Source organism: Ziziphus jujuba, chromosome 1 (assembly GCF_031755915.1).
Source record: "Ziziphus jujuba cultivar Dongzao chromosome 1, ASM3175591v1".
Lineage (NCBI taxonomy): Eukaryota > Viridiplantae > Streptophyta > Magnoliopsida > Rosales > Rhamnaceae > Ziziphus > Ziziphus jujuba.
Genome location: NC_083379.1, coordinates 31404075 through 31473543, shown reverse-complemented (window position 1 = coordinate 31473543; position 69469 = coordinate 31404075). Strand labels below are relative to the sequence as shown.

The 69469-nt window shown below is 30.4% G+C and overlaps 8 protein-coding genes across 17 annotated transcripts; 2 read left to right on the top strand and 6 right to left on the bottom strand.

Annotated features, from left to right (window-relative positions):
* Positions 1-5254: 5254 nt before the first annotated feature.
* On the bottom strand, positions 5255-6970 carry LOC107427887 (protein RGF1 INDUCIBLE TRANSCRIPTION FACTOR 1). Its single transcript, XM_025069970.3, has 4 exons — positions 6823-6970; positions 6477-6722; positions 6215-6355; positions 5255-5701 (listed from the first exon to the last, which is right to left on the bottom strand). Exons 1-4 carry the CDS (start codon positions 6829-6831, stop codon positions 5357-5359), a joined length of 741 nt encoding a protein of 246 aa, XP_024925738.2. The 5' UTR covers positions 6832-6970; the 3' UTR covers positions 5255-5356.
* Positions 6971-13576: 6606 nt separating this feature from the next.
* On the bottom strand, positions 13577-18843 carry LOC107427528 (uncharacterized methyltransferase At2g41040, chloroplastic-like). 2 transcript variants are annotated; one of them, XM_016037910.4, is made up of 8 exons: positions 18489-18843; positions 18294-18388; positions 18037-18177; positions 17029-17110; positions 16557-16750; positions 16298-16409; positions 14613-14717; positions 13577-13914 (listed from the first exon to the last, which is right to left on the bottom strand). In XM_016037910.4, the coding sequence occupies exons 1-8, from the start codon at positions 18651-18653 to the stop codon at positions 13786-13788; spliced, it is 1023 nt and encodes a 340-aa protein (XP_015893396.3). In that variant the 5' UTR covers positions 18654-18843; the 3' UTR covers positions 13577-13785. The 2 variants fall into 2 exon arrangements, with proteins under 2 accessions (XP_015893396.3, XP_048318273.2); XM_048462316.2 differs by having other exon boundaries at positions 16557-16735.
* A 70-nt stretch (positions 18844-18913) lies between these two features.
* On the bottom strand, positions 18914-23858 carry LOC107427855 (uncharacterized methyltransferase At2g41040, chloroplastic-like). 5 transcript variants are annotated; one of them, XM_016038283.4, is made up of 8 exons: positions 23473-23856; positions 23275-23369; positions 23035-23175; positions 22440-22521; positions 21953-22146; positions 21697-21734; positions 19931-20035; positions 18914-19202 (listed from the first exon to the last, which is right to left on the bottom strand). In XM_016038283.4, exons 1-8 carry the CDS (start codon positions 23635-23637, stop codon positions 19183-19185), a joined length of 840 nt encoding a protein of 279 aa, XP_015893769.3. In that variant the 5' UTR covers positions 23638-23856; the 3' UTR covers positions 18914-19182. The 5 variants fall into 5 exon arrangements, with proteins under 5 accessions (XP_015893769.3, XP_015893747.3, XP_060667948.1 ...); XM_016038261.4 differs by having other exon boundaries at positions 21600-21808; positions 23473-23855; XM_060811965.1 differs by having other exon boundaries at positions 21697-21808; positions 23488-23854.
* A 4829-nt stretch (positions 23859-28687) lies between these two features.
* LOC107427826 (probable flavin-containing monooxygenase 1) lies at positions 28688-32578 on the bottom strand. Its single transcript, XM_025071428.3, has 6 exons — positions 32444-32578; positions 30992-31490; positions 30438-30675; positions 30031-30206; positions 29566-29924; positions 28688-29358 (listed from the first exon to the last, which is right to left on the bottom strand). The coding sequence occupies exons 2-6, from the start codon at positions 31430-31432 to the stop codon at positions 29010-29012; spliced, it is 1563 nt and encodes a 520-aa protein (XP_024927196.3). The 5' UTR covers positions 31433-31490; positions 32444-32578; the 3' UTR covers positions 28688-29009.
* On the top strand, positions 32208-34609 carry LOC107427844 (protein CHLORORESPIRATORY REDUCTION 6, chloroplastic). The gene is made up of 4 exons (XM_016038246.4): positions 32208-32701; positions 33368-33499; positions 33712-33920; positions 34014-34609. Exons 1-4 carry the CDS (start codon positions 32482-32484, stop codon positions 34218-34220), a joined length of 768 nt encoding a protein of 255 aa, XP_015893732.3. The 5' UTR covers positions 32208-32481; the 3' UTR covers positions 34221-34609.
* On the bottom strand, positions 34458-38034 carry LOC112490986 (uncharacterized). The gene is made up of 7 exons (XM_025071989.3): positions 37669-38034; positions 37194-37338; positions 35774-36421; positions 35535-35636; positions 35304-35444; positions 34991-35192; positions 34458-34908 (listed from the first exon to the last, which is right to left on the bottom strand). Exons 1-6 carry the CDS (start codon positions 37722-37724, stop codon positions 35028-35030), a joined length of 1257 nt encoding a protein of 418 aa, XP_024927757.3. The 5' UTR covers positions 37725-38034; the 3' UTR covers positions 34458-34908; positions 34991-35027.
* A 14780-nt stretch (positions 38035-52814) lies between these two features.
* Positions 52815-54596, top strand: LOC107427535 (uncharacterized). The gene is made up of 4 exons (XM_016037921.4): positions 52815-53124; positions 53414-53498; positions 54007-54065; positions 54183-54596. Exons 1-4 carry the CDS (start codon positions 53005-53007, stop codon positions 54396-54398), a joined length of 480 nt encoding a protein of 159 aa, XP_015893407.3. The 5' UTR covers positions 52815-53004; the 3' UTR covers positions 54399-54596.
* A 2465-nt stretch (positions 54597-57061) lies between these two features.
* LOC107427487 (protein FAR-RED IMPAIRED RESPONSE 1) lies at positions 57062-65230 on the bottom strand. Of its 5 annotated transcripts, XR_009634408.1 has the most exons (6): positions 64888-65229; positions 62968-63106; positions 60331-62439; positions 60128-60243; positions 58823-58869; positions 57062-58002 (listed from the first exon to the last, which is right to left on the bottom strand). XR_009634408.1 is itself a non-coding variant. In XM_048462565.2 (4 exons), exon 3 carries the CDS (start codon positions 62369-62371, stop codon positions 60371-60373), a length of 2001 nt encoding a protein of 666 aa, XP_048318522.1. In that variant the 5' UTR covers positions 62372-62439; positions 62968-63106; positions 64888-65230; the 3' UTR covers positions 58647-58869; positions 60331-60370. The 5 variants fall into 5 exon arrangements, 3 of the variants coding, with proteins under 3 accessions (XP_048318522.1, XP_048318510.1, XP_015893354.1); XR_007237574.2 differs by lacking the exon at positions 57062-58002 and having other exon boundaries at positions 58647-58869; XM_048462565.2 differs by lacking the exons at positions 57062-58002; positions 60128-60243 and having other exon boundaries at positions 58647-58869; positions 64888-65230.
* Positions 65231-69469: the final 4239 nt, after the last annotated feature.

Genomic DNA, 69469 nt, shown 5'->3' with positions numbered 1-69469 from the left:
CTGAGCGGTAAACATCGGACCCAATTTAAGTAGATGAGGCTGCCAATTGGATCTAACATAAACAAGGCTTTAACGGTTCTTCACTCTTCAAATTTCCCACGACATTCTCTTCTTTTCTATTCGTTTCTTTATTTATTTTATCTATTCTTTGCAAGTTTATTTTTAATATTTGTTTTAGAGAAAATATACTGAAATTAGGAATTTTTTTTTTTTTTTTTTTGGTTTGTTTCCGTTATAGTTAAGGCTAGATAAAAACATAAAAAGGGGCCTTGTAAATGTAGGAAAGCATTTTTTGTTTTTTTTGGTTAAATGAATGAATAAAAAAGTATTACACATGGCAATTACATCATATCATAAATATTATGCATAGCAATTACATCATATCATTTTTGTAATGACCAATGATTATGTAAAAATGTAAATCGCACAATTCATAACTATATATGTCTACTTGGGACAATTTAGTTACCAATGATCATTTGCAATAACTTCTAAATTTTTAGTTTAAGGCTTTGTGATGAAATTCCCCTTCTCTAATTTATTTAAAATAAAAGTCTATAACTTTGTATAATGTGAAAGTAAATTAATATGCATGTGAATTTATAAAGACATGTCAGTTGTAATTGCTTATTGTATTATACATTGAAATTCTTAATAATTTTGTTTTTTTGGATGAAATGTTCTCGTAATTTTCAATTGCCATGTTGAGTTAATTGTTCATATTGACAAATTTTCAGGAATCAAAATATCAAGTTCTAAAATAGTTGTCTTAGTTAATACCGATGCATGAAAACCAAATTCAAATTAGATAAGTGATTTAGAAACTCTTTATTTATTTATTTATTTTGGATGATACATTCTCGTAATTTTCAATTGCCATGCTGAGTTAGTTGTTTCATGTTGACAAATTTTCATGAATCAAAAAATTAAGTTGTAAAATGTTTGTCTTAGTTAATATCGGTGCATGAAGACCAAATTTAAATTAGATATGATAAGTGATTTAAAGACTCTGTATATATGTCTAGGTGGTTAGGCATATTCAGTTCCACACTATTTTTATTTTTCACCAATTTTTATATTTTTAACTAGTTTTTATGTTTTGAATATTTTGATTTTAATTCTGATATAATTTTTTTTATCAAATTTGTGAAAGTCAAAATATCTAGTATAATAAATCTTTTATTGTTGTTCAAACAAGGTCTACGGACAAAGCCCTAATCTTATTTGAACAACATCTTACTACATATCATTCATTCAATGGTGGATTTATATTGTTTGAACAATCTTTCTATCTTGTTCAAACAATATCCTACCACATGTTATTTATGTAATGATGGTTCTATATTGTTCGAATAACATTCTACCATATGCCATTTTTTGGTTGGATTTTAAAATCCTTATTCGAAAAAGATCCCCAATTTTATTAAATTCCTATTGTTTCTTAGGATTGAGTTAGAATGCAGAGTTGAGAGAGCTCTAATTTTCTTAATATGGTGTGAACACCATTAATGAAGAGTTGTTGGGCTAGAATGATTTTGGATTATAGAAAACATATTTAGATCACCTCTTAGCTATGATGGATTGATTATTTCATCCTTATTTTGTTTTTTCACAAATTGTTTAACAGTAAACCTCCCAGATCTATACCTTCTTACTTAGAGAGAAACTCCTAGGTTTTCCACTTGTGTGAAACACTCCAAAACTCTTTGCCTCATGAAGTTGATTGGTACTCAGGGATTTGTTGCAACAAGTTTGGAGGAGCAGAGCCCTTATGAAGGAGGCCGTGAAGAAGGATCACCATGTGTCCTTGTAAAGAGCAGCAACAGCTGTGGTCCAGGTTTAAGGTCACTAAGTCCAATGTTAGAAGATTAGTCATTCACTATCCTTGATGGCTAGGAATGTAGATCAGATTTTTAACACCTACGTTAGAGCTATCTATTTTACATTATAATTAATTTCTAATATAGTAAACTTTTAAATTAGATGTGATAACTGGCACTTGTGATTTTTCTCATATAAAGTTTTATGTGTAAAAAATTTTATGCCCTATTTTTCATTTTTGTGCATTTTATTTTCTTGCACTTTAGTTTTACTTGCATTGCTGTAGGAGGATAAAATCATCATCTGTTTATTTTTCAGGTTTTTATTTTCTAATTGTGGGAAGGCAAAGTTTTAACATGATTTGAAATAGACCCTATGTTCTTACATGTTCCTTATTTCTTAGTCATTAAAAAGAAATCTAAGCCCATCTGAAAAGCCTATTAACCTCCCCTTCTAGTCTTCTACAAATCTTCAGGCCATAACAATGCATGTTTGATCAAGCAGGCATGCTTAAGTTTGATAGGCAAGCACAGAGAAAAAATTGAATGGCTGGTTAACATTTTGTAGAGGTACTTTTATATTACATTATATATATATATATATATATATATCTTTGAGGTCAAATAGTTTTGAATACAAATGGGAGGGTAAGAATAAATGTGGATGCTTCTATCCTGCTTGGAGCATCATAAGCATGGATTAGCTAGGGAAAGTTTTAGTGATTTTTTTTTTTCTAATGCACCTTATGTATGGATTATTTTGATGATTGATGTGACAATTTGTAGAGTTTTATTATTTCTTACCACAAATAATGTTCATCAACGCGATCACAAGTGAAATGATTAAAATTAATTAAGTTCGTTATAAGCTGAAAATTTACATAGAAAAGTTAACCCACAATATGTACGCGTCCATTCAATTCAATCAACTTTTGATTGAGTAGTTAAAAAAAAACCATTGGAAAAAATTTAATCAAACCGGACTTATCATCGTTGGTTCGATTTGGTCGATTATGGCTTTGGCATATTATAGGTCTAAAAACAATTCAATCATAAATATATTTTTTATTTTTTAAAAAATATTACTTTTAATGTTAAATATATTTTTGGGCTTTTACTTTGCCCTCAATTTCAATTTTTCCAATTAAGTGCCTCAATTTTCTTTTCTATTTTTTTTTTCAATTAAGATCCCTGATTTTAGTTTTATTTCAATTTGGGCATTGCATATTTAACATATGGTAGGAATTTTTTTTACATTAATTTTTTAATATTTTAAGTTGGTAATATTTTTGGATTTATAATAAGATATTTATTTTAATAAAAAAATTCATTATTATTTTTTATCTATATTAAAAGAAAAACTAAAATTGAAAATGAAATATAAATTGAAGCGAAAATGAAAATAAAGACACTCAGTTAAAAATTTAAAACCTGAGACAATTAACATTGGGTAAACTATTTATCCAAAAGTATAGTAATCATATGTTTAAATAATTACAACTTAATATTATTTATAATTTATGCTAATAAATTTTCAATATAATATATTTAAAAATATGATTAATTCTAATAAAAATATTAAAAAATTATATCCACATCTATATTCAATTGATTTGATTTGGTTTGAATTGATAAGTGTTCAAACAAATTGAATTAACCAAATAGAATGGAACTACTTTGGTTTGATTTGTATGAAAGTTAAAATGTCAAATATCACTTTCAATCTGCTGATGAAGGATAATTACAGATAATTAATCCGACAATTTTATATTACTTCATGCATAAATATTTTGAAATCTATGTACAAAAAATTGAAAAGAAAGAAAAAGAAAAATAAATTGAAAAGAGATGTTCTAAGAGTGCTAGTGTCTTAACATAATTTAAACATCAGAGATCCTTTCCTTTACACCTCTTTGTTTTTACTTGCATATTTTATTTAAAAGAATGAGGTTATTTTTCCCATGAAAACGTGGACGGTTTGACTGGTCAAAATAGTTCCAAATTTTTTTTATTATGATTATTATTATTTTGGAAGAGTAGGATGACACCGTTGCTTATAAAGTTCTAATACATGGTAGTGAAAGTCATAGGGGTTTGGCTGGCTACCTAGCTAGCTCCACCCTTTTATATGAGTTTTATGATTCGTCACAAAGCTGTCAATTTCATAGTTTAATTGTACGGCTTCTACATTTACTGCATAAACAATATTAAATGCTTCAATTATATCCAAAAAGGAAATTCACGTGGACTATAAGTTTTCTGAAATATTAATTGAACCTTGTACATATGTGACAATTTTTGAAATTGAAAATTTTATTTTTGAAATAAGATAAATAAAACAAAATTAGTTAAAAAATAATGTATCAATTATTGCTAATTCTTTTAATTAAATAATGCAAACCAATATAATATAATATAAAATAGTAATAATAATAATAATAATTTACTAATTATTTTTTAATATATATTTTTAATTATTTATATTAATTGATTTAGTTTTGATCGGTTTCATTTTTTTTTTTAATAAATCAAAATAGAACCAATTATCGATTTTAAAAAAAAAAAAATTTGACACCGATCTAATCGAATTACTATGAAAGAAACTGATCCAAACAAATTATATTGAATTAGATTGGTAGGTTTGATTAGTTAATCCGTCTTTTCCACATCTTCAATGTCTCATTTAGTTTCTTCACTTTCAAGAATATATTTTATATGCCAAAGACAAGTCATCCAACTTTTGCTCCAAAAAACTATGTGAATATAAAATATAGTTATACAAAAAATATTTTACCTGCATTTTAATATCTTCTAAAGTTAGAATGTTGAAATATAGGTCTGTAGCTTCAAAACTTAGCATAGTGAATTCTCTATTATTTTTATTTTTTATTTTTTTGGCTAAAAGAATTCTCTACTTTTAATTTAGTGAACATGAAGCCTTTTATAAATTTATAATTATGGTTTTAACCTCTAATGTAATTATAAAATATGGGCTGCAAACTCTACAAACTGAATTTGAAATTTTACATTTTGCTGAGTTATGCTAAGCATTTTAAACATATTCCTTCGTTGGTTGATATTAAAGATCTTGGTGATGGTTGAATTAGTCTGTATCAAATAAAAAATAGAGGATTCAACGTAATAAGTTTCAAAACTAAGAATTTAAAATACAATATTTTAAAACTAAAAAAAAGTACAATTAACTTTAGTAATTGTATGTAGTATTAAGAGAGTAGAAGCATATATATATATATATATATGGTACAAGACGACCCTCAAATTCATGATTTAAATTTAATAATATATAAAGGGTAAAACTTAGAAAAATGTACAAGACCATAACTCGGAATTGGGAACCACGTGATGCCATTAAGACAAAACACCCCGACCAAGTGACTAATTAACTTAAAAACTTCCAATTAGAAAGAGAAAGAGAAAGAAAACTGAAGAGGATTTTAATGAATAATATTGATTCAGTCAAAATGATTCAAAATCCAAAATTGTAGTAGCAGTAATAAGAAGTTTTGTTTCTTTTGTTAACACAGAGGAGATCTATGAGGAATGCCTTTTCTTCTACTCATGCTTGTGGCCATGTCCTCATGATCAGAGACTTTATTAGCTGATCTTCCACAAACATAAAGCCCACTTCTCTTCTTCCGGACAATTTCAGAGCAGGCCATGCTCGTGTTCTCCGACCCCGATGATCCTGACGACGAGCTCATACTCTCGTCACTGTCCACAATCGTCGAACGAGGGGTTTCGTTGGTCATCTCGTCCTCTATCATGTCTTGTGGGACAAAGAAGTCAGGACTGAGTTGCAAGGATTTGCAAGTCCTTAGGTAAGGAGAGAGGTCTCTCTTGTGTTTAAGCACATAGTCCACCTAAAAATATTCAGAATTATATATATATATATATATATATCAACAAAGTACAATATCCGAAATCAACTTGTAAATATATGATGGTTACAAGTTTACATGAACTTTTTTTTTTTCCCTATTATATATATATATATATATATATGTATATATGTATAACCATGTGTGGCACTGAATTATTCTTCAAGTGCATGCAATTCAATTGGCCTTTTGCTTAAGCACTGAGTTTGGTTTTCAGCTGGACATCTATGTCTAATTGATAATTCAGTTGTTATAAATAAGTTCTCACGTGTATATCTATTAGAAAACATGAGTAATTAAAATTTTCAACAGGGTTTATATATAAAATTAAGAAAAGAAAAGATGTTGGTTATAATTGAACTATATATATGGATCATATGCATGGGATCACAATTAATATATATACATGTCTATATAGATATACATATATTTTCTTAGTGATTACCTCAAATCAAATATATATCATATAAGTTATAAATTAAATTAAATGATTACCTTGCAACCGAGTGAGCAATGGATGTAAGGTTCTTGGAGACTTCTATCACAGGAAGTGCAATAGTTACCAGACCCTTTGAATTGCCTGTTCTGAGGTCTCTTCTTGATGAACACCACTTTGGCACTATTAATCGTATAAGGCTGCAGGTACAAAATTAAAATCGATTACAACACAAAATTACCAAAATAACACAGAGAATACGGAAAAATAAAAATAAATTAAAATTGATTAACCCGGATGGTCTTTCTTAGACACAATTACCTGAACGTTAGAGCAGTCTATAAGCTTTTGGAGGTCTTCCAGTCTAACAACATCATGGTATACATAACGACGAACTTGAAGAAGTCTATGGATGCGATGTGAAGGCAAACAATGAGGGCAGATACTTGTGCAACAATCCAAGCAGCAAATGTTCTTTTCATTCTTTTTGGCTGTCTCGTGGTAGGAGCAACCCACAAAGAACTTCTGTGTATAGAGGGCTTCCAACCATGCAGGCTTTTGAATTCCCTAAAACACCATAAAAAATAAAAAAAAGTAAATCATATGAATCAAAAATTTGGATCATAATTAATTTCCTATAAGGAAGAAGGAAGATTGATAGACAAACCATGATCATATAAAAACTCCAAAAGATAGAGAGCTCTTTGAGCTGTAATCAAGGTAATGGTGTGAACAGAAGAGAGAGAAAGAGGAGGGGCTAGGGCATAGAGATAAGAGTATTTATGGCGGTTCACAAGAGAGGCCAAGGTGATATATATTTATTTCTTGGGGTGCTACACAACATTTTGTCAATAGGGGGTGCTTGTTATATATGAATGAATGAGAGAGAGAAGAATAAATAAAAGAAGTAAGATATGAGGGGAACGTGGGCGCTGTTTCTGTGTCTCCCATTCTCTAAAATATGTATAAAAAAATTTATACTCATCTCCTTGGCTTATGAGCTATAATGCTAAACTAACTAAGCTCTCCTTGGAGGAGCTGCCCGTCTAATTTTTATTTATTTATTTTACCATTTCTCTTTCTCTTTGATTCTCATCTCTTGGTGAACTTGGTTAGAGCTACAAGCTAGCAATAAGCCACTTGTGTTGGACTTTGAAATGAAAATAAATATATAAAAACATTTCTTCTTCTTTTTCCTCTCAATTTGTGTGTATATATCTATAGTTCGATTTTACGTGAAAATATTAACTTAAATATATTGTAAGAATGCACATCCTGTAATATTTTATTTGGAACAAATTCACTCCAATAATATGTAAAATTTGCATCTTTAATATGTCCTTTACTTAGTATTTTCACTAAACCTGGTTATATATATATATATATATATAGAATTAGATCCATTCAAATAATAAGATTGTCAAGAACTTCTTTATTAGTTATTGAATTATTTAAAAGATTAAAATTTAAAAATATATTAGCTGTTTATAATGAATTTGATTTGTTTCACCTCATTTTGGTGTTTGATTTGTTCTACCTCGTTCAAATAATAAGTGCTCGCGATAAACCACTTGTTTTGGACCTTGAAATGAAATAAATATATAAAAATATTCTTTTCCTTTCCCCCTAATTTATATATACAGAATCAAATTTATTTTAATGATAAAACTATTAAGACCCCTTTATAAGTTTTTAAATTGCTAAGGGTTAATATTTAAAAATATATATATATTAGTGATTTATATGAGTATGATAAAGTACAAATATCATATATGAGTAAAGTAAACCTTATAAAACTTATAGATAACTAATGCATTTTTAAATCTTAATTTTTAAAACAAATCATACTTGATATGAGACTAGACGTCAATACTATAGACATCAAAATGTTTGTAAAAAAACATTTATCAAACGACATATATTAATATCTTATTAATTGATAATATTTATATGATTTAAATATGAATAATTAAACTTTTAAATGGAAAAATAAATAAAAAAATAATTAAATTTTATCATATCATTTGACACATTATGTAATTAATAAATTTAACGACTATTTTGATAAATAAATATACCTTGCTTTGGCAATCTAGTGTTACATATGTTCAATTATTTGGGATCCTTCTAGTGCAAGATCCTCTTGCATTTCCCCTCAATTTACTTTGGAAATATATAAAATTAATGAACTTTTAGCATTGGACTTTCGGTGGTCAATAAAGCTTGATTTTGATCCACCTTGATAGTACGTAGGAATAGTCGGTCAAGTTACCACTTACCCCATTAAAATATATATATATATATATATATGTACATATAACAAAGCCAAAAATCAATTTATATACGAAGAATTAATATTTTTTTGGTTATATAGATCTTGTTGTGCTTTTACATATCCTTTATATACATGTTTTTAATTGCCTGATTTATTAGTTCACTCTTTATCTTTGCAATGGCTTCAAAGCTAAGTAATTGCAGAAAAGGTTTATATTAGAAAAAAAAAAAAAAAAAAAAGGTAGTAATTACAGAAGGAATTGAAGCCGAGAATGCAGGAGCTTGCAGGGGCATACATGTCATGTCCTGTGAGACTAAATCAAGTTAAAATCAATCCAAAAGATCCAGGTGTAAATTGGATTAGAAAGAACCTGATTTTCTGGTTTTGGATTATTAGAAAGATCAAAAACGTCCTTCGCGAGTAGGTAGGGAAATCTTGGAGAGAGTTCTTGGAAGAAGGATCAACGTGCCTTTTTTTTGGTAAGTAAGGATCAACGTGCCTTGGTAGTAATGTAGGTTCATATATATATTTTCGATACAGTACAACTTTTAGACTATATTATATCAAGGTACGTACCATGTATATTTATTGGTTTTGGATTTTGAAAAACCTTGTTAAGTTTTATTATTTGAAAACAGCATGTTGGAAAACTTTCCACTTGGTTTGAATATTTATCCCCTAGCTAAAGATTTAAAATAAATAAATAAATATTGAAAACCATTTGAAATTATTTTTTATTGGTGTTTTTATATTTTATATTTTTATCTATTTTTTTCCTTTATTTGAGATATTTACAAAATTCTAAATAGCATTAAGCAAGCAAATTACAGAAAATGAGGCAGAACAAATCAAATACCAAAGCATTACCAAACGATATCTAAGTAGATTAAGTATTATTCAGAATATTACCAAACAAAGCCATGAACACAATGGTCAAGATCAAGATACAGTCTTTCCCTTTTCGCCATTTTCTCAGGAACCAAACAGAGGGGAAATATTTGGCAAGAGCCAAGACAGCATTTATAAATGCCTTGCATCTGGCCAATATATAAAAACCAAATGGAAGCATGCCTAAACTGATGATAGAGTTAATAAGCCAGACAAATATAGAGAAAATTCCGGTTTTTAGGGAATTAAACATGGCATCAATGTTCAACACCTACTCCACTAATGAGGAGCAGATTTGCTTTAAACATAATATTGTGGTTTTGTAACAAAACATTTGACAGACAAGCACAACTCATTAAGCACTACGTACTACTTGCCAAAAATTTTACAAATTTGATTGATTATATTTTTTTTTTTTTGGGTAAATAAAATTTGATTGATTATGTATGAATTAAGGGCTTTAAGCTAATTTTGAGTTTTTAGTTAGTATCTTGGGGTTTGTGAAGTAAACTATTCGTCTCCCATATATGTATCCCCTTTTGTTCACATAAATTGACATGACAATGCGCAATACTATCTTTCAATTGTCTATACACAATTAAGATAAAATAATACTAATAATATAATTTTATTAATTTTCCATTCGAATGTAGATAGTATATATAATAATAATAATATAATTTTATTAATTTTCCATACAAATGTAAATAGTATATGAACCGAATTAATATATTATTTGATAATAATAATAATAATAATAATAAAACATTTAAATAAAGATAGAAGATAAAGTAAAAATAATAATAATAATAATAAGACTCCAAATCGTGTCATTTGCCTGAGTTTTCACTTTTCAATTAGTAACTATGATGGTGATGCATAGAGGATTGATCTAGTAAGCAAGCAATAAACGGAGTTTAATTTGAGAAAAACTAATATGTAGCCCTTATACATCATATAACCGTTATAAGGATGATGTAGTATAACAAATCAATTTATAAATCCACATATTATATTCTAACTTGCACTTCGGTTTATCGTTTATGTTAGGTGTGATAAATGGATTTCATACGAGGGATTTGATGTAACCATTACATTCATGTTTTTCTCATAACCGAGAGTAATTAATATAACATTGATTATTTTGTCAGTTAAATAGTAACTATTTTTCTTTTTTCTTTCTACGATTTGGACCCAAAGAAGCTGAAAAGGTTTTGTTATATCTCCCACAAAAAAGGTTTTTTTGATTTGACTGTTGGTTCCTAAGCTTCATTTTGTATTATCAGCTAGGTGTGAAATTAAGGGTACCTTTTAAAAATGTACAAATAGTAGTACATGGTCACAAGAGCCTCCTGCCTCTAGATTCAGTTAAAATATAGTATTTGGTACCCCTCCCCTCCTGCCCCACCCACCCCCAAAAACAAAAAATAAATAAAAAAAAATTGATGAATTTGGATATGATTTCTATAAATTTTAGAGTATTTTCATATTATTTAAAATATGTGTTTATACCTTTTTTTTTTTTTCCCTGAAAATATATTAGTCACAAATGAGTTTTGTATTTGCTAAAATACATCCATTTGAAAGTGTAAAGACTTTAGGATCAATAACATTTTAGTATAGTATATATGGTATCAGAAATCTTAAAAACATTAACACATTAAAACTTAAATATGAATAAGGAAATGTCAAAGTGTATATCAATATGTTCATAGCAAGACAATATAACGATTTTAACATTAGATCTTCCATTGTTAACGTTTAGATCATATCAAAATGAAAATTTAAAATTTAAAAAATAGCTAAATATAGATATAATAATATATTAAAATTTTGTTTAGGAAAAATAAATCCTATTGAAACTAGTGATTAATAAATATAATTTTGAATAACCTTTGATATAATTAAATGATTAAAAAAGAAACACCTAGTGTTAATTTTAATATTAAGAACTTGCTTTGAACTTGTCCATGTATACATACAATCTTGCCTGTATTAAATTTACTTGATAATATTAGCATGAGTACTTCTTTTATTACCTAGTGAAACACATTTCCGTGGATGAAATTTGAAAATATATTTATAGTTTATTAATTTTACAAGATTCATCTTTTTGTTTTAAATGAGATTTTAAATTTTAATATATCATTAAATTCATATTAACCTACTAATTAATTTTTAAATCACAGTCTTTAAAATGATCCAGCATTTAATTTTGTTAAATCCTTGTATTTTAATTTAATAAATGCCAATAGATAAACCGAAGAGGCTATTTTTTTCTTTCTTTCTCAGTGAATCTATACTTCAAAAACATGGTTGATCTGAGTATTAATTATAAATCAAAATCGCTTATGAATCTAAAAAATCTGCTAGGTTTCAGTCATATTATTCTTTCATCAGGTACCTAAAATGCGACAATCATTATTATTATTTTTTTTTAAACACCAATTTAATTAGCAGTTTATGCTTCTGAAATCTTCAGGTGTGTTGTAAGCACACAAATTTCATAATCCCCCAATAAAAATCCACAGCAACAAAACAGCAAAGAAACACAGAATAAGCAAGCAGCCAATGCAACACGAAAGAAGCAAAATATGTTTCGTATACATACAAAACAAAAAATATATAATGTTTACTTATCAAAGTTTCTAATTTTTTTATTTTTTAGTTTCAATTCTATACCTATCATATTGCATGCATATTCTAAAAACTCACCAAACTTTCTCTTTTTTTTTTTTTTTTTTTCAAATAATAATAATTATGAAGAAGTCTTCCGTTAAGATTTTCTATTTTTTTTTTTTTTTCCCGAGCACTTGCAAAAATGTGTTTTAAATTGGTTGCTTTTGCTTTTGATTTCAAGATTTAAGATATTAAAAGGAAAAAGATGTAGAAGACCTTCAAATAGAAGGTTACCTAAGCGGCTTTGTAGTTCGAAATAAATTAAAATGAAAAATGTCTGATAATGTGAAAAGGTGAAATACAATTAAACAAGAAAAGCATATTAAAACATACAAACTCAGAGCACCGACCAATAGAAATTATAGCATGCACGTGCACAGGTATTATATAATCGAATTAACTAACAATCAAATATATGTTTATCCATTCAACCAGAAATAACAGAGGAACCAAGAAGAAAGCTGAGCAAAGAAACGCAAAACAAATACATGAACTGAAAGAGCGTTTCCGGTGGCCAACCTCACGTGCCATGAAAAGCACAAAGGTATTATTGTAAGGAAGAAGGTCACGTGCAAGAGATCCAAAGTGCCTGACTTTGGAAATTTTTAACCCTGAACCCTTCAGACTATCAAGTGTCCAAAAAGCTAAGGTGGGGGGTGGTCTTGGAACTGGCCAAATATTCCTTCTCTATCTCTCTCTCTCTCTCTCTCTCATCCAAGTGGGTTTGGTTAGGTGGTCAGAGGTCAAAGATCGAGAAAAATGCACAGAAAGTTTATGTGGTTAGAAGAACAAACAGAGGGTGAGTCAGCGTGTGAGCCGCACGAGGGGATCTCTTTGTCTGTCAGTACTGTGAAGTTTGGGAGAGACTCAGTCCCACTTTGTTGTGTCAAAAAAAGTAATTTTTTACTGGCAGAAACAACTTCCACAGTGCTATTATACTATTTTACATAAACCTTTATTTTAAAGGGCTAGATCACGTGTAGAACCTTTTTCCAAAGACTAGACTCTCTATCATAGCAGCTCTAATACACAACTTTCTTTAGGAAAGAATCTTTCTTCTAACCTCATGCTTCAAAGAAATCAGCTTGGTTCAGATTTTGCACAATAAAGTGTTTGATGGTTTTTGTCACATTTTAGTAGTACTCTAGGTGGCTACAGCTGCAGAAATTGGAAGTGTATGCATGTTGTCTACAAGACACTTGGAACCAATTATGTGGCAAAACTTGTTGCCTACACAGCAAGTCTATGATATTAAAAGCTTCAATTCCGTACCCATGAGGGCCAATCCAAGAACTTAATGTTCATTCTCAAAGATGAAGATACGGTTTATTCAAGTATTATGTAACCAGATTCTGTCACAGAAAATATATTTATAGGTCTGTTTGTTAACACAATAAATTTCAAAATTTTCAATTTGCCACATAGGTCTAATAGGAATTTGTTAATATCCACTCAAATCACGTTGGGACCATTTACCTTTTACACCATAATCAAACCAAACATATAGTCAGAGTAACTATTAAGCCTGTCATCGCTAATGAAGTCATTGATAGTGTTTTATCACAAGTATCATTCCTAATTCAGAAAACTAATAATTTGCTTATTAATAATTATACATTGCATCTGTTCTGGGCCACCACCTTTTTCAGGATCTGTTCTTGCTAATATTTTTCTACTCATTTTTAAATGTTCTATAATGATGATTTACATTATATAACAATATCAATTTAAGAATATATTAAAAGTCAAGTATGGGGAAATGATATTTCAAATATTTCAAACCTAGTCTCAAGGCTTCTGAGCAGAAAACATGATGAAAGACTGCTGAACTTTGCTTGAGTAGTTGGTGAGACCGCATGATGTGCATAAGTCCTCGATCTCTTCTTCTGTTAAGTTGTTATAATTCTGAAGGAACCTCTGCAGTACCAATTAATAACTTAATATCTATTTGCAGTAATATAAGCAAGTCAAAATACCTTTTAAAAGATTCCATGATTCAGAGACTGGTCAAACAGTTCAAGTGACATCCATCAATGCCCTACCTGGCAGATACTTGAGTATTCCCTAACAATAATCCTACATATTTGTCTCATTTTGACAGTTACCTTTATTCTAATTTTGGAAGTTGAAACGGAATAAGGAAAAAGAATCCACTCCATTTGGTTATTCAACTGACACGGAGCCTGGTATTACATATTCTTCCAAGATCTAAACTCCTAATAGACCAAGAACCACAATAAATTGATACGGACAAGCAAAAGGGCTGAATCATCAAGCTGGAAACTCACACGGTTAAGAGGAAGAATTAAAATGAGGCCAGAGAGCCACATGGAAAACAAAGAGGGGTCTTCACAGATGAGATGGATTTTTTGTTCTTTCTTTCTTTTTCTACTATAATGCCTCGTTAATTTTACAATCAATGGTACTCAAGTCAATTACGATTGGAAGAGGGGTCTGAGTAAATCTGGTTTCCCAACAAGTACTGGGTCCGGGTTAACACATACATTCACCTTAATTGTGGAGACAATGTTGGTTAAAGTTATATATTAACCCAGGAAACTTCATATCTATCATAAAAGGAAGTGTACAAAGCATTGCATGATTATCGCTATTACCTGTCTGGGAGGCCTTATTATCCCAGGGGTAGAACGAGTATATCGCAGAAATGTGGTTCCAACAAAAACTCCACCACTTCGTAAAATACGAGTGATTTCAGCAACCTGAAAAATATGGTAGTTAGTCGTGTCAACATTATGGAATATGCAGATTACATACATAAGAACATGACCAAATGGTGCAGAAAAACCATCGAAACGGCAAAACCCAAGCAAGCAAAACAGGGGCTTAACATGCACCTACTTTCCATTAAATCGTACACCAACTGAAAGCTACTTATCAAAGTTTGCAATCATCAGAAGTATTTATTTGGTCAAACAAACACATATAATATATTCATGCATATTACCCAATATATTTATATTTATATATATATATATTTATGTTCATGTAAAACTTAGACACCAATGGTTCCAGCACGCGAAACCTGCCGTAGGTAAACCATCATATTTAATTTATTCATCTATACACGGGAAAGTCTGTATATTTGTAATTCCATAGTAGCTGGAATCTTCCACAGTTCCATCTATAGATGTAGTGGCTTGGTGCAGCAATTTGGCCCGCTTGTAAAGTACCTTCTTCTGCTAGGGTGACTCGTTAGTACACTGGTGTCTCATTAGTACCAGAAGAATTCCATCATCTTTATTTTTCATTTATCTATTGGGTAATCAGGTGGCCAACGACTTGTTGGGTGTATGCAGTCACCTATGCCAAGTGCAGTTAGTCCTGTTACTCAAGGATGACAACCAAACAGGTTGAGGAAGGAATTTTGAACTTGAAAAAGCCACTTCCTAAAGGGCCTGAGCCACTTGCTCAACCCCTTGAGCATCACACATGGTGCAATCAAAGGACAGTAAAATTCCCAGGGCTATGATCGAGTTGTTTGTGTACTTCTATCATTTTAGTCATCTGCACTCTGGATATGATTGTGACAAAATGGTGATTTTACATTTTTTCACATTCCTGCACTACTAACAAAGATAGAACCTATTAAGGCTCAACATCCTTGGCCACAGAGTCTCCTTAATTCAGGAGGACTTACAATAAGAAAACCCAATGGATGAAATTGCAATGTTGTTCAATCAGCAGGCTCCAGAGGCTACAAGCTCTTTGCTCTGCCTATCATTCTATACATCTTTGATCATATTCACAATATCAGTCAAGCCAAAAGTGCATTCTTAAGGAGCTAATTTGTACAATGGGTTTGCTATATCCTTGATGTAATAAGGCATCTTTTATCATGATTTCTCATACTTACATCATCACCAAAGCAGCGAGCAGAATTAGGTCCTGATCAACCTCAGACAGGGAGCCGTCAAATGCATGCTCAGGTTTATTTGTAAAATGTTAAGGCAGCCGACATTTTTTTAAATATCCACCACTAAGTTGTCAGATATTGCATACCAAATTACAACTGAATATAAACGTGGAATGATGCTTTGAAATTTGAATGACAATCAACTAATATGAATAAAAAAAGTAACGAAAATCTTTTACATTTTTTGGTTGCTGTTGTGTGCTCGTGTGTGTAGGATAGACATGGAAGGAATGAATATATATAGCATGTGTCGAGAAAATGGTGGGTATGCTCCAAACTCAGACAGGGATTTGATTGTTCAAACTTGATTATTGTGAAAATCTGGAAGACATGAAGCTGAAAATCACAAGAGGAAAAACTGCTTACAGCATTGGAAGGAGATGGCCAGCAATGCAATGCAGCACCGGCATGGACAGCATCAACTGAACATGATGTGAAGGGAAGCCTAGATACGTCTGCCCTCACAAGAGCAAGATTACTGTATATTTCCAATGATACATTAACCAGGATAAAATTATTTTGCCTCGTACAACAATAAGAGAAATTAATAGACCAAGGAGAAGCATGCATTTTTTATCTACACAGTTGCTTTAATGTTCATAATCTAATAAGTATGGAAACTTACCTACTTAAAAGAGCAGCATCTCTCTTAATAAAATCATAAGACTGACGAAGCATATTTTCTGAAAAATCAAGTGCAACTACTCCAGAATAGGTTCCAGATTTCGCAAATTTTCTGGAAAATAAACCGCTTCCACAGCTAACATCTACGAGAACACCCCCTTCAACAGATTTAAAGTAGTCCTGGGCCATTTTAAACTGTACGGAATGTGAAAATGTATACTTATTATCAATACACATATCTGTCTATGCATATGCACAAAGCAGTGAGCACTGAATAAAGCCACATAACTCAAGAGCAGAAACCTTTGCATCATTTGTACATTTCACAGATTATTCTTCAAGCATTATGAACAAAAACAGTGTACAAAATAAGTTTCTTCTGCAGGAACTTTTATTTTCTCTTTTGATTTTACTTTTCGGATTGACATCCTTGAAGTATATTGTACAGATTATAGTAGCCAATAAAGGGATACCTCTTCATCAGGACCAGGAAATCCACCTTGGCTAAAATTCTGACGCCACCCTCTTTCATATAAGAATGAAACAAGTGGACTCCTAACAAATGCACAAAAACCAAACATAAAACCATCAGATTCATTCAACATTCTAACTCAAATACAACAATGGCATAATTCGTTCTGTTAAATTCCCTTAGCACAACTCTAAATATCTTAATTAGTTGTAACAAAGATCTAAAGAATGCATCAACAAGTTTAATGCAACATTCCTTTGCTCTTCTCCTGGCATGAGTGGCAGTAGAACCCCTTTGTAAAAGGATATTATTTTATTTATTTATTTATTCACACCACATGTTTGAATTTGATTTTGCAATTCACCTTCCACATAATTGATATGTGCAGAATATAAACCAAAATATAAAAGAAATGAAAATGAAAGGAACAAAAGTTTCTAGGGGGAAGCGTTCATCTTCGTAGTTTCTGACATTGAAATGGAATTTTCCCCAGCCCTTTCTCACTTGTGTCAAAATAATAATGATTATCTTGATGTCATCTGTCAAAGATTCCTATTCCAAGTTTAAATTTTTATTTTTATTTTAAATTAGATTTATTTCCTAAATAAGTAGCCATGGTGGACAAAAGGAAATATATAAACTTAATTCAGCAAACACAAAACTTCTACAAACTAAGGAAAATGGAATTATATATATATATATATATATATAATATAAGAAGAATTCTCTCATCAGGAAACCTAGTGAGATTTTGGTATGGATTCAAGTGTATTCTTACTCATGTATTTTGAAAACAACGCCTATCCTTAAAAGAATACACATGAATTTGCACCAAAATCCATCAGCTGTCCTGATGAGAGACTGTCTCTCAATTGGGTGTGTATATATATATACATATTAAATAAATACAAAATAATTGATAAATCAAACAATTTGGATTAAAATATCGATGCAGAGAAGATATGCAGGAGAAACAAATACAAACTGAAAAGTAAGAATCAGAGAATACCGGAATAACTCAGTCCTAGTTGGTTGGTCCTCAGAGTAGTCCCTCAACCCGGCAGTCACTGTAAGGTCCAAATATATTTCTTTGCTCGAGTATGATTTTTTGCATTTTTTACACTTAAATCCCGACCTGTAAATTGCTTCCCTGCAATTTTTTTTTTTTTTTTTTCAGAAGTTTAATAGAAACCCAAAACTCATGAAAATGAAAATGCAATGGAAAAAAAATACTGGATTTATTTTATTATAATTCCAAAGACTTACAGGTTAAGACCCAAAGGACCTTTCCTTGTCAGCGGTTCATAACACACTGGGCAAGCAAAAAGCTCTGCACTTTGATTTTGCTGGCTTATCGTGTCCTTCAAATTCAAAAAATTACTTATTAAATTGATCCCCAAATTCCCAAGAAATAAAATCGTTGAAAATATAGAAAATTTTGGGATGATGAAATGTAGTTACGGGTTCTAGAGTAACCGTGGAGCTAGCACGAATGGCGATGGAGGGGAAGCCATTAGAGGAATACCGGAGATGGGGACGGAATCGGGAATTACTATCCAGTTGAGGGTAATTCGGGATAGAAAAAGCTTTGTGAAGGGGTTGAAGAGAGAACGAAGCTGTCGCCATGAAAGTTTGAGCACACCAAGTACTAGTACCAGTACTAGCTTGTTCTTGTTCTTGTTCTTGTTCTTCTTCATCATGGATTTTTATACATGAAAATTGGGTAATTTATTACATGCCTTTGTGGCTGAGCGGCTTTGCTTTCTGTGGAGGTGGTGCAACTGCTACGTGTTTGCTCTTTTGCGTCTGAGAGTGTATGGAATTTGCTAGCGTTTACGATCAGCTAAAGTTGCTCCTCAATATTTAATTAATTCCATGAAAAGTAATTTTTCTTTAAAGAAAATAAGAATCAAATAATAATAAATTAAAATTTTGACAATGGTCAACGAATTTCAACATAAAAAAAAATTAAAAAAAAAAATTATGTTGACAGGGTAGAGAAACTATATGTTTGTTGTTAGTTGTTACAATATTCACAAGAAAATTTTAAGGCTTGTGAGCAGAAAACATGATGAAAGATTGCTGAACTTTGCTCGAGAAGTTGGTGAGACCGCATGACGTGCACAAGTCCTCGATCTCTTCTTCTGTTAAGTAGCTATAGCCCTGAAGGATCCTCTGCCATACAAAATTAAAAACTTTATAATCTATCATGCAGTAATTTACGCAGGTCAAAATACCATTCAAAAGATTTCCATGATTAAGTGAGTGGTCAAACCGTTCCAATGACACCCCTCAACACCCTACCCGGCAGACACCTCAACATTCTCTAATAATAAACCTAAATATTTGTCTCTGCTTGACAGTTACCTTTATCCTAGATTTAAAAGTTAAAACAGAATAAGGAAGAAGAACTTACTCCATTTGGCCATTCAAGTGACACAGAAAAAAAAAGAAAGTGACATGGAGCCTCGTATCACATGCTCTCCTAAGTCCTAAACTCCTAACAGACAAGAACCACACGAAGTTGATTTGGTAATGAAACAGGTTATCAAGTTGGCAAGTGACATGGTTAAGCAGGGTAAGAAAGAAAATAAAAGGCTGGGGTGAGCTACATGGAAAACACAGCAGCCTTAACACATCCTAGATGGACTTGATTATTATTATTTTTAATAATTATTTTCTTTCTATCACAATGCCTCATTAATTTTGGAATCAATATATTCGTGTAAATTTCGATTACATAGGGGTCTGAGTACGTCAGTTAACCCAACAAGTACAGGGTCAGGGTCAACTCATACATACACCTTAGATGTGGAGATAATGTTAGTTATATACTAATCCGGTAAACTTCATATCAATCATAAAAATAAGTGTACAAATCATTTCATGAGAATGGTTATTACCTGTCTGAGTGGCCTTATGATTCCGGGGGTAGAGCGAGTATATCTTAGAAAAGTGGTTCCAACAAAAACTCCACCACTTCGTAAAATACGGGTGATTTCGGCAACCTGATGAATATGGTGGTTAGCGGTGTCAAGCAAGACATGTTCAAATGGTGCAAAAACACCATTGAAATTATGATTCTATAATTCTGAGGAAAACCATTTAGATATCCTAGAAGAAAGTGCACAACCGGGGCAAAACAGGGGCTTAGTATGCCCCTACTTTCCATTAAATAGCAAACCATCTCAAAACTAAGTATCAAAATTTACAATCGCCAAAAGAATTCGTTTGGTCAAAGAAACCCATATATTCATGCAGGAACTATAAATCAATTGGTCCAGCACCTGAAACCTGCCATATATACTATTTTGCTCCAAGATATTTAATCCGCAAAACCCAATATTAAGTACATGGTTGGAAAACCATCATTTATAATTTATTAGTCTATACACATGGGAAAGTTTGTATATCTGCAATTCCATAATAGCCAGAATCTTCCATACTTCCACCTAAAGATGTTGCAGCTGGTGCAGCAATTTGGCCCACTTATAACTACCTTCTACGGCTAGGGTGACTCATTAGTACATGAATAATTCCATCCTCTTTATTATTCATTTATCTATTGACTAATCAGGTCACCAAGACTTTTTGAGCTCCCAATGACTTGCCGGTTGCCAGGTACATGCAATCCCCCTATCCCAAATGCAATTGGTTCAATTACTCAGGGACGACCACCAAATGGGTTGAGGTAGCAATTTTGGACTTGGAAAGACACTTCCCAAAGGACCTGAATTCAAGCCAAAACCACTTACTCAACCGCTTTGGGCTCACACATGTGGTTGAATCCAAGGAGAGAAAAAATCCCAAGGCCATCTTTGAATTGTTTGTGTACTTCTACCATGCTAATCATTTGCACTCTTTCCGTTTTTCACATTCCTGCAATACTAACGAAGATAGAACCTATTTAAGTTTCAACATCTTGGACACAGATGTCACCTTTATTCGGGTCTTCAGTAAGGTAGCTAGATGGATAAAATTGCAATGGTGTTCAATCGTTCAATCAGCTGGCCCCGAGGCCATGAGCTTTTTGCTTTGCCTATTATTCTAAACATCTTTGATCATATTCACAACAGCAGTCAAAGCAAAAGTGCATTCTTAAGGAGCTAATTGATACAATGGTTTCTATATCCTTGATGTAATAATACATCTTTTACCGTGATTTCTCATACTAACATCATCCCCGAAGCAGGGAGCTATGCTGGTTGTCCTGATCTTCCTCAGACGGGGGCCACCAGACCATGCTTAGGTTTATTCATAAAAATTTAAGGCAGCCAACATTTGCTTTAAAATATCCACCACTAATATAAGTTCTAACACATTGCATACCAAATTACATCTGGATACTATATAAACATGGAATTATACTGTAAAAAATGAATGACAATAAACTAATGTAAATGAAAGACAAGTAACGAAAATCTTTTACCATTGAACCTCAATAGATGACTCCAAAAAATAGTTTAGGAAATCCAATAAAATTGATTGGGGTGAATGAGGGAAATAACGAAAGCAATGAAAATTGATCAGCATGTATTAAGAGCAAAAAGAGGGTATATTCCAAATTCATACAGGATTTTGATTGTTCCAACTTGATTGTTGTGAAAAACTTGGAAGACTTGCCAGCCACTAATATAAAGATGAAAATCACAGCAGGAAATTTCCTTACAGCATTGGAAGGAGATGGCCAGCAATGCAATGCAGCACCTGCATGGACAGCATCAACTGAACCTGAGGTGAAGGGAAGCCTAGACACGTCTGCCCTCACAAGAGCAAGATTACTGTACATTACCAATGATACGTTAACCATGACACAAGTATTTTTCCACAAACAACAACAAAAGAAATTAAAAGATCAAAGAGAAGGATTTGTATTTATGTTGTTGCTTTAATTTTCAGAACCTAATAAGGAAGTATGGAATTACCTCTTTAAAAGAGCAGCATCTCCCTTAATAAAATCATAACATTGACGAAGCATATTTTCTGAAAAATCAAGGGCAACTACTCCAGAATAGGTTCCAGATTTTGCAAATTTTCTGGAAAATAAACCACTTCCACAGCTAATATCTATGAGAACACCCCCTTCAACAGATTTAAAGTAGTCCTGGGCCATTTTAAACTGTACGGGACATAAAAACATATAATTATTATCAGTACACATATCTGTCTATGCATGTGCACCAAGCAGCGTGCACTGAGTGAAGCCACACAACTCAAGGGCAGAAACTTTTGCATCAGTCGTCAGTACATTTCACAAATTATGCTTCACACATTATGAACAAAAACAAAATGAAAAATAACATCCAAAACAAGTTTCTTCTGCAGGCACTTTTCTTTATCTTTTGGTTTTATTTTTCAGATTGACATGCTTGAAGTATATTGTATGGATTGTAGCAACCAACAAAGGGATACCTCTTCATCAGGACCAGGAAATCCACGTTGTCTAAAATTCTGGCGCCACCCTCTTTCATATAGGAATGAAACAAGCGGACTCCTAATGAATGCACAAAAACCAAACTCAAAAGACATTAGCAATTCATTTGACATTCTAACTCAAACACAACAGTGGCATTATTCATCCATTAAATACTCTTAGCAAAGCTCTAAATATTTTAATCAGTTGTAACAAAGATCTAAAGAATGTATAAACAAGTTTAATACAGCACTCCTTCGCTCTTCCCCTGGCACGAGAGGCAGTAGAACCCCTTTGTACGAGGTGATTATTTTATTTATTTATTTACTCACACCACATGTTTGAATTTTATTTTACACTTTACATTCCAGATAATTGAATATAAACCAAAGTATAAACGTAATGAAATGAAACGGTATATATATATATATATATGACAAATACAAAAACGGTATATATATATATATATATATATATATATGACAAATATAAAATAATAAAGAAATAAATCAAATAATTTGGATTAAATATCAATGCAGGGAAGAATTGTAAGACAAAGAAAAGCAAATATGAAAAGTAAGAATCAGAGAATACCGGAATAACTCAGTCATAGCTGGTTGGTCCTCAGAGTAGTTCCTCAACCCAGCAGTTACTGTAAGGTCCAAATACATTTCTTTGCTCGAGTATGATTTGTTGCATTTTTTACACTTGAATCCCGACCTATAAATTGCTTCCCTATAATTTTATTTTATTTTTATTTTTTTCAGAAACTTAATGAAAAATACAAGGAAAAAAAAAATACAGAATTTATTTTATTATAATTCCAAAACTTACAGGTTAAAACCCGAAGGACCTTTCCTTATCAGCGGTTCATAACAAACTGGGCAAGCAAAAAGCTCTGCACTTTGATTTTGCTCACTTATCATCTCCTTCAAATTCAAAAAAATTACTTATTAAATTCATCTCCAAATTCCCAAGAAATTAAATCGTTGAAAATATAGAAAATAATTTTGGACAATGAAATGTAGTTACGGGTTCAAGAGTAACCGTGGAGCTAGCACGAATGGCGATGGAGGTGAAGGCATTAGAGGGGTACCGGAGATGGGGATGGAATCGGGAATTGAGATCAAGTTGAGGGCAATTCAGGAAAGAAAAAGCTCTGTGAAGGGGTCGAAGAGAGAATGAAGCTGTCGCCATGAAAGTTGAGCACCAAGTCTTGGTACCAGTACCATCTTGTTTTTATTCTCCGTCTTCATGGATTTTTATATATTAAAAGTTGGGTGATTCATATAAATATGATTTTCTCGTGTTGACTTGAGTGGCTTTGCTTTTCTGTGTTGATGGCGCCACTGTTATGTGTTTGTTGTTTTGCGCCTGAGACTGGTGTGTGGAATCGCTTGCGTTTACGATCCTCATATTTGCTCCTCAATATTTAATTAATTAATTCTATGAAAATAATCCTGTTCTTCTTCTTTAAAAAAAAATAATAAATTAATAGGTAATAATTTTAAATTTTTTTTTATAAAATATAATAAATTAAAATTTTGTTTATAGCCAAACAATTTCAATGGGCGCATAAAAAAAAAATAATAATAAATAAAATAATATGATGATAGATTTGTAAAGAAGGAAAAACTATATTAATTCAAGTAAAACAAAAATAAAAATTTGATCAAAGAAACCACATTGCTGTCGCTGTCCTCGCAGGTACAACTGAAGTAGCACTAAATTTCTTCGGTACTTTAGATGGCTAGGGGATTCATGTGAAACAAAAATAAGTACAAAGATTATGCACATAAATTGGCGCATAAAATCTTAATTATATTACACAATTGATAAAAATATTATGCACGCATATTGGCACAAAGAAGCTACGCATTAAAAGTGTTCCACAACAAAAACAATTGTCATATTGTTTCCAATTCATTAAAAAAATAATATATTTTATGAAATTAATTACTTTTACAATAATTTCAATTTTATAATTTTTTTAAATCCATAAATATATTTTTATATATTAAAAGTTATTATCTTTTTTAAATTTTTAAAATTAATTTATAAAAAATCATATTTAATTACATAAAATTTCAAACAGAAATAAATGCACATAAATATATTTTATTTGCATAAAAAATTTAATAATAGATTAAATAATAAATCTTATTATAATTTAGCATAATAATTTTTTTAAAATCATAAATATAATTTTATGCAATAAATACATTTAAATCGCATAAGTTCTGCATAATAAAATTAAATAATAATTTTTCAAAATTTTTAAACATATATAATAATTTTTCAAAATTTCTAATAACAAAAATATATATATATACACATCTATATCTCCACAAGAATATATACCCATCTACATGCATTTATACATATTCACACGTGTATATATGTAATTATATACATATAAACATAATCTTTTTAGCAAACATATACATGCTCATATACATATTTATACAAATATATATATGTAAATATATAAATAATGTATATTCAATACACTCAAATATACATATATATAATCATATATATTCACACACACATAGATATTCATATATATATATATATATAATTAGAATGTTTCTATTATTAGGTCCGACCTCATAGGAATGGATCCGATCCAAAAACGTGAAAAAAAAATAATGACCATAAAATTTAGATTACAAAACACAGACGGTTCAGATTTAAAATTCACTTATGTAAGAAAAATTGCTAAAATTTCCTTCTCGCTGCACATCATAGCTCCCGCTTAGCGATAATTGAAACACTTTTGGCAGCAATAAAATAAATAAAATATAGAACAGCAAGGTTCATTTCTTGCTGTTGGCAGCAAGAACACCACGGAATTCAAACTCCCCCAGTCTTCATGTGAAGTTGTCAAGAATCATCTCCAGGTTCCACCATATTCACAAGCTTTGTTTCCTCCTCCAGACTAAAGTAATCTGCTTTTATGCTGCTATCTTCGTCTGACAGAACACCTGCACCATGTTCTAATTTCTCCATTGACAAACTGAATTTCACTTTTGCAGAGTCCAGACTAAAGTACTCTACTTTTATGCTGCTATCTTCGTCTGACAGAACACCTATACCATGTTCTAATTTCTCCATTGACAAACTGAATTTCACTTTTGCGGAGAGAAACAGATGGAGGAGGAAAAAATAAAAAAAAAGTGAAGCACTTTTGACAGCATGGTTGGTGTGTCCATGCCAACAACTCTGCAGCAACTTCAACAGTTCAAACCAGGCATGCCCACCCTCCTAATCCATGCCCAAACCTATTGAATTCATTGAATTCAAGCCTAATACATTTATTCATGTGTGCCTAACATTTCCTAACCATGCAATTAAATAAAGAAGCAATAGAATTGATAAAAGCACCACCAAATGAAAAGTTTACAACAAAACAATGGTGTTGAATTTTCCTTTTTTTTTTAAGTTTTATTCCTTCTCATTCTTTCTTCACCTCCATATCTTCCTAACCTCTCCAAATATTCTAAATGTTCTTTTCCATCACTTATTGGATGATTAAAATTCAATTCGCTGGCCTCACAACCCAATTTTTAAAATAAAAAATTAAAAAACTAAAAAAATAAAAAAAGTTTTCTGAAAAACCATTGGCTTTTTCCTAGAAGAAAAGCCAATGCTTTTCTAAAAAAGTTGTCTTTTGGGCGATAGTTTTTCAGAAAACCATCGCCTTTCTTCTAATTTTTTTTTTTTTTTTGACTGAAATTTTTTTAAAAGAATTTACAAGTCTTTTTTAGTATGTTAATTGATGGCGACGGCTGCAATAAGTATTGCTCACAATCCTATTCAGCATGATAGGATGAAGCAAATTGAGATTGATCTGACATTTCATTGAGGAAAAACTTGAAGCTGGGACAATTTGCTTGTCATTTGTGCCTTCTAGTCAGCAAACAGCCTACATCTTGACTAAGGGACTTGTTAGACCTAACTTTGAACATTTGATAAGTACATTAGGCATGATTAATAACTATGCACCAACTTGAAGGAAAATGTAGGAAAGTTAGTAAATCTGATCCCATATAATCAGAAAATTAGAATTTGAATTATTCAAATTTTAGAATATTTCCATTTTTAGTTTTTTCTTTTTTTTTCTTTCTGATACTATTTCTACTCTTTAATTCCAGGAGTTGAGCCTTGTGCTCTATTCTATTTAAAAAACTAATATAATTCATATTATTAAAAGAGAATTAAAAGAGTTTTTCTTCTCTCTGTTTTTCTTTTATCACCAAATTTTGGAGCAGCAAGAAATCACTGTGCAGAGATGTTCAACTCCTGTTTAAAAACAAAAGAAACTCTTCAATATGAATATCTCTTGCCTTTTTTTCAAAAAAAAAAAATTTCTCACTATTTGCATCAGCACATTCGACTGCTATATCCACTGCAGACTTTAGTGATCCGACTATTGTAATTCTTTTTCCCCTGATCAATCCAGCGGCTTTCATATCACCCATCATCGAGTAATTCCATGGAACGCATGACCTTACCATTGAAAACTTCTGGACCTTGATTCGGAGGAAACTTAGAAATAATTGGAGCGCCACCAAGTTTCCCAATACAATGGATCACAAACTCAACTTGATGATTCTGTCCAAACAAGAACATCAAGCTCCTGGATTATATTAATAGCTACTACTACTACTACCTACCGAAGATTGATTTGGGAAAAATAAAAAAAATCTACAAAATATCTACCACACATATACCTCAGTTGAGCAGCTTTTTGTGTCTAGGACCAAAATGTGCCATTTACCTTTAGAATCAATGGGCTTGCCTGTTCCACTCCGTAGATCCCATCACTCCATCTCCACAGGAGACTTTCCCACATCATCCAAGTGAATGACTTTGGAGTTGAATCTTATGTAAGGAAGGATACCAAAGTGTTAAGCATAAGATTCGATGTACTGCACAACTTGCGTTGCGTGTGACTCAGATTTTCATCTTTTACCGAAGATGGCTAAGGAAAATCTGAGAATCGGAAAATATTCATTGACATTCTGGATCTTTGTGGACTGTATAGTACGATTTCTCCATACATCTCCTATTACTTGTTCAGCTTTGAAGATGATTGGACTAAAACCTTTCTCTACAGCATAGTTGCAGGCAGGAATACCACTTCCCCATTGCCTCAAACTCTTGGAGTCCCTGAAATTAAGCAACAAGCAAACAAACTTGATTGAACTAGCTAAGTTGTTAGTACTATTTTATTTTTTTAATTTATTTTTACTTTTTTTCTGCTGGAAAGTTGCTCATTTATTAGATCTTGAACTTTCTTTTTATGTCAAACGTGACTTATTGTTCAACTTGCTTCGATCGATTCAACACTACAGGCTACATATTATAAGTTCAGGAAGTAAATTTGCAGCATATTAAAATGTTAATAAATGGGTTTCCTATTCAGATGCTTAGACTTGAACACACACGCATATATATGGAAACAGAAACCAACCAGATTCTTACAAAATCTTGAAAATTAAGCAACTCAAATTTTGAGCATATATATTCATTGTATAATCCGCAGAAGTTACCATTTGGTGGATGGAAAAAGAAGAGCAAAACAAGATCAACGAACTAGTAACTTATGATTTTTTTCCTTTTTTTTTTTTCAATCATTTTATCTCCGTGTTCTTGGTATGGTATGTAGATGATCAAGATTAATTATGTTCTGAAAAAATGATCATGGTTCATAATGTTTTCTTTTCTTTTTTATGTGGTCCACCTCAGAAATATAGAAAATTTGAGACTCAGACTTGCAAGCAATGGCCACCAACTTACCTTTTTTATTATTATTATTATTATTTTTTGGGGGAATCCTCCATTAAAGCAGGCCATTACTTCAACGCTTTCTCTTATTAAAATGGTTGTTCCATCAGGTAGTTCACATTCCTTCCTAATTAATGCATCTGGGATTTTTGCCCACCACAGATAATAGTAATGACTTCATTAACTCAAATATTAAGAATCATTGCCGTTGGGCCGGCTACTATATATATAATATAGATTAATTTGTCCGGAATGATGTGTCACACTAGAACTATATGACGTTTATGCAAAATTTACACCTCATTTTTTGGTGTGACATCGTCCCAGACAATCCAGAACAAACAATGACTGGATAAGAGAATTTATGTGTGTGTATATATATATATATATATTATATGCAATGTTATTTTATTCATTATCTGCAAAATGGTCATGCTGTGAAGGAGGGAACAGCACTTGGCCACAACAATAAGCAAGCTTCTTCTCTAATAACTACTGATCAAAGACCCAAAACCAAATTTTATTATCTCACACAACATAAAAATGCTACAACCACATTGACAAGAACCTAAGTAAGTTCTACCTCTTTGGAATTTGTTCCAAAAGGAAAACATGTTAAATAATAAATCTTGACAGCTTTTGCCTAATAAGAATTTTATCCCAGATTCATTGTCTATAATAAATGCTGGCACAGTTATTGCCAACAGCAAATTATTCTGTGCATTCTTTCTTTCTTTTTTTTTTTTTTTTTCTTTTTTTTTTTTTTTTTTCCATCATTAATGTGTTAGACCTGCATAATCTTTTGGTCCATAGGGCACAAACAAGTTTGCTAAAATACCCTTCTTTCTTCTTGGATTGCATCCCATCTCTTTGCACAACTGATCATTATACCATGTATTCAAAATGCTAACACATGATCTCCGAAAGTATCTTGGGGCATAAAGTTTCAGGCTTTTATCCCACATTTTCACATCCTTTTCCATGTCTCTTATGCTTGGCAGTTGAAATTTCCCACTCAGAAATTGTACCAGCCATTGACATCTTATTTCAGAGGAAGACAGATTGGAGAAACCCTCTCCATACCCTATTACCGCTAATTGTGGTATTCGAGGATGAATAATCTGTCTGCATTGATTAAGAAAATAAGCATTAGAGCTGAGTTTTGTTATGCTGCATACAGTTAGGATTAAAATGTTAAGAACATTATTCCTAATGCTACTTATTACCAATGCTTATCTGCAATTACATGGGCGCTTGTATTACTAATATTTCAATCATCAACGGAGACAAATAGCATTTTTATAGTTATATTTAAGAATTCTGACAAAGCACCTGTAGAGAGGAACTATTGAGGTTGGTGATCCAAGAATTTGCTTTTGAAGGATTGGAGATTTAAAGATTTCTGTTATCTTTTTGTCACCTCTGTATCCTGTGGCTAAAATTACAATATCTGATTTAACCGGATGAGCTTCCCCTTCAATTACCAAACCTTCTTTGCAGAAGCCAACACTTGGAGATCTTTTTATAATGATGCTTCCTTCTTCAACTTTTCCATAAAAATTTTCAGTCATAAGTGTAATTGCACATGAACAAATGTCTCGGAGAAAGCTCTGATTCGGAATCATACAATACTTTTTCAATGGGAGTTTCCATCTTATATAGGTCTCAGTGAATTTTGTAACTGCCCATCTCTGAAAAACCAACATCAGAATGCTTTATAGTTGTTGTTTTGGTTTTGTAACTTTGAGAGTAAAATATGAACATCCATAAAAGATCAGATATATAAAAAAACTTTACCAAGGGTGAAAGCAAGAAGGCCAAAAGGCTGAGCAGGAATGTTTCACCAGGCTTATGAAGCGTAAGTCCTGCTAACCGACTGAAAAACAAAAAACCAAAATTAATTCCCAACAAATTGGAACTTGGGAGTATCCAATGAGCAGTCCTGCAGATCACGGTGCATGGATATTCAACTCCTGTTTCAAAAAAACAGAAAACGAAATTTAGTGTTAAAAAAAAAAAAAAAATGAAATAGATCTTCACAATTTCTTAGTTTAAGACAGGTTGATGTTAAGATGGTTTTGCAGTTGATCAAAATAACAACTAGAAAAAGTATTTATAATGAACTTGTGAATAAACAAGGCTGTTCACTTCATAGTTTTGCTTGCAAATGTAGTCTTAGAAGGATCAGATTCATATCTTCTCACCATTTGCATTTGCACATTCTGCTGCTATGTCCAATGCAGTCTTTTGCGAACCAACTATTGTAATTCTCTTTCCTCTGATGAATTCAGTGCCTTTAACATTTCCCATCTTTGAGTAGTCCATGGAATGCATCACCTTACCATTGAACACCTCCGGACCTTGATTTGGAGGAAACTTTGGGATGTTTGGAAAACCACCAAATTTCCCAAGACAGAGAATGACAAACTCAACTTGAAAGACCTGGCCAAATAAAATACCAGCTCAGATTGATCCAGGAATGGATTCCCTCAAATACCCTTATTGGTGATTTTTTTTTTTTTAATTAGCGCGTAAACGTTTATGCAAACAGTACAAGTAGATGTGTACAATGATAATTGTGTGCGTCATGTGGCAAAAGTGGGAAATCAAATGAAATCAGTGCATGCCTTTTTTGTTTTCTACTAGTATGAACTATTTTTCTGTGTCTGATATATGCTTCTTATTGTAGAAAATCTAACTAAAACACCTATATATCTAAATGACATATAAATATATATATATATATATATATGTATACCTCAGTTGAGTTGCTCTTTGTATCTTGCACCACAAATTGCCATTTGCCTTTAGAATCAAAGGGCTTGCCAGTTCCACCCCATAAATCCCATGACTCCATTTCCTCAAAGGACTCTCCAACATAGTCCAAGTCAACTACTTTGGAGTTGAATTTTATGTATGGAAGGAGACCATAATGTTGAGCATAAGCTTCAACATACTCCAGAACTTGTGTGTGACTTGGATAATCTTCTTTTACCGAAGAAGGCCATTGAAAATCTGTAAATTCGAAAGTATGTCTGGAATTCTGGAGCTTTGTGGACTGTATGATATTATTACTCCAAACACCTCCTATCCCTTCTTCAGCTTCAAAGACGATCGGATTAAACCCCTTCTCTAAGGCATACTTGCAGAAAATAAGGCCGCTTATTCCCGCCCCTACGATAGCCAGCCTTCTCTCCATTGCCACAACTCTTGAGTCCAGAAATTACCCGGCAATAAATAATATTGCTTTACAGAAGCTGCCAAGAACCATAAAAATGCATGAGCCAAGGAAACTTGGGTGGAAGAAACTAAATGAAATAGTACTATTGAGGGCATGTTGAACTTGAACTGGTCTTTTTCTGTACATCGGTTTCTTCACTCTGTATCCTTTTTTGGTTGCAGGACATGATATATTTATTATTTCTCTTTCCGTCTTTTCTTTTCTTTTCTGCAGCAAAGTGGTTCATCTTGTTACATCTACAACTTTTTTTATGTGAAAATGTTGTGGCTCGTGGGTTGTAATGCACTTAAAATATTGTTCCAATCTATTCATCAGGCTACAAATCACATTGTTATTGTCAACTATGTAATAGTTGTTGCATATTCAAATGTCAATGGCCGGCTTCATACTCAAAACCTATATATATATATAAATATATAGCTTGGATGAATACTGAAGACCTATTAATTCCTATAACAGCTTAAAAAATTCAGCAATTCAAATTGAGAATTTGATTTTTTTATTATTATCAAAACAACCATTTATTGTTGGACTGGCTGATACATACTGATGTGATATGCACAATACATTATCATATTGTCTGGCTTTAGACCAGCCGCTCTTTAATCATTCACGCATCATCTTCACAAAAATCCATTTGATAAATGACAAAAAAAACAAAGACCAAAACACTTTAACATCAATGACTGGTGATTTTACGATGGGTTTTTCAATCATTTAATTATCTTTTTCCTTTCTTTTTGTTTTCCTTCTCCCTTTTTTAGGAATATTCCTTGTAAAACGTTCAAGAAAAAAGTTCAGATGATGATTTTATGCAAAATTGATCAAAGGGCTATCATTTTTTTCTTTTTTAAGTGGGCCACAAAGGGAAATAAAGATAATATTTGTGAGGTGGGTAGTATAAAAACACAGAGACCAATGAGAATATGCGGATAAACTTCAACTGTATTAACTGATTTCAGACCCTACCAATACATAGAGCTTGAAGATCACTGAGACCTGTATCAATGGCTACCACTTTCCAATCTCTGTCTCCACTTTGTCCTCCATTAAAGCAGGCTGTTTCTTCTTCACCCACTCCATGGATTTCTTGTAGATCCATCTCAGATTCAATGGCTTGTTTGGCCAGTCTGCATTCGAATCGACACCAGCGAGGACATGTTTCAGCTTCAGTTGCTTTTAACCCATCTGGGAATTTTGATCTCTCTTTGTATGACGATGAAGATGGTAAGAGCTTCACTAACTTCATAGCTTTTGAAAGTTTGATAATCTTGTTTGTAGCCCAAAAATCTGCGGAAAAGCTAAACGAATGTGGAAAAGGAATGGAACCCAATTGAATTTGAAAGGTTGTAGAGTTTTAGTACAAAAGTAGTACCATTTAGGTTTTATATGGATAAGATTTTTTTTTGGGTAGAATCATATGGATAAGATTTGTTATTGAGGTGGAGTGGAAAAAAGTGTGGTTCAGAACTTTTTGCTCAAAGTGTTTCAGAACTTTTTGCTGAAAGTGTTTCAGAACTTTACTAATTAAACTTGTTTGCCAATGAATTCTTAAGAATTTTTAAGAGTCACATTGGTGCTTAAAATCATATTCCATTGTTTATTAGGGAAGTATTTTATTTGTTTGTTTATTTGACATTTTCTCTGAAGAAACCAAAGGGTGTCTCTTTTATAGAATGATAAAAAATAAAAAATAAAAAACAAATAAAAAAAGACCAATTATTAGAACATCCAATTGCTCATAGTAAGCAAATTAAAAGAATATAATCATCATCTACACAACTGTTAGGACCAGTGAGTAATTGGATACAACTATTTGACAAGAGTCTCTCAGAGGCACTGCTTATTTCCAATTACAAAAAGCTGATAATTGCTCATGTTTTGCTTTTGCAGACTCACCAAAGGTTGAACCTCCAATGCCACCAAAGGAAGGACGATTCGACATCGTTATTGATAATGATACAATTCGCCAGCTTGACTTGTCCCCATTTCACAATGTCACTGGAATTACATCCCCTTCATCAGGTAGTTTCTTATGAATGTGTTATATTATCTTGGAATTCTGCATTTTTTAATTTAGATCCTCTGTCTCAATCCTAATTGTTTTACAACTCAGTTAATGTGTTATTAAAACAGTAATGACACAAGGAAAGTGACAGAAAGTGATACTGAAGATCTGAATTTTGCATGATGTGTTAGATGATATTGACAAAATATTCTTGCTAATTTTGTTTTAGCCAAGCCAAAAGAGTTTCTTGATCGTACAATTGGCTTTACCATTAACTATACAAGAGAAGATCCAAATGATCCTCGAGAACTATCCGAATTCCCTGACATAAGACTCTGGTTTTTGAGACTTGATGCAACTTATCCCTGGTTGCCAGTCCTGTTGGATTGGCGAGCCGGAGAGCTTGCTCGTTATGCTGCAATGTTGGTTCCTCACCAGGTATTAAAATATATATATATATATATGACAAACAAAGAGAGGAAAGGGAGAGAATTTCATAGTAACCTAACTTTTGGAAACTTGTCTTGACAGATGAGCATGAGAATGGGTGTTGTTTTCAATCCTGAGGCACTGGAATTATTTATCATGAAGAAAGTTTTTATTGTATACTCATGGTTGAAGGAGCATGATATTCCAAAGCCTAGACTGAAGACTAGTGACATGGCTAGGATGCTCGGTTTTGGAATTGGCAACGAGCTCTTTGACTTGGTTGACAAACAACCATTTTCTACATCATAAACAATACATCTCTAAAGCCAAAACATGTTGTTTCCCCACATCATGTGGATGAAGGATCAAGTCCAGAAACTACATTGAATCTCCCAATACCCTCTTGTTGCAACCCCTTGCAGAGTGTAGATCATTGTAAGCAAAGAAGCAGCAATCCAAAATGACAAAATTTATTAGAGCATAAGAGATTTCAATTTGAGCATGATGGTTGACTTTTGGAATTCCAACCATATAAACAACCAACAATTCTTTTTTCTTTTTTCTTTTTTTTCTGTTTTTTGCTTTTTGGCTCAGATAGGCTACTTCTGGATACAAAATTTGTAGTTTCTGTTTACCAAAAAATCTATTGACAAAAAAGAAAAAATTCATAAATACCCAGAGGATATTGGAAATTGCTATACAGTACAGTGTATCATTCGGATAGTAGTTGGTGAAGGGCTTTGCGTCTATGTACATTGTAATTATATAATGACATTTTTTTTAAGAAATATTTTGGTAAGAAAACTAAAAGAAAAAACATTTGTGTGTTGTACATTACAAAATGTGCCTTACTGAAGTTTGAAGATTGGATCTGTACACAAGGGCAAGTGCCGAAATATGTTAGAAAATACCTGCTAACCTTATAAAGCCAATATTGTAGACCACGGTGACTTCCTGCTTCTACTTCCATTCTTAAGGTTTTCCGGTACCAAAATATCTGCATATATATATGTACAAAGAATTACACCAACATGACCAAGATGGAAAACCACCACAAGAAAAGTTTAAGCAATCCTCACCTTAAACGCACAGAAAATTAACTTTGGATGAAATACTTTAAAGATTAGATTCATTTGGAAAAGAGGGCCCTGAAGTACATAAACCAGTAGACTTGCATATAGGGCAGATATTTTTATATCCGAGCCATTGTGTGATGCAAGCAATGTGGAAGCCATGATTGCAATCTAGTGTGCCCAGCTCATCCTCTTCCACATAGTCCTCCTGCCAAAAAAACAAAGTTACCATGCATTTCATTTTCAGGTACTTCTCATTGCAGATAACAAATCCAAAAAGGTTAAGCCTTCAACAGAAAAATCTTATGGATAAAATCACCTGGCAGATGCTACAAAATTCTTTTGGAGCATTTTCTTCTGCAAACAAGAAGTATTTACCATGCTTGAGTGATGCATGAGCCACTTCCTTAGATAACCCTGTGCTTACATAACCTATACGATCTTCCAAAGACAATAGCTCCTAGAGAAGCACAAAAAATGGAAAGGTAAACAGATGCTAAAGCATAACAGATCAAAATTAAGATGTCAATGGATTTTACATGACAAATACCTCGTATGACATTCCATCCACATCAAGCCACATATCTCCATAATTATGGTTGTGCATGCCATTAATATTGTACAGAGGTGAGTGGTTACGAGCTTGAACATCCTGTTCAGGAAGTAGGTTAGTACAATTTATTGAGCTGGAAAGAATATCGATGTAAACTCAATAATGTTTACTGCAAGGCCTACTACTGTAACTGCAAGCTTTGTAGTCTATCAACAGAAATGTGTAATGGACCAAACCTCTATTACAATCCTGAAGTCCAATCTGTTGTTAGCTGTTACAACTGTTAACGATGTTGAACCTTCTAACAAGCTACCAGCCAAACTGTACAGATAAAGAGCTGATTCCATCACTATTTGTCTCACAAGATCAATTTGAGCATCATTCCGCAGCTGATTATCTTCAGAGGAACTAGAAGATTGTGGTAGCTGAGATATGGAATTTCCTCTTATAGAGGGGAACCGAATGGCTGATAAGAGAGACCTAAGAAGTGTTTGTAATAGTCCAAAAGGACTTCGAAAAAGTGAAGATTGGAAACGAAGAGTAGAACTAAAGATTAAAGTGGATAAAGTTTCAGAATCAGGCACACTTTCAGAACCCGAGAGGAGTTTTCCAATATGACTGAATATGTGAGATAATCTGAGGCCTGGATTCTCATAGATGAAACTTTTTATACTCCTTGAGTTGGCTAGTGAAAGTGGAAGTGAGCTCCTTGGAACTGATACTTCTGATAAGGAGTTTTTCCCCATCCACATACACTTTCGGCTTGAAAATTTTGAAAAAAAAATGCACACACAATCTGAACCAAAATTACAGTGTTCCTTGTTTGAAATCTGTCTTGTAGGCTTAAAAGCTTGATTTGATCTTTGGTAAGTGGTTGAACATATCTGCAGATATAGGAGCATCTTAAAGTCAATAATTCAGCATTGACTGGAATGTATGCTTAATCTGATGCAACAAGAAGAGAAGTCAGAAATCAGAAATCAGAATGGTTACAATTTGTTCAACACAAATTGCCTTCTAAAAGAAAAAGCAGCAGATCCTTGGGCAAGGTAAAAAGTCATTCTCTTTAAAGGCTTGAACCTCTTCTTTACTGAACATTTCGGACACGATATGAAATCGTTACATATCATACTAATCTTCTTCTCATGTTCTAACCCAATTGACACTATAATGGTTTAAGAAGAATATCAAAATGGTTTCATAGTATGTCCATGTTCTTAATCTATTAATTTTAGAAATATATGTATAGAAATTTAAGTATCAACTAATAATAGTAATGACAAAGCTAGAATACTCAACTGTGAATGCATAATAACACAAGAGGGACACTAAAAATAAAACAAAAGCACTGATTAGCATGCTTGTAAACTGGTTTATGCTGCTAGCAATTACCAGACCAATGAAAAATCATTCTTCTCATTTAATGCTTTTTAATCACCATACACATGAATATTAAAAAAATACTAATATTCATGAGAACTTTTCCATTTTATTTCTTTTGTAACAAATTCAATCTGAATGCTGATATCCACCCATCAGACTGTGTTGCTTGCATGAAATTGTGCTGCACACAGAATTAAATCTTTTTTGTGCTGTTTGTCTCAGATTTTTGTTAACAATAAAACATAAAAACTTTTGAGGTCTAAAAATACTCACAGGCAGAGAGAAAATATTTCTGTTGACTCTGTCAGATTCAAGAACCACATGTAAACCAAGGTCAGCAATCGACTGAGAGCCTTGACTTTGACCTCCAGAACTCATCTCCTCACCAGATTCACAATTTTCACCACATATATGGATTCTGCATTCCATAAACAAAATATTACATATATATATATATATATATATATATATATATATTATTAAACACAAACACGCACACATATATATATATATATATATATATTAAATATTTTTACAGTCTTCCTCTTCCATCCCAGTTCCTAAGTTCTTCAATATTGAGTGGACCAAATGAGCACAGCATGCATTTCATGAATACCCAGTAAAGAAAAATATTCAATTATGATATAAAAATCCTCTATTAAACAAAACAATGTGGAACTATAATTATTTCTCAAATGTAAACCAAATGGAAAGCTATATGCATATATATATATATATATATATATACCTTGGTTGCCTTGATGCTTTTCCTTGATGGGGATTCACAGAAGAAGCTGAATGCATTGTCACAAAAGGAGATGGTAATTTAGGGATTGAGAAGAGAACAAAATTGAGCTTCAAAAACAATTTAAAACCAAAACATGGGTTACAAAGATTGAGTGGTTTTATATAACAGGAAAAAAAAGAATAATAATAAAAAGTCTAAAATTTGTGAAGTAAATGAGAAAAAGGTGAGAAAATTTTTGCTTGGATAATAGGGGATTCAGGTGTGGTTTGGCGCTTATGGTGCCGCGGGAAATGTAACTGCAATTAACGAACCAAGAATGAAATGTAAGGTTTCTAGCAAAAAATAAAATAAAATGTAAGGTGGCTAACCGTCTTGAGGTTTTTTATTTTTCTTTTTCCTTTTTTAACTTATATATATATAATCTCTTGGGCTTTTATGTCATAAAAATATATATATAAGTTTGGGCTTAACAAAATTGTTTGCCCCAATGATGTCCTTAGGCTCATGGCAGAACTTGGACCAATGCCATTCAAAAGGGCTTAACAGGCCTGGATCGGTCACCAATTCCTGATTGTCTATCTGAAAATAACTGTATACACCAACAAATGCAGTTAACGTAAAAAAACTGTATACACCAACAAATGAAGTTAATTTACCAGAAAAAAGATAATAAAATAAAATAATTAGGCTCTTTTATTTTGGAATTTTGAATGTAATTTCTTCTTCTTCCCTTTTTTTTATGTTTTCCAATTGGAATATGTGACTAAATCATAGTAGATTGGATTATTTTAAATCTGGTGAGTTAAATTTTCTCAACCTAGCTCAATTTTACATTTCAAACCATAACAGTAAATTCCTTTGCAATGACAAAATTAGATCTGATCATCAATTTGTTTAATTGGTTTTCTAGGTGGAATTATTAGGAAGGAGCCCAAAAATTTGGCTTAAGTAGTGGTCCAATTGCTAAGTAATTTTTTTCTTTTTTTGATAAATTATTCGACATAATGCTACTTAATATATATATATATATATCCATTTCTCAAAAATCAAACAAAATAAAAAAAAATGATAATAACAATATAATAAAGTAGATATTTATTTCTTGCAAAACAATTTGAGGAATATATATATACTTTTGCAGCTGAAGGCAATTAAAATAAGCACCCTAATATAATGTATACATGTTTCTGCAAGAAGACCCAAAAGAACCAAAAGAAATTGCATTGACCAAAAAAAACCAAAGAAAGAGTACTTGTATCTGCTTTTATTTACCAAATACAACCAAAAAAAAAGCTCTTAGGATCTAAAAGGCACTTTTTATTAATTTCTTAAAAGCTCTAAACTAGTCAACTTAGTTAATCAATTTCTTATTGCAAACTATATGAAAAAAATCATTATCAGGATATGAAAAAAATCTTAATTTAACATATAAACATTTCTTTTAAATTTCAATTAATTTCAAGAAAAAAAAAAAAAGGGTATCTTGATTTAATTTGTCCTTGTTAGACTTTGTCTCCATTGCTTTTTAATAATCGCTTAACCAATTAACATTAAAGTATTTTGGATGGACCATGCATGCATAAAAATTGCATTAAACATACCTTATTATAATGTCCACTATTTGGGGTGCCTGTTTTGATTGGACCATACCGCTGTGTCTCAAGCATGGTGCACCATCTTTTTCTGTGTCCTTGATATTTTTTCTTCCATTTTCTTCTACCATTATGGTTTTTAACTTTTTATCGTTTCGGGCTGCTTGTATATTTTTCATCATTTTTTTTTGTTTTTTTTTTTTTTTGGGTTGAATATTGAATCTATAATCACCATTTGTCAAATTTAGATTCTAATAAAGTAATATTATTTTATTGGATTTATTTTCCATATTTTTAGATTACATTAATTTAAGCTTTGAAATTAAATTTTAATATTAAAAAATAAATATATATTTAAATTGATATAAAATTAAAAAAATATATAAATATAAATAAATTTTAAATTACAAAATAAATCAACTAAAATTTTCATAAATATAAAATTAATAAATTATAAATAAATATACAATAAATCACACTTCAAATTTATAAATAATAATTTATAAAGATAGAATAATTTTTTTATAAAATAAAAAATAAAAAGATTAGATTTCATTATATCTGTGAGGCTACCTATATACCCCATCTCCTAAAGCTAGCTTGTGCCTTAGAGGAGTAATGCGTCAAATTTTAAGACTCAAAGCTTTTTTTGTGTATCTCGCTTCAAGGAGAACCCTAAACATGGTCCCACATGAGTTTTTCAAAACAATGAAACAAACTATCATCTTATATATACTCGTATACATAGCCATCCAATCAATTTAAGTTATTGGTAAATATCACTATCATACCCTCTAATTTGCTAGTTTTTTAATACTACATTTATATTATGAGAAATATCAGTATAGCCCCTCATATTTTGTTTATGTTTCAATTAAGCACCATTTTTTAAAACTCTTACCAATAGAATAAAAATTTAGCCGATTTACCATTCTTTTGGCCTCTTTTTATTTCTATATATATATTTTTGATTTCTAAGAACATAAAAAAATAGATTAAAAAAAAAAAAAAACACATATACATACTTCTTTTAAAATTACTAAATTTATGGTGATAAATCCGTCTTGCCTATTTCTTTTTTTTTTTTTTAAAAAAAGTGACAATTTCTATATAATAATTATGAGTATTTCAAATACAATTTCAATAGTTAAGCTTATCAACATTTAATACACTTGAAATTATTTCTTTTTTTTTTTTAAAGTTATTTATAAGTTTAACCACATTATTTTCATTTGTTAATTTTCATATTCTTTATTTTTAAGAATGAGTAAAAGAATTAAATTAAATTAAATGTAAATAGGTCAAATTCTAATTTTATTTTTAAGAATTTTCAATAATTGTACTATTTTGAAATAAAAGTGAAATAAAAGGAGGTTATACTGATATTTTTCATAATATTTGAAAAAATAGCAAAATAACAGGGGCTATAATGATATTTACACTTAAATTATTTTCTTATGCGTATATATATTAGTTAGAGTTATATCATTTTGATCTAATAATTTTAGCTGTCATGACTTCCTTTACCAATTATTGAAATGTATAAAGGATTGATATTTAAAAGCATATTAATTCTCTTTGTCTATATAAATTTTAATATTTTACTAAACTCATATTATATTCAGGTTTGTTTTAAAATTTGAAGTACTATGTATAAAATTCAAAAGAGTACCATTTTTTGTCATCTGTTTATATATATAAGCCTCTTCCAAAAATATATTTTTATATATTTTCATCTATTTATATTTTCTAAAAGGCTATTAGTTTTGGTTTTAGCCTTGTAAAATCTGAATGAAATATCTTTTTTTTTTTTTCAATCAATAACTTTCTATAGAATAAGATAAAAATATATTTTTATTCATTAGTTTTGGTGATATTTGTTATGCATTATTATATAGATTGCTTTAATATATTCAGTCATATTTAATTGTTATATGTGTTTCAAAAATAATAAAAAAGAACTTGTTAATTAATGTGCCCTATTCTTTTCAAAACTATATATATATATTCATCTAATATTTATATATTTTTTAATCCTTTTATCCCCAAATTTTGTGTCATTTAATTTTGACAAAAATAAATTAATTCAGGAAAACTGTTTAAAAATAATAATAAATAAATGTATAACCTATTATATACCTATATCTATGGTGTTTATGTTGTTCCAGTAATTGTGGTGACCTGTGCGATCACACATCTTATACACCTTCACATTGATTATATCATTTTTAAATTTCAGTTTTTAAAACCTTCAAAGCTAATAAAAGAAATCATAATGTCTGCAAATTTCATTGATGAATTCTTTTAAAAACTAGATTGTCACATCTCACAAAATGTCACGATAAAAATATTGTATTATATACTTCGTTTTTTAAATTAGATCATTAGTATTTTCAAAAATATAACTCTTTGGCTGTAATTAAAAAAATAAAAAAAAATGCAAGAGTCTTCATTTTCATTTGCCATGTGTTTAATTGTTTTCACCACACGTCATTAAGATAATTATAATTATAAAACTAACTCATGTAGTAATCATGCATCTTAATTTATTTGATCCCTAATTATTTTTTTAAAAGCAAGCAATTTCATTCGTTATAATTTATTGTATCAAATCTATTTAGCCGGTACTCCTTTTGTTGAACATTTTCCTGGGACGAATATAATGGATTTACATAAATAATTAACCTCAATATAAGCAGCATATATTTGAAGTTATATTCTGTTTCCAATAAAAAACAAGAAAACGTGTCAAATACATGCAAAATCAGAATTTAATTAAGCAAGTGGCAACGTGAATAGTTTTTCTAACATAATATATTATCTTTTCTAAAAATGCAATTAATTAATTAAACCTCTAAACAGAAAAAAATAAATAAAAATAAAATTGAAATTGCCAAGTACCAACCTCTAAAGAAATAAAATAAAATTCAATGGCATGCATGCAAGTTCGACACATGCATATCTAAACTCTACCTAGAAGCCTAACAATGCTGTATATGAGAAATATTGGTTGCTATACATCACATAATTAACATGGCTTGGCTTAGGGCGGCCCTCACCCCCATGTGCCAATGTACCATCAATAACATGCTTGTGACCAGGTTTCTAAGCACGAAACATGGGCTATAGATGAACGTTGGGAATACAATTACAAACCCCTATATATATATATATATATATATATATTTTCTCTACCCAAAAAAAAAAAAACACATTTTTATTATTTTTTAATTCTCCGGTTGAGATTTCTGTGTTGAATTTGCAACCATGCAAATGGGGTGGACAACTTTCCAAAGAATTCAATGCCTCTGCTTTTTTGCTGTGTATGACTCTTTGTTTGCTTTTGTGTGAAGAAAGAAGGCGTCCCAATTGATCTTATAAACTCGACAAGCTTATTCATCTATGACCTAGTTTTGTGAGACATGTGGCCCGGCCTTATTCATGCTAATAGGAATTTTTTTTTTCTTTTATTTATTTATTTATTTTTTTTTTTGGTTTCAAACTTTATTGTGAAACCTCAAGTTAGGGATCTGGAATTTGATACTTTTCACAAATCATACATATATTATATATATATTGACATTTTACATTTTTATTGTGTAAGATTGAAAAGAAGAAGACTTTGTTAACTGGTACTTGTTTTCTTCATTTGGAAGAAGAAAAACAATGATAAATTTATAAGATTTATCAACTTGAATTAATGTTTTTTTTCTTCTTACCTTTTTTTTTTTTTTTTTAACCTATGGGCGATCAACAGGAATAGCATAGCCTTAGCTCTAAGTATGTGTAACTTCCTATTTTGTACGTTTGATGATGCATTTAACTTGATATAGGAAAACAGGTTCCTAGCATTAATTTTAGTACGTACCTTCGTCTTGTAACTATCTTGTCTTTTCGTTTTCTCTCTTCCCTTTTTTTTTTTTTTTTTTAACTGAAAACAAATAACTTTCAATAATATTGTTTTTGCTTTCAGAATTCATTAATGTAAAAGTAGATTGTTTTATTTCCTATCTGCTCTCTCATCTTCTTCTCCTCTCTTGATCTTTCTCACGTCTAACAAGTCATTATTTATTTAAAAATATAAAAATAAAGTTTAAAAAAATTATTACCACATATTTTTTAATGAAAAAACTCTTTAAAAAAAAATAGTTTATTAGAATTTTAAAACTGAATCACTAAGGCCAAGCATGTGGAGCTGCAACAACTATTTTTTCCTTTCAATATTAGCATATTTTATTTTTCAGAAATAAGAGAATAATGCAAATATTTTTGCGAAGCACTTAATGAGATGGATATCCTTGGTAAAAGATTCGTCCCCAATAAAAGAAAAGTCCATGAACACGATATGTACATGCATGTATGGCATTCAATGAAACATCTACCCGACTAATTTATCATCCATAACCCCACCCCTCATTTACTAGTAGTTCTCAATTAATGCATGAAATGTTCCTTTCTAGTGCTTCGTTGACCCTTATGCAATAATTTTTCTACCGTGCTTTTCTCTGTAATTCTATGTCAACTACCAATTTTTGGATCCAAATTAATTCTCAAATGCATATATATAAATATAATGATGATTACTTCCCAAAGCTCAAATTTTTGGGAAAAGTTCAATTAAGTTAATGAGCTCTGTACATCTGGAACAATTCAGTTTTTAAGAACTATTGATGATAACTTTTCATTCTGTACTCAAGATCTAATGATGAAATTTCTCCTCCTCAACTAATCCAAAAAAAAGTGCCCAAAATTTGAGAGCTCTTAAAAAATAAATATAAATCATAATAATTAATTCATGCCTTTTATTAATTTAACTTTTTAAAAAAATGATAGTTCGACCGATTTCTAATTATAAACAATACTACAAGCATCATCTAGTCTACCAACATATTTATAAAAAATATATCTAAAAATAAATTTGTGAACTCTTAAAAAGATAAACGTTATTAAATTTAAACTAATCAAAAATTGATGTACTTTTAATAAATATGTTAGTAGATTAAATGGTAAAGCAAACTAAGTTGTACTTAAAAAATGAACATTCTTCACTGTCTTCTTCGTTTTATCATCAAGATTAATCTAGATGTTGAGAAGAACTAGTCATCTGCGCTATTTACTTCCGGATATAAAAGATCTCAATGTATTTGATTTTGATTAGCAATCACACCATTGTTTTCTTCCATGTCAAAAAGCTTAGAAATTAAAGCCGGTCAACGAATTAGATTAATCTCCATGTATATATGACAGCTAAAAATAATAAATAATATTTGGAAGAATTAATATAAATATTGTGCAACAAAAGTAGCAAGCATGCTCTGTGAGAGCAGCTAGCATATATGTGTATGGTTTTATTTGGAATTAAGGACATCAATTATTAATTACTTGACTATACCTTTTCTGTGCTGTGCATGTACATAAATACATATATATATATATATGCACTTGTACATGATGCACATCCGTCTGATGTAGAGGATGGAAGCCAATATCACAATTATCACGAGCATTTTCTTTTTAAAAGGGAATTAATTAAAGACCCTGCAAGTGACAAAGATTCAAAAGTTGATTGGTCATGCTCATGCATTCATGGGGACCTCTTGTGACCTTCTGCCACCAAGTTCCCACTTAAATTTGGTCTTACAGATGCCAATCAAATACAAATGGGATATAGGGAATAAACAAAAAACCTCTCAATCACTAAAACTCTAATACCTTGTCAAATCATCATTTATGCCTATGTTTCAAGTTTATTTTCCAAAACCCACACTATAGAAACACAGTTGCCCATCAATGTCCACGAAGCTAAATAATGCAATTGAAATATTTGCCACCATTATATGTGTATGTATATATAATTTTGATATACGGATCAAATTTTTCCACCTTGTATTGATAACTATACTGACGTGAAAAATGTTCTATATTTTTTTTGTTTTTTGCCAAAAGAGAAATATTTAATAAAGCAAAAGCTTGAATATTTTAATCTTATAGAATTAAATATTCATTCTGAAATATCCAGTCATGATTCTCATGATAAGATTAGGAACGTTCCTATTATATCAAAACATTTTAATAAAAAATATATATATATAATTTTACTGGAGTGACACAATTGGCTGCTTGAATATTTTGAAGAGAGAGAATATGATGTCTTTTGAATCCAAAACTTTAGAAGTATCGGTATTAAAGGCATATCAATTGAGTTAACCTCACTTGATTAGATATATTAATCTTACAATATAAATTTGTTTTATTAATTGCTCATGAAAGAGTTATATATTTACCATGTAAAAAAATCATTATTATTGACCTCAAACATGTCACAAGACAAGTGCATTTGATACTTTGAGGATTAATTGAAAAAATGTATATATAAAATAATTACATCATGATGTATATATATATATATATATATAGATATAGTAATGTTCATGTCAAGATTGTCCTTATGGAAAACCGTTAGCCTCTTTTTTGAGTCCTTCAATTACTTCAAGTGCCAAGATTTAAAGATGTGTTTATAGTTTGGTTTATATGAATCCACTTAAGGTTATTTTTTTTTCTTTTTTTGCCAAAATCTAATATTGATTTTGCTCTCTTATTAATATTATTTTATTAAACTCATGAAAACCTCAAATACATTTTTGAATTTTATTTTCCGAGATAATCTAAAAAATAATAATAATAATTATGTTAGAAAATGTCTTGAAACAAGAATAACTATGTACGTGTATATATATAAACATATTATTTACTAACGCATTTGAAAATTAATATTTTGCATTTTTGGTCAAACAATTAAAAACTTGCTTACCATTTCAACAATCTCTAAAAAATATGGAGCTCGTTTTGAGATGTCAAAATGGAGTTCCAACAGTTTAAATGAGACATCTTTCTCGAACATATATACTTGGCTTTGTTGAGCTTAATTACTTGTCGTTTTTGGGTTAATTAGGAACTCTCACCATTTTCAAATTGGACCACTTAGGCGTGACCAGACAAGACAACCATAAAACCTGTATCCAATACAAAAATTATATAAGTAGCAAGCTTTGAAATAAGTGGTGGTCTAATTTCTTAGAAATTGACCTTGTCCTAGAAACATGTATTGTCGCTTTGTCGGGTCCATACTTCTAAACCTAAATTTTTATATGTACCTTGGATTTCTGTTCAACATGTTACGTATATATTGGTAATCCCAAGATTATTTAAAAACAAGCCTATATTCGTTTTACATGTTGATTTTAAATGTTGCAAAACATGTTTTTATATATGCACGAATGATCGTGAAAATGATATGTGTGTATATATATATATAATATGGAATATATATATATATGCTATAGCTTTTTTCATGGTTATGGATTCTGCTCTTGATTGCACTATTATATTGCTCGAAAGAACCATTTTTTTTTTTTATATGTCAAAGTGATACACATATTTTTTGTAATTTGTTTATAAGCTCATAATTAGAAAGCAAGCATATTGTCATTGCATTAGATTTTTATTTTATGAAACAAGGGTTTAATTGCAATTAACACCTTCTAATAATTGGGAAAGTTGTATTTGTGTGACTTTCAAATTTAAAATGTCACAATTTAAATAGTTAAGTTTTAGTTTGTCACAGTTTAATCAAATAAAATAGTTTGACTAACAATGGTTGATTGTTAATCAAAGTCTACTAAATTGCAAATCTCTGAAATTAGAGGGTTTAAATTACAATAAAGTAAAACCAGATAGCTTTATTTAATTGTAACAAACTAGACTAAATATTATTTTAACACTTGTCAAATGATGGAGGTTGTTAACCACCAATAGTTAGAATATTCAATTAGATCCAAAATGTACCAAATTGAAATTTAAAAATTTAAATTGTAAAATTTTAAATTTGAAAACTAAAAGTGTAAGTTTCCAAAAGTAGATGGTACTAAAATAAAATTAATCCTTGAAACGATTTTAATTAAAAACCTATAACATTTCATGAATATATCAAATATGCATCTCCTTGACTCCTACTAGAGAAATGAGGCATACAATTAAGAATCAAATAGAGATCAATTATATATAATGTATAATAGAGTTAAAAGCGAAGTCAAATAGCATATCAAACTACTTATAAATAAAAAAACTTTGTTGGAATAAATAATATACAAGATTAGTGCCTTTCTCATACTTCCACAGTACTACTTGAATAATAATGCCGGTTTAATTAATAAATAAATAATCTAACCATATAATGGTGGATTAGGGCATTTGACATTACACCACAATTCAAGCATTTTTTATAACCCAATCAGAGACAAAAGTTAGGATATGTATCGGATTGTATCCCTAAGTATTAGTCTTTTGCATTTCAAAAGGTAATCAAAAGCACATTAAATTAATAAGTAGTTGCAAAAGGGTGTCCCTAAAGTGACATCATATTAGGTGTACTACAGAGATGATAACCCCGGTGCATTGATTTTAAAATAAAACAATTTATTTTGAAATTGAGTTCCTGCATTAATTTATAATAATAACTTGCTTTCAGATTTAATGGAGATTGATGGTTACAAGAGGATGTTTCTAAAGTTGCCCTTATTCTTTCTTCTTTCCAAAAGAGGGTGGGTTTAAAAAGAGATAAAGATAAGACCTAGTTAATTGCTTCTGCTTCGCAGCCAAGTACAATCACTATCAAAAAAATATACATATCCACTCTAATTTTTATTATAAAAGTAATATAATATAATTGCAATAATATAACTTTTTTGAAAGAAAAAAAAAAGAACTTTTAAATTAAAATCATAATATTCTAGAATAATTTACAAGAAGATTGGCAAAAGTATGTATTTCAAAGAGAAAAAAAAAATCTTATTGTAAATTCAAGTGTTATGGTAATCATAAGCTGCATATAATTTTTTTTTTTACTAGTTAAATTTAGAAACTATTAATCTATATTATTTTTATTTAAAATAAATTATAAATAAATAGTTATATCAAAAAACAAAAGCATATGTTTAGAAACAATACTTATAAAAAAAAATTATTATTCATGAAAAAAATTCAAACTCATAAATATTGCATGAGAAAATAGTATGTAAGTACACAAGTTGTATTTGCAGGGATAATATTCATAAAAATTTAGATTTTAGTAAACTAACAAGTTTCTGAATTTAATGCCATCATTGACTTTTTTTTTTTTTTTTTCCCCACCCTCTCTAAGACCAATAATAGTAATAATAATTCCATTATTACAATAAATATTCAATAAACAGAAATAAGTCGGTGTAAAAATATGTACATGAGAATATTTGTCGCTTACCGGTGGGTGAATTAAATAGGCGAAGGCACCCCCACATGGCGAGAATCCGACAGAGTCGCCACGAAGATGTTTTCTTGTCGCGAACATCAGGAACATGCCTCGTGATATGGCGGTCCCACGTGGCCAATTGTTGCCACATCATAACCTGATGGGCTCCACTAGATGTTGACCTCCACGTGGAGTGGCCGACCCATTCGGCAACATAAGCGACAGTACGGCTGCCATGTCAGCAAAGCGGTGATTGGATGTTTTTAAAACCGGTGACCTTCAAGCGTTGCATGTCACCGTCATATTAACTCCCACTTGTTCGCTGGGACACGTGGGCTAGACCCCACTCTGTTTTCTTTTTTTTTTTTTGATTACTGACGTGGCTGAACCTGATTTGTTATCCTCATTCAATTTTCACACCTGCTGCTTCATTTGGGAGTAAAAAGTTTTAATTTTATAAAATTCAGAAATTTAAAAAAAAAAAAAATCATTTTTCTTTTTTTATTCAACTTGCAGCTGTAGAAGCCCCACCAATGTCATGTTGTACTGTTTACCATCCCCCACATTCCTCTTAAATTAGTTTTCTATATTTGATTTTGTATTATAAACAAAAAAAAAAAAAAGAATAATAAAAACGTATAAATTAATTAGCTCAAAAATCCATTAAAAAAAGTTAAGAATAAAATGAGAATTAAGTAAACAAAATTGAAGATCCGAAGTTGAAAGGAAATAAAATGGTTCTTTTATTTATTTTATTTTATTTTTTTCCTTTTTACTGAAAAGGAAATAAAATGGTACGAGATAACATATATTTCTCTATTCTATAAATCCATTAGTGTAACATAATACAATTGCAGCCAGCCAATGTACAATGGCAAAATTATTGTTTTTCAGACAATAATACCAAATTGGAATCTAATGAAGGTGATGTAAAAATTGTTTTTCTTTGCTTGCAATTAACCTAAAAAATCCAGCACAAATATCCCTACTAAAAATAATTATTGTTATTATAATTTATATTTTGAAATTAATATATTCTTTAAAATGATAATATATAAAGGACTTTGATAACTCAATTAAACAGGAAAGGCAATTAATTTTTTTTTATCAAACAACAAAAGGCCATTAATTTTGGTTTTAATTAACTAAAAAGTTACATATATGTATGTATATATAAAGGACAAAAACTATCATAGCCAAAATAAAAATGAAATGGGAAGAACAAATATATCAAATAAAAATAAAACCTACATTCATTCTTTGGGAAAATAGATATGATTTTTCCCATTTACCAGGAAGAAGTGTTTTAAAAAGATGAGATTTATAAGCCAAGTCCCATCCCTCTCTCCAATCTACCATACCATGTAAGTGACAAGTTACTTTCACAAGATTTACCAAGAAAAGTTACATTGATCATCACTACACAGACTGAAAATATTACTTACATCCATAGCCATGTGATCTGATTAACCGACCAAAATAGAATAGAATACCCCTATAATTTGTAGCCACATGATCTGATTTAACATTCAAAACCATTTGCTAACTAGCACTTGGCACTTGGCAAATCAACTGTCTAATCCTAGCTAGGAAAGTCACGACTCTGATTGGGAATTCTGATGGAAATCTGAGACATAACATAAGAAAAAATAGAGGTAGATTTGGACATTCAGATTCACTTGGAGAAGACTCATCGATGAATAGCAGAAGCATGGTTATCAAATGGGAGAAATTCCATCAGCAAGCCAACGAACGAATGGTGGACCTCTTTAATTAGATCCCGACTGGTTATTGATAATTTTGAAGGAGACTGCTAGAAATATATATATATATATATATATATATATATATTTAAATTTATATAATACTTTAAATGGTTATAATTAAAATTTCAAATTTTTGTATAAAAATGAATAAAATTAAATATTTTAATTGAAATTTTTTATATAAAATATTAATAATAATCACTAATAATGATAAATAATAAGATTTTTAAAAAAAATAATAATTTATCATGAATGAATTAAAAAAAAATTGAATTACGGTTAAAAAAATAATGAACATGATTCTTTTACATATAAACTTAAATCTTTTTTAATTTATTTTAGATCTTTATATATATATATTTAGATACAGCTATTGAATCCTGAACTCAAATCAACTTTGATATCAAATTGAATTGTTATTTTTCTTAAAAATTTAAAATAATCATTAAATTATCATTTTTTCTCAAAAACTAAAACTAATAGTAGATGAGCTATTATTTCTTTTATATTTTTTTTCTAACAAAAAGTAATAAGTTGTTTTTCTTACCTTCTTATTAGTAATTATAATACTTTTTTTTATCCAAAATGGCATCTCTTTCTTGAATGAGACTAGATTAGATTCGACTGAATTATTTCATATATACTCTAATTTGATTTGACAATATTTGAAATACTCCAATCTAATTCCGTTCAGTACCGTTAACAAACTTTTTTTGAAACGAGTTAAATGAAATAGAAAGTACACTCTAATCACTAATGTTTTTCAAAGAGATTCAGAAATTTTAAACATTTTGAAAAAATCCAATAACAATTGATATTTTTATCAAAATTTTGTTAGAACTATAAATTTTAAAAGTGGATATTATTTTCCAGTTTGGGAAGGGTTATCAAATCAATTTTTTTAAAAATACATATTAAACTAATTTCTTTTAAAATTTGAAATTGAAACTTTTTTTTTTTTTCAGAGAATCAATTTCCACCCAATTTTTTGTAATATTGGAAAATTGATTCCCAACGGGGGCACTTTTTTTTTCTGCAAAAAAATTACCTAAACATATAAAAAAAATTAAAAAAAAAAAGAAAGAAAGGGGGAGATATTATTACCAATAGTCCCTAAATTATATAATCAGTATTATTTTAGTTCTAAAACTTATTTTTTTAACAATTTTATCCCAAATTAACTTCGACAATTCATCTTAATCTCTAAACTATATAATTAGTATCACTTCAGTTCTTAAACTTATTTTTTTGATAGTTTTATTCTTAAACTAACTTTAACAATTCGCCTTAGTTCCTAAGCCATTTTCCATCCATTTGGAACTGTGAAACTCGTGTGCTTTAAACGTGAGCCAATTATGAAAGACATTTAAGGTTCTTTACGTTATCCCTTTTCGCCTCCTTTTTCTCTGAAAATCTAAAAAATGAACTAAAAATAATTATAATATTATTGAAATTTAAACTTTTGTTGTTCAAACTTTCAATTTACCAGTTTTAAATGAGATCTAAAATAATATGAAAAAGGAAAAAAATTATTTAAGCATAAACGCCAACCATAATAATACATCAGGATCAATCAATCAAATTCTAATTAAATTGGCATTTAAATAGTTTTTACATTTTTTAAATTATATTATTAAATTAGAGATTTTTTGTTAATGATAGTTGGTTTGGTAAATTGAATCATCTTTTTTATATACATATGAAAACAAAATATTTTATTTCACGTTTAAGGTTTTTTTCATTATCTCTTTTCTCTTGTTTTTAAAGCATGTGAGTTTTACGGTTCCAAATGGATAGAAAAGAAACTAGGAACTAAGGTGAATTATTAAAGTTAATCTGAAGATGAAATTGTCAAAAAAATAAGTTTAAGAACTTAAGTGATATTAATTATATAGTTTAGTGACTAAGATGAATTGTTAAAAATAGTTTGAGGATGAAATTGTTAAAAAAATAAATTTAAGAACTGAAATGATATGGATTATATAGTTTAGGCACTAGCGACGAGAATATAAAAATAAAAATAAAAATGATCAGTTTTTTTAAAGCATCTCTTATATCCAAAAAATTTGACATAAATCAGACGGAGCCTTAACAAAAATAAAAAGAAGCATAAGCAAATCTGTTCTTTGTTTTCTTTTTTCCATACTTTCAAAATAACGATTTTTTTGAAACTAAAAAAGGCATTAGTTTTGTGGGTTTTGAATTTTGTGTTAAAACAGAGTATGAACAGCATCCAATGCGGTGAAAAGAGCAATATGGTCCCCAGTGAAAGGTGTGGGTTTTTTGGACATGAAATTAATTAGCAGCCGGCCACTATGATTGAATTGTGAGGAGGGTGATGTCTTTTCCGTTTGACAAATAGTTTGCACTTTACACGAGGAATTAGACAAACCAAAAAGCAAGAGAAAGTGGAAGAAAAATCCCTTTGTAAAGTTAAACTGGAATGTGGACCCCTCCTCCTCAAAGGCTCATACAGATGCATTTAAAAGGCAACCATTTTTCTCCAATGCTATCCATCAACAAGTTCTAAAGTTTATTTAAGTCTCACTGGTTTCAGAACAGAACACCAAGGAAAAAGAAAAAAAAAAAACCCAAAAACATAAACCCACACATTTTTGTTCCTAACTCTTTTCAGAACTAGTTCACAGAAACCCAGTCATTCTTTTCCTTTTTATTCTCTCAACTTCTCCAAATGAGTCCATCTTTAATACTCTCTCTGCTTCTTTTGTCTCTTCTCCTTTCTGACGTTCAAGGGATTCGTTTGGATAAAGCGTTCAAGTCAGCTGGAATAGCTGGACAAAATAGAATCCAGGTGGGTATTTCCTTCCATATAGGAATTATTAATCTGTTTAATAGAATCACATATAATATATATATATATATATATATATATAAACAAATTTCATATCAGCATATTCTAACTTTGAAGTTAGAATATAATGTAAATTAGTTCGAATGAAACGTAAATTATCAGTTTATCCAAACGTAAATTATCAATTTATCCTGATTTATTTGCATTATATTCAATCATGATTGTATAAATGTATATGCATACACAAATTGTACTGAGAATTAATTTGTTTTGCTGTTGAATGTTGCAGAAGGAAGAAACTGGTTCAGCCAAGAGAAATACTAATGGTGGTGGTATTGGAGAGGATATTGTGTGCAAAGATGGAGAGTGTTCAGGTACCATGAACTTGAAGAAAAGATCAGTTTCTAGAATCTCAAAGAAATCACATCAACATTGGGTACCAAGCATTCATGAAGATTATTATGGACCTAGGAGTCACAGACCCAAGCACCATTAGTTCTATAACTCTTTAAATCTCTATATATAGCTAGATAGCTAGTGTTTTCTTCTCCTGACCAAGTAGTGTTCTTCATAGTTCTTCCTCTTCATTTCCCTTGGAAGAGAAGGGTTTTTCAGAGACTCAAGCCCTTGTATTTGGAGCAATATTTTGTCCCTAAATTTTATCTAACTATTCAACCAATTTAATTCCATGTACTTTTCTTACATGGCAATTCAATTTCATTTTGAAGTCTCTAGAGCAGAAAACCAAAACCCACATAAAGTTTACAACATTATTGATGAAGCAAATTAAAATTTCATATTATATTCATATATACACCAAATTAGGTCCCACATGGGATATATATACAATATCTTAAATGGTTTCTCATTTTACTGTTGCAGGAAATAATAGAAAACTTATCAGTGTGACACCCTCTACTACCACTACCGCCAGTTCCAAGGTTGGTTATTAGATATTATTTATATTATATAATTGACTATATGGCTAGGAGAAAATGTTGCTCCATAATTTGCTCTTCCTAGTTCCTCTATATGATTCCACGGTCTTTGTATTACAGAGAGAGAAGAATGGAACAAATAAAGCAGAACCAATTTCAAATGACGAAAAGGGTAATAGACAACGTGTTGAGGAAGAGAATTTCACCGTCAAATCATCGGAAGCCACTTCTGATGATGAGCACCGGGAAGGCCCATACGAGCAATATCCAGACATAGTAGACATTGCTGAGATGGACTATTCTCCAGCAAGGAGAAAACCTCCAATACACAACTAAATGTAGGAGACCAAAAAAAAAAAAGTGAGAGAGATAATTTAAAAGTTTGTAGGCCAAAATAAAAAAATGGGAAATAGCTAGAAAAGTTAAACAGCATTACAGAAATGCTGCAGTTTTTTAGGGCTATATAGGAATGATTTTTGTACATACTATATTTAATTATTTAAAATTTAATAATTACTATGATTTTATGAACTATGACTTTGATGATTGAGTAATGAGCACTTAGGGGGCTCACTAAGATTCTTTTTCTCCTCTAGGATACCTAGTACATAGAAAGCCAGCTTATAACTCGTTGGCTTTAATTTCATATACAACCCTGATTACTTACATGGAAAAATAACATAATCATTAATCATATCAGTTTAACTTTATGAATATGTACTTTGCAATGCTTTACTTTTGGATTCGCTAACACACACACACAAACCGAGAAAAAAATGAAGAGAACTAATCAAAGAACAATATGATCATTTTTTGCTCCAAGATTAAAAGCGTAGCTAGGGGGCATATATATACATTTCTATGCAACATATTAATTGAGATCAAAAGGTTTTTTGTCTTGATTCTCATTGAAATCCTTTTCGGATCTTAAATCAAACAGAAATGTCCTAACAATTAAGCAATGTCCTATTCCTACATATTCAAGTAGCTATGGGACCATATACATAATGGAAGAAAAATTGAATTTCTACAACTAGAAAAATCTTGGTTTTTTTTCTTTTATTTTCTGCTATCTTCTTCTTTTATTATTATTATTATTATTTTTTGGCTCAAAAAAGAAAAGAAAGACCTGTATTGATGGAGTAGGTGTGCGGCATTTATGTGACTGATTGAGACCCTTTATGTGTTTCTTGACGAAGGCAAATGGGTCCACCATGGATTTTGGGCTGCACCCACAATGTTTCACTCATTGATTGCAAAGTGTGTGTGGTCAAAGTCTTACACGTGGCTCACATGTTCTTTGTTATGTCAAAACATGTTATGGCCCGAACACCCCATAGATTGCGGTGCACCATTAGACATTAGATCATCTCACCACAAAATGAAAGGTCTATATTGTTTCCAGTCTTTCACTACAGTGATTTGCCTTTCACCACACCAAATTTGCCCTGTAACATTCTCCTCAGACGTAGAAATGTCAATTTGTCCACCGCCCCTAATGGGGTAGTTTTTCCCCGAAAAATGAAAACTACAGAGCACTCTGGATAAATCTTTAAGATTTGAATTGGAGACGGATCGGAACCAGAGAATAAAGAACCTAGTTCAGAATTGCCCCTTATATATATATATATATATATATATATATATATATATATTTTATATATATTTGAACTATTATATTTTTTAAGGATATATTTTATTATATTGTAAATTTGAATTTTGATGTATTTTGTTGTATTTTTATTACATTTTAGTCATTTTATTTATATATTATTCAAAAAAATATTTTTTATATAAATTTCTCAAAAAAAAATAATATCAATTATAAAAATAAAAAATAAACAGAGAAAACCATCCCGTCCCGTCCCCAATTGGGGAATCCCTGTCCTCATCCCGTCTCTAAAAAAAGGAAAAAAACTACGGGGATGGAATAAAAAATTTCCTATAAAGACAGAAATAGGATTTTAAAAACCGATTCCGTCCCACCCCGTTGACATTCCTACTCAGCCGCTTCATCTAAAGCTACAACATTATGGTCGTTGACAGAATTTTCATGCTAGTTTGATCCACATAGTTTGATAGGCCTATTTTTTTATCAGTTTTAAGTTTTAATACAGAAAATGGCTCAACATGGGAACTAACTCACACATTCATGGATTTGTCCTTCACCATATCAATTTGTCATTGAACTGTCTCTTGGTTCTTGATGCAAGATTTCCGTAAGTATATGAGTCGTATCAAATAATAAGTGATAAGAGCGTATCATTTCCCATAAGAACTGGTTTTAATATTTAACTAATTATCAAAATTTTAATTAATTGTTTTTATCTAGACACACAATTGAAATGAGGCAATTGTAATTATAAACAAGACAAGAAATTAAACAATGGAATTGTAAACTAAATCTAAGTAAATGACAAGAGAAAATAAATTCAGGTCACAAACACACAATTCAAAAATTCTAAATGAAATTACAATGAACTTAGAATTATAGGATTTTGATATATCCTCTACCATTCCTATATTTGATAAATTAGATTGATAAAATACCAAATTTTATCCAATTTCTAACCTAGAGAGATTTCAATTTACTCTAATCCATTTTTCCAAAATGAAATTAGAATCTATAAGTCCTTAATGAAAATTAGAAATTCTTTCCTAAAATTTCTAAGTCCTCGTGCGTTAAATCATCTCTTTCATGGCTACGCAATTCCCAATTAAACTTTTCAATATCAATTAGGACCTAGGTTGTATCAATCTAGTGATCGGTTAACCAAATTAAACTTTTCCAAATTTAAAATAGTAAATCTACCCAACACCCAAGCAAATTTCAAAATGCAAGAATATATTAAATAATAAATATAAGATTCCCACAAAAATATTGGATAAAAGTAAAATAAAAATCAACCGATTAATCAAATATTATCCAAGTAAAGGTTCCATCAAAATTCTATATATAAATTTAGCTACACATGTTCATAGTAATGCCAAAACCAAAATCCAAAAAAAAAAAAATTCCATAAAGAAAAACATAATCTTTAATAATTAACAATGAATCCAATTCAAATTAAAGAATAAGAGATGGAAGAAAAAAATTAATTAGTTGAAAGATCTTGATGTTTCAATGTCCTAAAAGGCTTCAATCTTCTTCAATCCAAGGTTTCTCTCTCCAGAATCTTCCTTGGTGTTTTCGCCTCCTTTCTTCATCCCCCCTCCTCTCAAAGTTAGCCTCTTTCCTTTCTTAAACCTAGCTAAAATAAAAGATATACCCTCCATTTTGATCAAAAGTCCCTCCCCATTTAACACATCATCACCTTTTATGCTTACGAAAAATAATGAAGTGTGAAAAAAATCTATACAGCGTGGAGCTTAAAGGTTACATGCCAACTTGGCATAGCTTGACACCATCTTCACTGTGAAAATGCTCTTTCTTTTGGCGTGATCAAAACTATTGACGTGAAATGAGGCATGAAGGGGCTTAGTATACGCCCATCTTGGTGTGGAGCTTGGCTGAATAGCTAGCTTGGCATGAATTAAAGACTTTTAGCCTGGAGCATAGCATGGAGTGTGGTGCGGACTGGGATTCACTCCATTTTGGTGTGAAGCAAGGCGTGGAGAGTGGTGTGGAGTGAGGTTTACTCCATTTTGGACATGTAGCAAGGCGTGGCATGGAAAAATAAATTTACTTTCTATTTATTTAAGCTTTTAAAACATGTAATGATTCAATATAGTACAGAGTTTTAGTGTTTTAGTGATTACAAGTCTTGTATTTAAATCTTTGGTGTCCCATTTAGGTGTATGTGTGTAAGGTTCATTAGAGTATAGCCCATGTGTTTGATGGGTGGGCTTATCCATGACAAGATGTATTGATATGACGAACTGGCCTGGCCTGGTGGTCGAGCAGCCACTGCTTGCGCCAAATATGTGCGAGTTCGAGTCACTAGGGTGGGGAGCATAGGGGTCAGCCAAAAAATAAAAAGATGTATTGATATAAATTTTATTTTTATTATTATTATTATTTTCTTTTGAACCTTTCAGTTTTGTTTTAATTAGAATTTTCAGTTCTGTTTTAATTAGAATTAAATCTAGTACTCATGAAAAATTAAACATGGAATTTATCTATTAGTTTTTTTAATTAAGTTTTACAATTAAAAGTTATAACCGTAATTATCGCAAAACTAAGAAAGTCCAAACAAAATTTATCCTTTTGTTTTTATAAATATAAATTATATTAGTTTGATATATACACACACACACACACACACACACATATATATATATAATAAGAGTCCTATGAGTTTTTTGGTAATAAGAGTCCTATGAGTTTGATTTTTAAGACAGATGGTAATGGTAATTCAATATGCTTTATCATATTGATGATGCTATTAAAATTGTCTACTTGGGAATTTGATCTAATTACAGTCAGAATGGGGTCTGATCTAGAAAAGTAATCCAACTCCTCTAACATGCATAAATGCTTTCCTACAAGTGGCCTTCATATATATATATTTTTGGTCATTTCTTACTAGAGAGCCTTAAAACGTTGGAACAAGCTTAAGAACCCTGCAAAATCATGAATCATGATTGATCTAAACTCAGTTGGATTTATAGCATTTCTTAATGTCTTTGGTCTATGGAAATTAAGCATCGCCTAGTTGTATAATGTATTATTTTGGGCCTTTTTAAAATTATTAGAGCGGGAAATGTCCATTTATTAGACACCAAACGAGAGAACCAAAAGGGAAAGACTAGGGAGGAACCTGCTGATCCAATTGTCCCCACCTTCTATGGAATCATTGGCGCAGACCTGCAAAGTTGGGAAAAATTAAGGCTGACATTAGGAAGATGATTGATTTTCATTCTCGATGGGAAACATGAAAGCCATAGATTCTCATGCTTGGCCTACTTAAAAAGACAGATAAAAAAGTTTCCTAACCTATAACTTCAAAAGGCATACAACAACTTTCACTTCTCCTACTTTTAATCACTTAATAGGCACTAGTCTTTCGCACTCATATTTAGGTAGGGAGCAGAGTGGTGTAGTGTCCTCTACACTCTAATATTGAGGGGTAATCTGTTCCATACTCCTCCATTCATCCTTTCAAGGCAATTATGCAGACACAATAAGTGCGTGCTCTTGAATATAAAATATCAGAAATTGATAACTTAAAGACTTAAAAAAAAAAAAGAAGTCAATTTTCTGTATATGTTTCTTTATTGCTACCCACCACATGATTTAGTATTTATCAGGACCCTGTTCAAAATGAATATAATTGATAGTTAAACTGCTTTGACTGTCTTCGATATTCAACGTAATATTGTATGTTCAAAATAATATTCGATTTCACAATGAAATATAAAATATATATATATATATATATGTGCGTGTGTGTGTGTGTGAAAATATCTATCATTACCATGATAATTGTAAATTAAACTGAACTAATTTTGCAATCAAACTACTATTTTTGTGAAGAAGGATGCATGATAATGAGGATTTTAATAAGGAATTAATGTTAACATAGTAATTTTGAAAGTAAATCATATTTAACTAAAGAATCTATACGGTTTGAAGTGAGAGAAGGAAAATGAGTTCAAAACAAAACCCCACTTGGAGCACTATCATCACAAACAAAGTATGTGAAATAAGAGCTGTCTCTTAGCAAGGGTAAATTCTATAGCAGGAAAAAAAAAAAAAAAGAGATGTAGAGAGATTGAAACAGTGAAAAGAAGAGCATTATCTTGATAAAATAAAATAAAATAAAGGAGATATAGAGAGATTGAAACGGTGAAAAGAAGAGCATTATCTTGATCTGAGGTTTATCCAAATTCACCATGCAAGTTTATATTCACATATATACATCGATACATCTTATATGTACTTTTCATGAGTTCCAAAAAATTTCACCTGTCTCATATATCCCAGCCAGCCAAACCAAACATGAACTTGGGGTTTTCCACACTAACATAAGGAAATGAGACAATCTAAGCTAACTCAATTTTAAATACAGAACCACGGCCTCACATTAAAACAGATCATTATATATTACACACAGATTATGCACCTGTTCTGCTCTGTGAAAAATGGAAGTAAAAGATCCATCAAGTTGACAATAACATGTACAATGTCCTAATGCTCTCTTGCTTCTCAAAAACTACCTTGCCCATATCCTAAGTTACCCTGGCATAGAAAAAGAATACAAAAAAGTTTTTAAGTATGAAATGAGATACAAACATAAGCTTCATAGATATTGGTGAGGAAAGATACCTTAATACCCCCCTTCCCATCATGAATCAATGCATTTGGGTCATGAATTTTCAGAGGTAGATTGTGTGTTGACTGCACCCATAAACTGCTTCTTTACTCTTGATTGGAATTCATCTATCCAATTCCACAACATGGAGAAATTATCATTAGAAACAACAGCCCAATCAGCAACTTCTTCAAATTTCTGCTGTAATTTGTGACGTCGTTGTGCTTCAGGAGTATAATTAAAATCATCATAACCAACTCTAACCCTAGTGTAACATCTTCTTAAATCCTTCCTCCAGCGTGGTAGTACATACTTTGCAGGGACGTTTATAATCTGAAATTTCATGAAAACTGAGATGATATGCTTGCAGAGGATTCCTCTAAATTCAAACAAGCAACAAGAGCATTTAACCTCACAGTTTTCTTTATTGAAATGCACATTGAAATGAACATCTTTACGTCTTTCTCCAACAAACACAATCTCCGACACATCAAAAATTCCTTCTTTCTCATCAACATAAGACACCTCACAATAAAGCTTTCCCATCAACTCCTTTTGAAATTCTTTAAACTTAGCATTAGTGTACACGGCTTGAAATTGTTTTTCTATTTCAAAAAGTGTTACACATGGAATGCATTTGCTAAACGAATAGAAATCTTCACGGTTTTCCTTCTCAATCTTGTTTCTCAATGCATTGTCATATTGCTCAATAAATTGCTTCAATGTGGTCTTAAAGTTTACATACCCATCAAAAACTAAATTCATACATTCACTTCGTTGTATGGTTGACATTCCAGCCCAGAAGGTGTCTTTCACAAATGCTGGAACCCACTGATGCCTCTCTTCGTATAAACCACTTAACCACAGATTATCATGAAGATTGAGATCATTAACAAATTGCCTCCAATTTTCTTCAAATTCTTCCTTTGTCAAAGAATCATAAATTACATTTAACAAAGTATTTTTTATTTGTTCATATCTATAACCTTTTAACTTCTCCGGAAGGTTTTTCATTATATGCCATAGACACCAACGATGTCGAGTGTTAGGGAATACAACCTTAATTGCTTTTTGTATTGCCTTGTCTTGATCTGTAATTATGGCATTTGGTGCACGTCCAGACATACATATAAGCCATGTCCTAAACAGCCACATGAATGTGGTAGCATCTGCATTTGATAGCAACCCACAACCAAACAAGATTGATTGTCCATGATGGTTCACCCCTACGAAAAGTACAAAAGGTGTTTCATACCTATTTGACAAGTATGTTGTATCAAATGTCACCACATCACCAAATTCTTCATATGCCAACCTACTCCTTGCATCAGTCCAAAATAAATTCTTGATTTGAGCATTGTCATCCACATCCACCATATAAAAGAAGTTTGGATTCTTAGCTTGCATCCGCACAAAATACTCATGGATTGCTTCAGCATCTCCAACTCCTAGTCGTAACCGTTTTGCTCTCTCAATAAAATTCCTGTAGTCTTTTTCTAAGAATGGAACATTATCACGACTTCCAGCTTCAACCACAACTGTTTGGCAATTCTTCATCACAGTTGTTCCCCCTCGATCATTTAATTCAACGTTTTTTTGTGCATCTATACTGATTTCCTTATTGCATAAATCAGGCCCTGGTTTTTGAGAACCCAGCCCATGATTATGCTCAAGTACAACAGAATTAATCTTACATTTCCCATCTTCAAATATAGTGGCATTCACCCTAGCTTTGCATTCCATCTTTGAAGCATTTGATATAAGGAAATTCTGCTTATTGGACTGTGACTTCCCTGCTCGAGAGCATGACAAACTTACAAATTTTAATTTTCCATCTATTGAAAGACGTGATGTTTTCTTCTTGACTCTAAAACCCTCTTGTTTCCCAAATAGTTTATAGTACTCAAAAAGGGAATCCAACGAATCAAAATGCATCCCAACCTCAGGTGCTTTTACAGCATTATTATCCAATCTATTCTCTATAATTTGCTTATCCACAGCTTGTCCATCACCGATATCCTTGGGAGAAGACATGCTTTCTTCTTCCACAAACATCGCAATCTCTTTATGTAGTCCTCTTCCAACCCCAATATGTAATAGCTAACAACAATCAACAAGACATCCTATAACCATATATCAAAATCAATAATGAGTTTCAATACATATAATCATATTCCCTGCCTAACAAACAATTCCTGACATGAAAACATGCACTTAGTTTCATCGAGAAGATTATATTTTAGTTATGATTAAATCTAAATTTGGTGCACAAGAAAACAATGCATATCCAAAAAGTGATTGAGAACTTTAATGCATAATATAGAAGCAAGTCTTCCATAAACATCAACAAAGCTAATTTGCCCACTCTTGTTAGAAAAATGTGAAAAAGAAAAATAAAAAGTTGCAGATGAAACATGCAAAACAATATACATAAAAAAAATAAAAATAAAAAAGGATAAATAAGACACAGTATCACTAAAATAACCATAATCATGATAAATAAATAAAAAATAAAAAAATAAAAATGAAAGTAAAAAATCATAAAAAATTAAGAAAGAAAAAACGTATTGCAATGAATCAAATAAATTAAGAAGTTTATCTGTGGTCCCACAAATTAATCAATGATAAAAGAGCATCCCTCCAGTTCTAACCTTCAAAGGGATGTGCCAGGTGTGTTTGAGAGATGGGGGCTCCGGGCTGGGCAGCTGAAGTTGTTGCCTACTATGTCAGTCACACCAATACCAGCCCAACAATCTGATAAGATAGTGCCTCATCTTCTCCAAATTCCTTCTGCAAAATCACAACCATATTATTTGACGAAGACTGAAAATGTAGGGCAGGGAGAGAGAGTAACATGGCATCCAAATGAGCTAGATGGGTTTTCTTAAAACCTCTTTGCCTTACTTACATTACTTTCTAAATAACAATAACATATCAGCAACAGTAAGATCATGTTAAGTTATTAATTTTTTTTTTTGTTGGAGACACCAAAGAGAGGCCCTTATTTTGAATTACAAGAAATTTTAACCATCACCAAATTTCAACCTATTAGAGCACATGGCATTAACTGTTCACAAATGATAAATATCATCACCTTCATTTATAAGGGACATTGGTATTATGATGACTAATATCTAGGACAGATCTAAATTTTCCAGTAAAAATTAATACATCAAATTTAAACCAAAGATATGCACTCCTTTGATAAAATGTATTAAGGTAATATCTGAAGAAGTTCCACGTCATTGTAAAGAGAAAGAATGATGATCTGCACGTATCTCTCTGATGCACCTCTTGAGAAAGAGGTTCATCTTCATTTCTAAATTTCTAAAACAACAAATCTCCAACATCCACCTGATTGTTTTAAACATTCAAAAATAGCACTTCAAAGAATTTAAGTAAATAAAAATAAAAAATAAAAAGTTAAGTTTATTTCAGTTTATCTATGCTTGTTGCCTTCTTTCCAACTATGTTATCGCTTCCACATGCCATAACAATGCTCTCGACTCAAACTTCCCATTTCTATCTTTGCGAATGGACAATATCATTTTTTCATTTCGTTCCAGCATAGCATACAAATACAATACCATATCTAAAGTACCCAATGCCCAAATCAGTGAAAAACAAAGTTGGACAATTTACCATCATACTGAGTGTTGTGATCTTATATAATATCTTTGGAGCACAAATAAGTAATAGCACCCAGCATCACAAAATACCAAACTTGCTACTTATATAAATAAATACAGCAATAATTATATATATATATATATATATATATGTCCACGAACCCTAGAAGAAGACGCAAAGGAAATTTTTTCTCCACCAAACACTTCCAAATCCAAACAAAGCATAAACCTCCATCTTATCAGGTAGCATTCAACTTCACAAACCAATAAATGTTAATAATTAAAATGTTCCATCAGGATCTCGTGGGAATCTAGACAAAAACAGAATCTCCGTTGCACAACAAGAGTTTCAGGTTTGAACTAAAATTCATTAACAGGTGTCAAAAGACTACATGATTAAATCCAACACCAATGTCATCTAGTTTCACCAATCAATAAGACATCAAAACCTGAACTAATCATGAACTCCTTGCCACATGCAGACTTAATTCTCAAAATGAAAGAAACCCCCCAATTCCAAAATTTCCCAATCAGTCAGCAAAGTAATCAACTGGTTCTCAATGCTAGAGAATCTTGCCTTAATTTTCCAAATGGGGTTCCAAAAAAAAAAAAAAAAAAAACATTCAAAATATAGATATATGCCCAAACACAGACAAAATAAGCAACAAAATGCCATATATTGTTCAATTACTTATTACAACCAAACAGTGAACTTGGCCTTATCTAGCTAATGATTACACTAGTAACCATACCCATATTGGGGAAAAAAAAAAATCAAAACTTTAAAGAAATGGCGTTCAAAATTATTGATTGAGAAAATAAAAAGCAAAAGCAAAAATAAAAAATAAAAGACAAAAGACACAAATCCAGACTGAAGAGAAAAAAAAAAAAAATTCAGAAGTGAAGCATCTTTGACAATGGATTATGAGTGTATAGATATACCTTTGAGTATAGGAACCGGTAAACACTAATATACAGGTAACGATTCCTACAAGAGCAAGCCCAGCGAGAGAGCGAGAGAGAGAGATGAGGAAGGCAAAGAGTGCACAAAACTCCAAAAAGCTTCGCAATGTTTCTGTTGCGTTGTGTATACACCAAAACGTGCCGTTCCTGCAGCACTCTATACGCACCGTCTCGTTCTCGTCTGGCTTTAGCAGTATTATTATTATTATTATTTCTCACAATCATTCAGATTTTTATTTTTTAGGTCACCAATAGTGAATTTCAGTAGACCGAAAAAAAGTGTTAGCAGTTTTTGTTTGGTTATTCGATTAAACGGAGGCTTAATGTCTCATCAATTATACCAAAGTTATATATTGTCATTTGGAGAAATTATTAAATAGGATAAATTTACTACGTTATCAATTAATATGGTAGGTTCGTCTATTTAGACGATAGTAAACGATTGTAGATTCATCAATCATTGTCATATTGTATTTATTTATTTATTTTTTAAAAAAAAAATTTATCATTGAAACTATCCGTTTTGTCGTATCATATTGTATTGTTGTACATTTTTTTTATTTGCCTACTACCATTGTTAACTGATATTAACTTCATTAATGCCATTGAACAATTAATACCACCACCTATCAAATACCATTCATCAAGAATTTTTACAAGATACTTTTGCTATATTCGAAAAGGATTAAGAATTAGTAGGAAAAAAAAATCAAATTTTATTACAAAACCTAACTCATTAAAATATGTAGAATTTGCCTTCTATAATTTTATTAGGTTATTCAAATATATTTTTTCTTTGAAAAAAAAAAAACAAAAGAAGAAGAAGTATTTCTTTCTACTTCACCTATATATATATATATATATATATATTGCAAAACTTACAATTTTGTTAGTTTTACTTAACAAAATGTATAACTAAAATTATATATGTCAAATATTGAAATAATGATATCTCAAATTTCATTAGTCTAACATTTATATGTAAGTGTACTTTGCCTTTATTATGCAAAATAGAGATTCTTCCTCATTATTTTACTTTCCTCGTTATTTAAAGTAGAAATAGAATACACAAAAATAATAATAATAATAACAATAATAATTCAAAAAGTGATCAAAATGAAAAATAAAAATTGATCAGTGGAAAGTTTCAATTTTTTGGCTTTAAAGTTATTTATTTGATTTCCTTCCCTTTTTTTAAGGAAATTTCGGGTTTTTATAGGAAAAGTTAGAAAACATACTATATGAAATATTTTAGCAATATTCGAAAAATGTTGGTGAATTGTACGTGGAAAATGGTGGAATTAATTGTCCATTTGCATTATGAAAAGACCATTAGTAGATGAGGTAGTAAATCTGTCCTGTTAAATAATTTATCTGTCATTTGAATTATGAAAATGGCAATTATATGGGACGCACGTTAATTTGGATTGGTTGGTTTTTAAACAATTTTTGCAAACAATAGCAAATTATTATGGTAAAAAAACCAAAAAAAAAACAAAAAATTGTACTGATCATCTAAGCTTTACCTCGGTTTGGACTTTGATTCGTTATTGGCCCATTTTTTGAATCAAAACATATTATTTTATGTTTTCAAAAAATATTATTATATTTAAAATAATTTGTACATAGTTTAAATTAGATAGTTTTAATTAAAATATTATATATATATATATATATATATATAATTCAGTTTAGTTTGCCTGGGATATAAGTTGCTCAAAACAAATTAAATTGGTTTTAGGACAGAAATTGAACCAAATTGAATTGATTTAGTTTGGTCGGTTTATGCCCTTCATATTTTACCGTGTCCACTTAACTTTCAAATTAACATTTCGGGATGATAATTTTTTAATAATACAAATATATATATAAGTTTTAAATTTAAAAAAAAAAACCCTCATAAATATATCATTCATAAATGGTAGCTTAACTATTGTTTATATATGAATATTCGCAAAGTAAAACTTATGAATATTTGTATCATAAAAAATTTATTATAAAATAATGAAACAATGGTAATTTCAACATTTTAAAATAATTTTTGAACCAAAGCCTCTAAACTTTCAAAATGTTGCTTCACAAGACAATTGTTTGAGTCCATTTATTTTGGATTCTGAAATTTCATGCGACTAGCTATAAAGCCATCATATATAACAAAAAAGTATGTATAGCATTTCTATGTCAAATTAACATGCTAATATTGCCACTTTTCCATCATCTTATGTGTGTAGCATTCATGACATCTAACAACAAAAAGTAAATGGTCTCAAACAATGGTTTTATAAAAGCGTCATTTTCATGATCAAAAGATATATATATATATATATATATAATTCATGAAGCATATCTGTAAATTTCATAGTTCAAAGGGCAACTTGAAACTTTAAACATTGTTTAGGAGGCATTAGTGCAAATAATCCAAATTTTTAAAACAATCCTGGACTATATAATTGAAGAAAAATCTAACATAAATCAGATTTGGATAAAAGCAAAATAGAGAAAGACTCAAGCATGTAGTTTTTTACCAATCTAAACCAATTTGTCATTTTTAAATAAACTCATAAAAAGAAGAAGAAGAAGCTAGTTTTATATTTTCTTACATACCCTCTATCTTAATAGACATTGCTTTTAGCATTTAAAGTTTTTTTCTTTTATTTTTTTAACAAAAATGATCTTTCTATGATTGAAACCGTGAAATTTACTAATCAGTAAAAGTTAAATTGTATGTAATGGCAAAGACAAATATTACTTGTTACGGTTGGTAATGGAATACTAATGAGATCTAAATGTTTTATGCCAATTAAATAAGTTATTATTAAAGGATTTATTTTTTCATATTAAGTTTTTAATATAAAAAATTTAAAAACAAAAATAAATTTCACCACTTAATAGTTATCACATTAGTAGTGATCACCTATGGTAGCAAATGGTAAAATTTAATTGCTAAAATATATTTTTATCTCATGCTTCAAATTTCGTAAGGGAAAATTTTTATTTACAGTCCTTCAATTTTATTATTATTTTATTTATATCTCATTCTTTTGTAAAATAAACATTTATTTCTCTTTAATTTTCTAAAATTATCAAAAGGTGTTAATTTGCCAGTTTTTTCTAATTAATTTTAAGCAAAAATTATAATTTAAAAATATTATTCAATTATAAAATATAAATTTTTAACTTCTATTTGGTATTAACTATTAAATTGAGTAAAAAAATGAAAATTGATAAATAAATCTATTTTAATATATATAAATATATATAGAGAGAAAAATAAAGGGAGATTAGTGGTAGTTTTTCAAAAAAATGACTAAGTAAATAATGGAAAAACTTAAAAGGGTGTAATAAAATTTGCCCAATTTCACAAGATAATATTACCCAAATGTGTATAATCCTATGGTGTCCATATTCCATTTATTTATTTATTTTTTTCATATTTAGGATGCCTTGATAAAACATTTTTTTTCTCTCAGGTCTCATTTAGTTGATCGGTACTAAATTTTGATGGAAATTAATTTTCTAGGATTTATTTTTTCTCGATTTAATTTTTCAAGAATCAATTTTTATCATTGATACATGATAAAATTGGAAGTGTGTAATATAAAAAGGATTAGAAGTAATAAAAGTTGTATTTATTTTAAACATGATTAAAACAATATAGGAATAAATAACCACATTAATTAACTATCTTTGGAATTTTAGAATACCATATATTATAGAGATTTAGGAATATTTGCACCAATGCATCTTAAACTATACATTGTTTGATATTTTGTACCATGAACTTTTTTTTGTATATTGTGCGTCCTAAACTTCATTTTTCTTTGCTTTATACAATTTTTTCTTTTTTCTGTTAATTTTTTAATAGATTATCACATGCTTGACGTATGGGATAAAAAATGAAGATACAAGTGCAATTTTGTATAACTTAGGTGTAAAATACAAAAATTTTCAAATAAAAAATTAATGAAAAATCAATAAATGTTTTGACTAATGAGAATTATTATTCTTTTAATAAATTAGTAATGTTTTAAAGGAATGCAAATGTAATTTTTGAAAATATAAAAAGAATAATAAGTAAATACTATAGAGATTCAAAAAAAAAAAAGGACTTATTAAAATTAAGTAATCAAGCATTTATCCAAAAAAAAAACTTCCAAATATTATTTTTTAAAGATGTTATTTTATTTATCACATATATTTTTTATATTTATGTTTATTATTTTTCAAAAAGTACTTTTAAAATTTTGTAATATGTACTTTTTCATAAAACTTTTACTTTTTACCCAAATTTTTTAAATGCATATGCAATTTTTTTTTTCTCTTTATTTATTTATTTTTTAGGATATCTGTTATATATATAAAACTTGATTATAATTATTTTTAAAAGAAAATTTAGATTTTGCATCCTAAACTCTAAAATTGAATTTTGCTTCCTCATTTTTTTTTCCCATATGCCAAGCATGTAACAAGTCTGTTAAAAAGTTAAGAAAAACAAGAAGAAAAATGTAAGATGCAAAAAAAAAATTGAAATTCATGGTCCATAATGCAAATATATAAATAA

Bases quoted from the DNA above. Each gene is read 5' to 3' on its own strand.
- LOC107427826 (XM_025071428.3), bottom strand. From the start codon at position 31,432: ATGGAGAGAAGGCTGGCTATCGTAGGGGCGGGAATAAGCGGCCTTATT. The intron at 30,676-30,991 runs GTATACATATAT...TTATTTGGCCAG, and splicing joins CAAAGAGCAACTCAACTGAG to GTCTTTCAAGTTGAGTTTGT. The intron at 29,359-29,565 runs GTGCTTTGTCAG...TAATCAATGCAG, and splicing joins TCAATAGTTCCTCTCTACAG to ACAGATTATTCATCCTCGAA.
- LOC112490986 (XM_025071989.3), bottom strand. From the start codon at position 37,724: ATGCATTCAGCTTCTTCTGTGAATCCCCATCAAGGAAAAGCATCAAGG. The intron at 37,339-37,668 runs GTATATATATAT...TATGGAATGCAG, and splicing joins AAAGCATCAAGGCAACCAAG to AATCCATATATGTGGTGAAA. The intron at 36,422-37,193 runs GTGAGTATTTTT...CTATATCTGCAG, and splicing joins GAAATATTTTCTCTCTGCCT to ATATGTTCAACCACTTACCA.
- LOC107427528 (XM_016037910.4), bottom strand. From the start codon at position 18,653: ATGGCGACAGCTTCGTTCTCTCTTCAACCCCTTCACAAAGCTTTTTCT. The intron at 18,389-18,488 runs GTAACTACATTT...TTGAATTTGAAG, and splicing joins CCACGGTTACTCTAGAACCC to GACACGATAAGCCAGCAAAA. The intron at 16,751-17,028 runs GTATCCCTTTAT...CATTCCGTACAG, and splicing joins TTCCTGGTCCTGATGAAGAG to TTTAAAATGGCCCAGGACTA.
- LOC107427887 (XM_025069970.3), bottom strand. The intron at 6,356-6,476 runs GTAATTGTGTCT...TTGTACCTGCAG, and splicing joins TAGACTGCTCTAACGTTCAG to CCTTATACGATTAATAGTGC. The intron at 5,702-6,214 runs GTAATCATTTAA...GAATATTTTTAG, and splicing joins ATTGCTCACTCGGTTGCAAG to GTGGACTATGTGCTTAAACA.
- LOC107427487 (XM_048462565.2), bottom strand. From the start codon at position 62,371: ATGTTTGTGGAAGAAGAAAGCATGTCTTCTCCCAAGGATATCGGTGAT.
- LOC107427855 (XM_016038255.4), bottom strand. From the start codon at position 23,637: ATGGCGACAGCTTCATTCTCTCTTCGACCCCTTCACAGAGCTTTTTCT. The intron at 20,036-21,696 runs GTAAGGAAATTT...CATATTCATCAG, and splicing joins GGCCATCTCCTTCCAATGCT to GTTGCCGAAATCACCCGTAT. The intron at 19,203-19,930 runs GTAATAACCATT...TTTGTATGGCAG, and splicing joins TCATAAGGCCACTCAGACAG to AGGATCCTTCAGGGCTATAG.
- LOC107427844 (XM_016038246.4), top strand. From the start codon at position 32,482: ATGGCTACCACTTTCCAATCTCTGTCTCCACTTTGTCCTCCATTAAAG. The intron at 32,702-33,367 runs GTAAGAGCTTCA...TTGCTTTTGCAG, and splicing joins TTTGTATGACGATGAAGATG to ACTCACCAAAGGTTGAACCT. The intron at 33,500-33,711 runs GTAGTTTCTTAT...ATTTTGTTTTAG, and splicing joins AATTACATCCCCTTCATCAG to CCAAGCCAAAAGAGTTTCTT.
- LOC107427535 (XM_016037921.4), top strand. From the start codon at position 53,005: ATGAGTCCATCTTTAATACTCTCTCTGCTTCTTTTGTCTCTTCTCCTT. The intron at 53,499-54,006 runs GTACCATGAACT...TTACTGTTGCAG, and splicing joins CAAAGATGGAGAGTGTTCAG to GAAATAATAGAAAACTTATC. The intron at 54,066-54,182 runs GTTGGTTATTAG...TTTGTATTACAG, and splicing joins CCACTACCGCCAGTTCCAAG to AGAGAGAAGAATGGAACAAA.